The sequence below is a fragment of the Puma concolor genome, chromosome C1 (genome assembly GCF_028749965.1).
Source record: "Puma concolor isolate L17-30 chromosome C1, mPumCon1.1.hap2, whole genome shotgun sequence".
NCBI classification, from domain to species: Eukaryota; Metazoa; Chordata; class Mammalia; order Carnivora; family Felidae; genus Puma; species Puma concolor.
In genome coordinates, this window is record NC_141674.1 from 182,124,611 (window position 1) to 182,196,699 (window position 72,089).

The following is a 72,089-nucleotide window of genomic DNA, read 5'->3' on the forward strand; positions in this document are numbered from 1 at the left end:
TGTTTGATGTGTCCTTCTTATGTATAAAACTTTTAAGCGGAATTTAAGATTTTAACACAAAAATAGGCAGTCTTCTGGTTTTTTCTTTAGTTATATTATTAACTTTTCAAGGAAAACAGGCCTAGCTCAATGAATAATTCATTATGAGTAGGAGGGAAAAACTGTAACATGAAAATCTTATTTGATATGATAAAACAGAACACATGTATTTATTCTTATGTCACTAAACATATACTATTCTAGGACAGTATCCCTTACAAGTGGAAATAACAAAATATGTGTATGACAATAGTAGCAAAATAAGCTATGCATCCAGTGTAGCTTATCTTACTTTTAAACAGACAGATGTTACACACACACACACACACACACACACACACACACACACACACAGTTTTTTTTTTTTTATCTTTCTTCCTTCCCTATGCTGAAGCCAAATATATTTTATTAACATTGGTTAAAATAACATCACATCCCAAATCTTTGAAGGAATAAAAATGTTCCAAAAGAGGAAAAAAACTTTTAGTATTGCTTCTTGAGATTCTTCAAGACCAAATAAAAAAATCCTAAATCAATCATTTCAATAATCCTTTGACTTTCCTCTTTGTTGTATGCATCTATGAGGGCTTATAAACAGAAAACTAAAGAACACTTTAAGTTTTTCTGAAATTATATCAAGAATTGTGTAGTCATAGATAGCTTATGTTACTGAAAATTGCATTTTTAAGGATAAACAAAAAAGGAAACACATTTTTTTCCAAAAGCGTAATAGTTTTGAAAGCTAACACATCACACTTTTATACCCTTGACATTTAATTGAAATATATTATCCTACAGGAGTGTTTATTTTCAAACATGTATTTATAAATTTTAATGAATATTTACTGTGCATTTGATTCATTAAATGAAGTGCATAACTACTTTTGAAGATAAAGATGAATCTAAAAAATAGCATTGCATCTTATACCCTTAACAATGAGATGAGACACAGATCCTTGTTATTAAACCAATTCTATTAATGTGGGCAAAAGTAGATAACTTCATTTTTTGTGGGGGCTTCCCCACTGACCATTGAAACCTGATATGGGAATTGATCTTTTATATCTTGGGTACAAATCAACTGAATTTCAGTCAATTTCCCAAGTTTTGTTTTTTTAAATTATGTTTAGTCCATCACAAAACAACCAAACAAAAAATCCATGTTTTTAAGTCCCCAAAATGGTTTTATTTCATATTCAACAGTGCAGTGCAGTTTCATAAGACGACTGAAATTATAATTAACTTAGATCTCTATTTCAATATACTTTAGGCCCATCTCACTTAGAAGTAATATATTTTGGGCCCATCATTAATCAGGACCTGTGGGATAGGACTTTCTCTAAAAGATCAAGTCATTACATTGACAGTGTTTACACTAAATATTAGTAACAGGGTGAAATGTATTATCATCACATGCCCAATTCAAATTTCACCTTGTTTTTTTTTTTTTTTTTTTTTTTTTTTTTAAATTTTTTTTTTTTTCAACGTTCATTCATTTTTGGGACAGAGAGAGACAGAGCATGAACGGGGGAGGGGCAGAGAGAGAGGGAGACACAGAATCGGAAACAGGCTCCAGGCTCTGAGCCATCAGCCCAGAGCCCGACGCGGGGCTCGAACTCACGGACCGCGAGATCGTGACCTGGCTGAAGTCGGACGCTTAACCGACTGCGCCACCCAGGCGCCCCTCACCTTGTTTTATTTATCAGATTAAATAAAGGGCCAATGTTAAGGTCATCTTGATCCAGTGGTCTCAACTAGTCACAGATGAATTTCTGTTAAAAGCAAAAATGTCACTATCTAATAAAAGTTCTTAGGTCTGCTTAATTATGTTAGATTAACTCTTCTATTAATACAATTAAATTCATGAAGTTATTTGAGAAAATATGCAAAAGTTAAAACTATACAAGAGCCCAAATACAGTAAGCCTATTTTGGTGATTAGAAATTCTTCACTTGAATTATAAATTGTTGTAAGTCACTGTGGTTAAAAACGGAACTACCTCTTGCCAGCGTCATCTCCCCCGCCCATCCCCCAGCCAAAATCCCAAAGAGAACCAGTTCCTGCCAGGGAACTTGCTCGCTCCGTGCAAACACCCAACTCTGCGCTTCTGCGGAGCCAAACCCCCGGCAGTGGATCTGACTCCCTCCTGCTGCCACAGGGCCCCTCCTGAAGTGGATCACCTAAGGAGAAGCAAGCTAAGCCTGCCCCTCCTGCCCCTGTGCACCTTGCCTACCCACCCCAGCTAAGACGCCAGATCCCCAGCATCACAAGCCTGGCAGTGTGCAAGTAGCCCAGACAGGCCACCCCACCCCACAGTGAATTCCGCCCCTAGGAGAGGGGAAGAGAAGGCACGCTCCAGTCTGACTGTGGACACAGCGGTGGGCTGGGGGCAGACATCAGGTCTGACTGCGGCTCCGCCCACCAACTCCAGTTATACACCACAGCACAGGGGAAGTGCCCTGCAGGTCCTCACCACCCCAGGGACTATACAAAATGACCAAGCTGAAGAATTCCCCTCAGAAGAATCTCCAGGAAATAACAACAGCTAATGAGCTGATCAAAAAGGATTTAAATAATATAACAGAAAGTGAATTTAGAATAATAGTCATAAAATTAATCGCTGGGCTTGAAAACAGTATAGCTGACAGCAGAGAATCTCTTGCTACAGAGATCAAGGGCCTAAGGAACAGTCACGAGGAGCTGAAAAACGCTTTAAACGAAATGCATAACAAAATGGAAACCACCACGGCTCGGATTGAAGAGGCAGAGGAGAGAATAGGTGAACTAGAAGATAAAGTTATGGAAAAAGAGGAAGCTGAGAAAAAGAGAGATAAAAAAATCCAGGAGTATGAGGGGAAAATTAGAGAACTAAGTGATACACTAAAAAGAAATAATATACGCATAATTGGTATCCCAGAGGAGGAAGAGAGAGGGAAAGGTGCTGAAGGGGTACTGGAAGAAATAATAGCTGAGAACTTCCCTGAACTGGGGAAGGAAAAAGGCATTGAAATCCAAGAGGCACAGAGAACTCCCTTCAGACGTAACTTGAATCGATCTTCTGCACGACATATCATAGTGAAACTGGCAAAATACAAGGATAAAGAGAAAATTCTGAAAGCAGCAAGGGGCAAACGTGCCCTCACATATAAAGGGAGACCTATAAGACTCGTGACGGATCTCTCTTTTGAAACTTGGCAGGCCAGAAGGAATTGGCACGAGATTTTCAGTGTGCTAGACAGAAAAAATATGCAGCCGAGAATCCTTTATCCAGCAAGTCTGTCATTTAGAATAGAAGGAGAGATAAAGGTCTTCCCAAACAAACAAAAACTGAAGGAATTTGTCACCACTAAACCAGCCCTACAAGAGATCCTAAGGGGGACCCTGTGAGACAAAGTACCAGAGACATCACTACAAGCATAAAACATACAGACATCACAATGACTCTAAACCCATATCTTTCTATAATAACACTGAATGTAAATGGATTAAATGCGCCAACCAAAAGACATAGGGTATCAGAATGGATAAAAAAACAAGACCCATCTATTTGCTGTCTACAAGAGACTCATTTTAGACCTGAGGACACCTTTAGATTGAGAGTGAGGGGATGGAGAACTATTTATCATGCTACTGGAAGCCAAAAGAAACCTGGAGTAGCCATCCTTATATCAGACAAACTAGACTTTAAATTAAAGGCTGTAACAAGAGATGAAGAAGGACATTATAGAATAGTGACAGGGTCTATCCATCAGGAAGAGCTAACAATTATAAATGTCTATGCGCCGAATACTGGAGCGCCCAAATATATAAAACAATTACTCATAAACATAAGCAACCTTATTGAGAAGAATGTGGTAATTGCAGGGAACTTTAACACCCCACTTACAGAAATGGATAGATCATCTAGACACACGGTCAATAAAGAAACAAGGGCCCTGAATGACACATTGGATCAGATGGACTTGACAGATCTATTTAGAACTCTGCATCCCAAAGCAACAGAATATACTTTCTTCTCGAGTGCACATGGAACATTCTCCAAGATAGATCATATACTGGGTCACAAAACATCCCTTCATAAGTATACAAGAATTGAAATCATACCATGCATACTTTCAGACCACAATGCTATGAAGCTTGAAATCAACCACAGAAAAAAGTCTGGAAAACCTCCAAAAGCGTGGAGGTTAAAGAACACCCTACTAACGAATGAGTGGGTCAACCAGGCAATTAGAGAAGAAATTAAAAAATATATGGAAACAAACGAAAATGAAAATACAACAATCCAAACGCTTTGGGACGCAGCAAAGGCAGTCCTGAGAGGAAAATACATTGCAATCCAGGCCTATCTCAAGAAACAAGAAAAATCCCAAATACAAAATCTAACAGCACACCTAAAGGAAATAGAAGCAGAAGAGCAAAGGCAGCCTAAACCCAGCAGAAGAAGAGAAATAATAAAGATCAGAGCAGAAATAAACAATATAGAATCTAAAAAAACTGTAGAGCAGATCAACGAAACCAAGAGTTGGTTTTTTGAAAAAATAAACAAAATTGACAAACCTCTAGCCAGGCTTCTCAAAAAGAAAAGGGAGATGACCCAAATAGATAAAATCATGAATGAAAATGGAATGATTACAACCAATCCCTCAGAGATACAAACAATTATCAGGGAATACTATGAAAAATTATATGCCAACAAATTGGACAACCTGGAAGAAATGGACAAATTCCTGAACACCCACACTCTTCCAAAACTCAATCAGGAGGAAATAGAAAGCTTGAACAGACCCATAACCAGCGAAGAAATTGAATCGGTTATCAAAAATCTCCCAACAAATAAGAGTCCAGGACCAGATGGCTTCCCAGGGGAGTTCTACCAGACGTTTAAAGCAGAGATAATACCTATCCTTCCCAAGCTATTCCAAGAAATAGAAAGGGAAGGAAAACTTCCAGACTCATTCTATGAAGCCAGTATTACTTTGATTCCTAAACCAGACAGAGACCCAGTAAAAAACGAGAACTACAGGCCAATATCCCTGATGAATATGGATGCAAAAATTCTCAATAAGATACTAGCAAATCCAATTCAACGGCATATAAAAAGAATTATTCACCATGATCAAGTGGGATTCATTCGTGGGATGCAGGGCTGGTTCAACATTCGCAAATCAATCAACGTGATACATCACATTAACAAAAAAAAAGAGAAAAACCATATGATCCTGTCAATCGATGCAGAAAAGGCCTTTGATAAAATCCAGCACCCTTTCTTAATAAAAACTCTTGAGAAAGTCGGGATAGAAGGAACATACTTAAAGATCATAAAAGCCATTTATGAAAAGCCCACAGCTAACATCATCCTCAACAGGGAAAAACTGAGAGCTTTTTCCCTGAGATCAGGAACACGACAGGGATGCCCACTCTCACCGCTGTTGTTTAACATAGTGCTGGAAGTTCTAGCACCAGCAATCAGACAACAAAAGGAAATCAAAGGCGTCAAAATTGGCAAAGATGAAGTCAAGCTTTCGCTCTTTGCAGATGACATGATATTATACATGGAAAATCCGATAGACTCCACCAAAAGTCTGCTAGAACTGATACATGAATTCAGCAAAGTTGCAGGATACAAAATCAATGTACAGAAATCAGTTGCATTCTTATACACTAACAATGAAGCAACAGAAAGACAAATAAAGAAACTGATCCCATTCACAATTGCACCAAGAAGCATCAAATACCTAGGAATAAATCTAACCAAAGATGTAAAGGATCTGTATGCTGAAAACTATAGAAAGCTTATGAAGGTAATTGAAGAAGATTTAAAGAAATGGAAAGACATTCCCTGCTCATGGATTGGAAGAATAAATATTGTCAAAATGTCAATACTACCCAAAGCTATCTCCACATTCAATGCAATCCCAATCAAAATTGCACCAGCATTCTTCTCGAAACTAGAACAAGCAATCCTAAAATTCATATGGAACCACAAAAGGCCCCGAATAGCCAAAGTAATTTTGAAGAAGAAGACCAAAGCAGGAGGCATCACAATCCCAGACTTTAGCCTCTACTACAAAGCTGTCATCATCAAGACAGCATGATATTGGCACAAAAACAGACACATAGACCAATGGAATAGAATAGAAACCCCAGAACTAGACCCACAAACGTACGGCCAACTCATCTTTGACAAAGCAGGAAAGAACATCCAATGGAAAAAAGACAGTCTCTTTAACAAATGGTGCTGGGAGAACTGGACAGCAACATGCAGAAGGTTGAAACTAGACCACTTTCTCACACCATTCACAAAAATAAACTCAAAATGGATAAAGGACCTGAATGTGAGACAGGAAACCATCAAAACCTTAGAGGAGAAAGCAGGAAAAGACCTCTCTGACCTCAGCCGTAGCAATCTCTTACTCGACACATCCCCAAAGGCAAGGGAATTAAAAGCAAAAGTGAATTCCTGGGACCTTATGAAGATCAAAAGCTTCTGCACAGCAAAGGAAACAACCAACAAAACTAGAAGGCAACCAACGGAATGGGAAAAGATATTTGCAAATGACATATCGGACAAAGGGCTAGTATCCAAAATCTATAAAGAGCTCACCAAACTCCACACCCGAAAAGCAAATAACCCAGTGAAGAAATGGGCAGAAAACATGAATAGACACTTCTCTAAAGAAGACATCTGGATGGCCAACAGGCACATGAAAAGATGTTCAGCGTCGCTCCTTATCAGGGAAATACAAATCAAAACCACACTCAGATATCACCTCACGCCAGTCAGAGTGGTCAAAATGAACAAATCAGGAGACTATAGATGCTGGAGAGGATGTGGAGAAACAGGAACCCTCTTGCACTGTTGGTGGGAATGCAAATTGGTGCAGCCGCTCTGGAAAGCAGTGTGGAGGTTCCTCAGAAAATTAAAAATAGACCTACCCTATGACCCAGCAATAGCACTGCTAGGAATTTATCCAAGGGACACAGGAGTACTGATGCATAGAGGCACTTGTACCCCAATGTTCATAGCAGCACTCTCAACAATAGCCAAATGATGGAAAGAGCCTAAATGTCCATCAACTGATGAATGGATAAAGAAATTGTGGTTTATATACACAATGGAGTACTACGTGGCAATGAGAAAAAATGAAATATGGCCTTTTGTAGCAACGTGGATGGAACTGGAGAGTGTGATGCTAAGTGAAATAAGCCATACAGAGAAAGACAGATACCATATGGTTTCACTCTTATGTGGATCCTGAGAAACTTAAGAAAAACCCATGGGGGAGGGGAACAAAAAAAAAAAAAGAGGTTAGAGTGGGAGAGAGCCAAAGCATAAGAGACTGTTGAGAACTGAGAACAAACTAAGGGTTGATGGGGGGTGGGAGGGAGGAGAGGGTGGGTGATGGGTACTGAGGAGGGCACGTTTTGGGATGAGCACTGGGTGTTGTATGGAAACCAATTTGACAATAAATTTCATATATAACAAAAAAATAAAAAATAAAAAAAAATAAAAACTCAAAAAAAAATAAAATAAAAAAAAATAAAAAAAATAAGAGTTCTTAGCTAGTGTGATAAAACAAGAAAAAGAAAATAAATGATTGAAATGTGAAAAAAAAAACGGAACTACCTCTTAAAGTAAACTTGTAGACTATTAGAAATATCTTGAGTTCCCTCAGTAAAAATTTACACAAGCTTTTCTATCTTTCTTTAAAAACGTGTTTTGATATAATGATATATCTCTAAAGCAATACTTTCTAAAAACTAACAAAAACTTTAATGTTTTCCTTTACCAAAAGCATTTCATGTTCATAGCTGTAACAGCATTGCAACCCGTCTTGAGGGTTAACTTGATTCAAGTTTATGCACCCCTTGCTTCCAGACCGAAGGCCCCTTGGTGTATAGTAGAACAAACCTACCTTCCTTGAGATTTGCAGACCACGGGTCTTGAGGAGTGAAGGGCCAGACTCTCCCAGAAGATGAGGCCCGACCACATTCAAAAACAGCTGCCACTGATGGCAGCTAGTCTGTTCAGGGTCATGTGGGCGTGGGAGTAACCGCTTGGGCACCCACTTCTCTTGCATGTAGCTCTTACCATTTCCCACACCTCTCCCTTAAAACCCTCCCAGCTTCACCTGTCCCAGGAAGATGGTCTTTAGGATGTTAGTCCACCACCTTCCCAGGTTGCCAGCTTCCTGAGTAAAACAACCTTTCCTTTCCTACCATCACTTGTCTCTCAAATACTGATTTTCAAGCGGTGAGTAGCTAACCCTGAGTTCAGAACCAGTTCTATGTCCAGTAACATAGCTGAGCAATTTTTTCCCATTTCCTCTCGACAAAATTTTAAGGAAATTCTTTCATTGTAAGTATGTACTACATGATATATTATGCATATACATATGGCACACATATATTCCTTGCAATACAAAGAAACGGTACATTTCCTCTTCGTGTGAAAACATGTGTATAGCATATTTTTCAATTTTTTTAATATTTATTTTTGAGAGAGAGAGAGAGCGAGCGAGCAAGCAGAGAAGGGGCAGAGAGAGAGAGGGAGACACAGAATCTAAAGCAGGCTCTAGGCTCCAAGCTGTCAGCACAGAGCCCGATGCCAGGGCTCCAACTCACAAGCTGTGGGATCATGACCGGAGCTGAAGTCAGACGCTCTACTATCTGAGCTACCCAGGCACCCCTATTTTTCAAGTTTTTTAAGATTATTACTTTTTGTTTTGGTAACTCAAGCAATAATAGATACTATAACTATTACAAACATCGTTAAAAGGAACATGTCTCTTGTTCTCAAGATGTAAAGCTCGCCATGAAGGGACACAGGATTCACATTCAAGTCATCAGGAAATAGCGTATCTCTTCCTTTCTGCTCTGAGCCACCTACATTTCTGGCTTACAGCCAGAGCCTGTTAAGATTCTCTGCTTCAATCCTTGTGTGATAATCTATTCTCAACTTGGTATCCAGCATAATTCTTTAAATGTTTAAATCAGAGTCACTGATGATGCTCTAGAACTCTCTCTGCTTTTTCTGAGACTTTGATCTTTATACCCACAAAAATATTTAGTAAACCTTGATCTGGTAAAAGTTCTGAATCATCACTTTGACTTGACAACCTGACTTAAAAACTATTGAAATTTCATGAAAAATACCAAAAACAGGTGTTTTGGGACCTATCATTCTTGGATATTTTCATGAAAATTTTCCAACTGATACTGAATACAATGAAAGAAAATTTGGAAATGTCATTTAGGAAATGCAGTATTTGTTTAGTATTATTTACAAAGTAATTTATAAAATAGTTCCTCGAAGTATTAAATATTTTTTAAATATTGATGATAGCTTTCTTATCAAAGAGAAATCAGCTACATCTGTGCTGAAGAACATTTATGTATATTCAACACCAACGTTTTAATACAAACATTCTAAATATCTAATTCCTGTGTGTATGTAAAAATATGTGTGAATTTTGGCAATTTTAGCTTCAAGTTAGATTGGTGGATATTTGTTCCTTTTTAAATATAATACTATATGGCACATGGACCACAAATAATTTCTAATATACTCAGGATCCAGTGGTTTGTTAACTTAGGAAGAAGAGTTAAAATGATGATCTACTCCACCAAAATTTGTAGTGATACTAGATTAAAAAATAGAACTTTATCTTCAATCTTGAACTTTTTTAGGTGTATAATAACATTCTTATTAATGCCAGATGTTCCAATTAGAATTTCTACATGCTTCACTTTCATTGCATGACTTGTATGAAAAAGTGAAAGATTAATGGAATTCTCTGGTTCTCTCTCTGAAGCATCTGACAGCACTGCTTTAAAACTGCCACCTTTATGGGGTGCCTGTGTGGCTCAGTCGGTTGAGCGTCCGACTTCAGCTCAGGTCAGGATCTCACGGTTCGTGAGTTCGAGCCCCGCGGCAGGCTCTGGGCTGATGGCTCAGAGCCTGGAGCCTGCTTCCGATCCTGTGTCTCCCTCTCTCTCTGCCCCTCCCCCGTTCATGCTCTGTCTCTCTCTGTCTCAAAAATAAATAAACGTTAAAAGAATTTTTTTTAAAAAATAAAATTGCCACCTTTAGGGGCATCTGGGTGGCTGAGTGGGTTAAAAGTCTGACTTTGGTCAGGTCATGATCTCGTGGTTTGTGAGTTCAAGCCTCCCATTGGGCTCTGCCCTGGCAGTGCAGAACCTGCTTGGGATTCTCTTTCCCTCTTGCTCTCTGCCCTTCCCTAAATTGTCTGTGTGTGTGCATGTGTGTTCTCTCTCTCTCTCTCTCTCAAAGTAAATAAATAAGTAAACCTAAAAAATAAAATAAAATTGGCACTTCTAAAATTATCACTCTTTGCTAGTGTAGCCAGAATATCAGTAAGTTCATATCCTGTGGCAAACAGTTCACATGCAAAACAAAACTTGGGTTAAAAAAAATGAGCTAATTTAGAAGTTATATGATCTAAAGGAAAAGCTACGCTTCGTTCACTGATACGTAGCAGCATCTCTGCCACTGCACATATTAGTTATTTTAAAGGACTGTATAGTCTTATTTATTTTTTTTTTAGGTTTATTTATTTAATTTCAAAGAGAGAGAAAGAGAGGGCACATGAGTGGGGGAGAGGCAGAGAGAGAGAGAATGGTGAGAGAGAATCCCAAGCTCCATGCCTAGCTCTGCAGGGATCAACCCCAGGAACTGAACTGTGAGATCATGATGCGCCAAAACCAAGAGGCAGATGCCCAGCCAACTGAGCCGCACAGGAGTCCCTAAGATAGTTTTCTTCAAATAATGATAGAAAATGCTGGGTTCTTCAGTAGACTTGTGCTTTCTGATTTCTCCTTTTTTTCCAAATATGGTAAAATACATGTCTGCTCAATCTTATGGCAGTGATAATACCACAGTCCTCATGATGGATGTTAAATAACTACAAAGATTTTGTCTAACTTATGTGTCAATTATCAACTGTCTTAGAAGTAGAAAATCAGTAAACATGATGTTTTTTTTTTTTTTTTAGCTCATTCCTTTTAGGTTTTATTGCAGAAAAAAAAACCTTATGTAACAATAACATGAATAGTAAGTTGAAGACTTATAACATAAAGTGATTGCAAAACTGTGACGTTTTAGACGACTTCCTATATGCACACAGCAGAGATCCTCAACCTCCATTTTTTTCACATATTCCATATACAACCAACTCCTGATATTTCCTACTGACTTTATCAATTGTCTGGGCTTGTGATCTTCTATAAAACTGGCTGATATGGCAAGTAGCCTGTCAGGGGCATCAAATACTTTTCTCAACACTGCCCAAACTCCAAAAGGAGTTAGCTCCTCATAATTATTACTATCTGAACACATCTAATTTTATTAGCCAGCCTCATACATACTTCTGTAAAAAGATAATGATAGAAGTGCTATAAGTGGATTTTTTTAGATTTATCCATGTCTTAAATTAATACTTGATTCACTGCATGTTCAGCTACTAGAGTAATGAATTAGATTGAACACTGGGACACGGGGCATGAACAAGCAAATACAAATAAATGGTCATAAGGCTGTGTTTTCACTTTGTTCTTTAACACAAAATAGAGCATTTTAAAGCTAATGAGTGGGAAAGATAAGAAGACACTATACTTGTGACTCCATATGACTGAAAGACCTGAAAAACATCCATGCTCTCCACCAGCCACCAATATTTCCTAGTCTTCCTTAAAATTAGGTTGGGATCATGTGACAATTCTGTTCAAAGAATGGCGAGTATGTGTATTATTTCTGGCCTAGGGCACTAAAGAGGCAGTGTGCCTCCCCCTCTCCTCTCTTTCCCTGCCTTTAATTACTTTTTGAGGCCATAAGATAAAACAAACAAACAAACAAACAAACAAAAAAACTGAGTTCCAAAGGGTCTCATTACAGGGCAGAAACTAACTTGTACCATCATCAAACTGGCACAGCAATTTACTAAAAACCATTTCTTGTGCCAAACCCTAAGAGCTGGAGGTGTTCAGGGTTTGTATTTTCCGCTGTCATTGTTGTTTCATTTTTGTTGTTGTTGTGGGGTGGTTTTTTTGTTGTCTTGTTTTCTGTGTTTTTTTTAGTTACTACAGCCTCTTCTAGCCTAGTACCTCCCGACAAATACATTTCTTCTCCAGATATTCCACTGTTTGCTCTGTCACATTTTCAGGTTTTGTTTAAATATCCCCTGTTGGGGGAAGTCCTCCTTGACCACTGAAATAAATCATTTGCATTTTAGAACTAGAGTAAGCTTTTGTTCAACACTATTAAGGAGAAGACTGTGAGTAGAGACTGGGGGGTTGGTGGACAAGGATGGGAAATCGGGTTGGGGGACATATGTTCCCTAATTCTAAGCAACTAATCTATTATTACTATTGTTACTATTTAGACAAAAATTCTGCTCTTCTGTTTTAAGATTTATTATGGTCTTGTTTTCAGAAATACACAAATGGTTACAACCATCACTAAGAGGGGGAGGTGAGAGGTAGGGCAAAAATAAAAAAGGAAGCATCAGTCTTGAAAATGCTTTTTAAAATACCATCCATGTTTTTATAACACTTTTTAAAATACTATTTTTGCCAGTACCATACTGTTTGATTACTGTAGTTTCATAACGTATTTTGAAATCAGAAGGTATAAATAATGCCTCTAGCTTTGTTCCTCTTGCAAAAGACTGCTTAGGCTATTCGAGGTCTTTTGTAGCTCCAAATGAATTTTAGGATTACTGTGTCTATTTCTGCCAATAATGCCATTAGGATTGTAATAGGGATTGCATTGAATCTGTAGATCACTTTGGTAGTATGGACTTTTAAATTATATTATTTTAATCCATAAACAGAATGTCATTCCATTTATGCGTCTTATTTAACTCCCTTTATCAATTTTTTTTTAATTTTCAGTGTACAAGTATATTACCTAATCAGTTTTTTCTAAGTATTTTATTATTTTTGTAAATATTGTAAATGAGGTTGTTTTAATTTCCTTTTCAGATAATTGTTAGTGTATAGAAATGAATTGGCATATAGATCAATGGAACAGAATACAAAGACCAGAAATCCACACATTTATGGTTAACCGATCTATAAGGGTGCCAAGAACACACAATAGGGAAAGGATATTCTCTTCAATAAATGATGTTAGAAGATAAATGATGTTAGATCTACACAGAAACAACGGAATTAGACCTGAATCTTACACTTTATACCAAAATAAACTCAAAATGCATTAAAGACTTCAACATAAGACTTGAAACCATAAGATGGCTAGGAAAAAACAGAAAACCAACAGGAGAAAAGCTTTGTGACATTCCTCTTGGAAGTGATTTTTGTTGTTGTTGTGGTTTTTTGTTTGTTTGTTTGTTTGTTTGTTTGTTTTAGGGGCAGGGAGAGGGGCAGATGGAAAGGAAGAGAGAGAATCTTTATGCCCAGCCCAGAGTTGATACAGGGCTTGATCTCATGACTATGAGTTCATGACCTAAGCTCAAATCAAGTTGGACACTTGACCCGACTGAGCCACCCATGGGCCTCAGCTATAATAATTTTTTGTATGTAATACCAAAAGCATGGCAACAAAAGTAAAAATAGAGAAGTAGAAGTACATCTAACTAAAAAGCTTCTGTACAGCAAAGGAACAATCAACAAAGTGAAAAGGTAATTTGTGAAATGGGAAAAATATTTACAAACCATGTATCTGATAAGGGGTTAATCTCCAAAATATATAACTCAATAGCAAAAAAAAAAAAAAAAATCAAATTAAATGAATAAAAAAACAGGCAAGGGATGTGAAAGGGCTTTTCTCAGAAAAAGACATACAAATGGCCAAGAGGTATATGAAACGGTGCTCAGCATCGCTAATCATCAGGAAAATGCAAATCAAAACTACAATAATATATCTCTTTACATTTGTGACAACGGTTATTACCGAAAGAACAAAAGATAACCATTTGTATAATCATTATAGGAAACAGTATGATGGTTCTTCAAAAAAAAAAAAAATCAAAAACAGAGCTACTATATATGCAGCAATCTTACTTCTGGGCATATATCCAAAGAAATCGAAATCACGATCTTGAAGAGAAATATCTGTACTCTCATAGTCCATGCAGCATTATTCATAATAACCAAGATAAGGAGACAACGGAAAAGTCAGTTAACGAATGAACGGACAGAGAAAATGTGGTCTAAATAGTACCTGTACCCTGGCGAAGAGCCAAAAAGGATGGGCGTTTGTGTGGTGGATGACGTCAGACAGACTCCTCCTGGATGAGCGTCTTCGGGCTTCCTCGGGGGAGTTTCGCCGCGTGGGACTCCCCTGCCAACCCCCTTGACCTCCTGAGATCCTGCGAGATCCCGGGAGAACGGGATCCCTCTGGGAAAAGTGGTTGCAGCTGCCGTCTCCTGATTTGGCCATTCTCTGAGCTGCCCAGACACTCAGCATGTGTCACCACTTCCTCGACTTGCTCCTTCGTTAGGACCCATGCTTTCTCCCGAACACACCCAATGCCATTTGGAGAAGCCACACAGCACACCCCACAGACTCCCAAGTGTGCCCTGCTTGCCTTCCTGGGAATCCCCACATTCCATCCACCTGTATCAGGTCCTGGCTCTCCCCGGAAGTTGTCCTCAGCTGTGTGAAACAAAGGCGCCCCTAATGATATTCAGCTTCTTAAAAAGAAAAAAAAAAAAAAAAAAAAAAAAAAAAAAGAAATCTGCCATCTGTGACAATACGGATGAACCTGGAGGACTTTACACTAAATCAAATAAGCCAGCCATAGAAAGACAAATACTGCATGATCTCACTTGTAAGTGGAATCTAAAATAATCAAACTCCTAGAAACAGAGTAGAATGGTAGTTGCTAGGGTCTGAGGAAGGGGGAAATGGGATGATGTGGGTCAAAAAGTACAAAGTTTCAGTTTTGCAAGATGAGTAAGTTCTGGAGGCTCTAATGTGCATAATGGTGACAACAGCTAACAATACTATATTGTATACTTGAAATTTGCTAAAAGAATAGATCTTAAGTGTTCTCACCAAAAAGATTAAAAAAAAAAGAAAATAACTGTATGAGGTGACAGATATATTCATTAGCTAGATTCTGGTGCTCATTCCACAATTTACACATATTTTAAAACATCAAATTTACACACCTTAAATAGGTGCAAGTTTTGTTTTTCAATTATACCTCAATAGAGCTATTTAAAAAATACTGTCCATTAGGCCACTGCTTATCTGTGCCCACTTGACATTTCTTCACAGCATGTTGCACACATGGCTTAGGTTATATAGTTATTTATTATGTACTTATTATATGAGGGGTCTGATAGAAGTTAATTTCATTGAGAACTTTAGATTTAACTTTAGAAAGTTCATTCAGAATTTTCTTATGCTAAGTTTCCAGTGACAAGAATAGAACTACATATTTAGTTGATGTGAACACACAATAAATGATTTCTAACTACATGAAGAAATTCTCATTTCATTTTGGATAGAGAGGATAGCATTAAAAAGTGAGTCTTTGCTGGGGTGTCTGGGTGGCTGAGTCGGTTAAGCATCGGACTATTGATCTCCACTCAAGTCATGATCTCGCCATTCAGTGATTCAGTTTGTGAGTTTGAGCCCCATATCGGGCTCTGCACTGACAGCGCGGAGCCTGCTTGGGATTCTGTCTCACCCCTTCTCTGGCACCCCCCTCAAAATCAATTAATTTTTTTAAAATGAGTCTTGGGGTGCCTGGATGGCTCAGTCAATTAAGCAGTGGACTCTTGGATTCGGCTCAGGTCATGATCTCACAGTTCATGAGTTCAAGCCCTGTGGAGGGCTCTGTGCTGACAGTGCACCCTGTTTTGGGATTCTCTCTCTCTCTCCCCCTCTGTCTCTGCCCCCCCTTCACTCTCTCTCTCCCTGTCTATCTCTCTCTCTCACTCAAAATAAATAAATAAACTTTAAAAAAAAAAGTGAGTCTTTGCTCTGTCAGTGACCTTCTCACCTGCAGCTGTGGCTGCCATCAATATCAGGGAGAAGTAAATGTGAAAGTAAAAATTCAGTGGGCAGCTGAGTCAGGGGCACTGAGGAAAGAGATACACCATCTGAACATACCACTAAAACTGAAGAACAAAACAACACAACCAAATTTAGGAGTAGACAAGTGGCCACAAGGAGACAAACAAGGGAATGGAGATAAAGAAGTAGTGAGCAACAGCCTAGAAATCTGTCGAAAGAAATCTTGTTTTCCTTGCACACTTGAGTTGTTGCTGTAACTCCTGCTGTACAATGGGGCAACCTGGAGAAGGGTTTTTACTAGAATGTGATCAGTAGAGATGTTAAGATATTAACTGTCTAATAAACCAAATTTAAAAAACTATTTATATAGAAAATCCATAAAACATTACAGGATGTGACCCTATCACTTTCTTTGTCTTTTTTTATCTTGTTAAATTTAATATTTTCTATGAACTAAACAGCATTTATTTTGAGAACTATGGGCAGGTTTCAATTTAAAAACAAAAAGGAGTCAAGACAAATTACTCATATCAAATAATCAGGAGTTAAAACACCAAACCAAAAAAGATTAAGAGAAGGCTTGATAATTCCTTAAAGTACCACGGGTAAGCACTGGTTGGCTTTCCATGTACAACTTGCAAAGTGAAGGTATTTGTCTACTGATATAGATCATTTTTCACCTTACTATTTTATAAAATACTGAAACTTCTAATGCTTATCATCTTATAGTTCTATAGATTTCTGTACTCATAGCAATTTTCACACATCTTAAAACCAAATCAAAATTTAAATAGGACACAAATTTTATGATAAATCAGTTACAATACCATTACTATTCAACTGGTTTACATGGTAGCAGTTTGAAGGAGCAAAACATCATCTCAATGTCAAAAAGCACATGCCTTTTACTGTTCTGATTTCCCGTTAGTAATTATACTATTAAATTGATCATTATGGCATCAATTCTGCAGAGGTGTCTCAAAGAGTGCTGTGACAATTCTCACTCATTAAATTTTACAATGTTCTGATATAATCACAAATATTTTGTCTTAATTGCATTTTACTGCTAAAAGACACTTGCTTACTTTGTGAGCTGTGCAAATCAGGAAACAACAGATGTTAGCAAGGATACCAGGAAAGGGGGACACTTTTGCACTGTTGCTGGGAATGCAAACTGGTGAAGCCACTCTGGAAAACAGTATGGAGGTTCCTCAAAAAATTGAAAATAGAACTACCCTATGACCCAGCAATTACACTACTAGGTATTTATCCAAAAGATACAAAAATGCTGATTCGAAGGGGAACATGCACCCCAATATTTATAGTAGCATTATCAACAATAGCCAAATTATGGAAAGAGCCCAAATGTCCTTCGACTGATGAATGGATAAAGAAGATGTGGTACACACACACACACACACACACACACACACACACACGCTGGAATATTACTCGGCAATCAAAAAGAATGAAATCTTGCCATTTGCGACAGTGTCAGTTGAACTACCGTGTATTATGCTAAGTGAAATAAGTCAGTCAGAAGAAGACAAATATTATATGATTTCACTCACATGTGGAATTTAAGAAACACAACAGATGAACATAGGGGATGGGAAGCACAAATAGGATACAAACAAAGAGGGAGGCAAACCATAAGAGACCTTTAAATACAGAGAACAAACTGAGGGTTGCTGGAGGGGAGATGTGTGGGCTAATGGGCTAAATGTATGGTGGACATTAAGGAGGGCACTTCTTGAGATGAACAATAGGTGTTATATGTAAATGATGAATCACAAATTCTACTCCTAAAACCATTAGTACACTGTATGTTAACTAACTTCGATTTAAATTAAAAAAAAAAGACAAGAAAAAAATAAATAAAAGGCCTGCCTCTTTATTGATACTGTAAATTGACATACTACTTTTTCTGAGAACATTACAAGTATTTCCCAAAATAATTTGATGATAGCCTAGGTAATTATTATCCAGATTGCTGAGATATGTATGTATGACTGCAATAACAACAATAGACTTTTCCAGCAACAATAAGTAAATAAAAGTGCCAAATTATTAAGTACCCATTATTTTACTTATTTATTTAGTTCATTAGTTAGGTTTTGTTTATAGAGACTGAAAGTTACTTCAATTTATATATAGATTAAATGTGTTGAAGTGAGAAACAAATTTTGTGTGTTCAGTAGAAAACAGTTACATTACAACTTATTTTACACAGGCTAAAATATTAGCAATGTCTTCATTTTTGTTTGTAAAGCAGAAATATATAAATCTATATATTTTTAGAGTTTTCCTTCTTCCTAATATATTTTGTATATTGTCTTAAAACATATTTTAGGCCAGAAGTATCACAGCTCAAGTAAAATAATCAGATTCCTTAGCCAGAGACAATTCTCATATACATTCTCTGAATCTTATTTTGATCTTTATGAGAAGTTTGAGCATATGCACTTGTTTTCAAATACACCTATAAATTATCGTATCACTATAATTTCTTAAAATATCCCTGGATTTTTATTAAAATAATGATAAAATGCCTACCTAAATTTCTCTAGGACAATAAACACAGAGAAACAATGACTTCCTACAGCAACATTTATTCCTCACATATTTCATAAAGCAATTTTGAAACTAGGAACTAGAATGACGAATTTGTCAGCACAGAATTAATTTGCGCTTCATTCAATGTGCCGATTGTTTGTTTCTTTATTTTTGCCAAAGGAAACCTGTATCATTGTTACATCACTAGGAAAATAACCAATAAAGTGTGCCTCTTTTAAGTGGTTCCATTTTATACGTGGAATTGTAAGATTTTCTCAAATGTTTTTGATCCACTTTCATATCATTCATGGTAACCCTGAGTAAAAAAAAAAAAAAAGACATACACATTAACATAAGTTGAAAGAGTGTGAAAGTCTGATTAAATGAAAGCACTGATGGGTGTTTAGGTAATATTTCCAGAGCTTGTTTATTAGGCTCATCAGTGTTTCTGTTGTCTGGTGAACAGATTCACCCAAAAGTGGACCCAGTTGTGCAGTCTGGATTTCCTGGACCACATGCTAGATGGGAACAGAGCTGCCTTTTTCTCCCAGTGGGAGGGGTTGCAACTGAAATCAGCTTCCCATAGGGTGGCTTCCTCACCCCTATACGGGGTGCAATTTACCAAAGATCCCCTGCAATTTACCAAAGATCCCAATCGCTCCAGGTGCTACAAATGCCAGGTCACTCAAATAGCATCATGTATAAACCAAACAGGATGGTTCTCACACTTCAATATAAAATGTAAGAAACAGCAGACAGTCTCTCCTGTAGAGCACAAACCCACTGAATGTTTGTTCGTACCCGGTACAGTACACACCTTACAGGCTGATGGCAGGATTGCAGGACCTGTGCCCTCTCTTGCTTATCTGTGGTTTGTAAGTTTTCTCCATAAAGACTCTTTACTGGGGCGCCTGGGTGGCTCCATCGGTTAGGCGTCCAACTCATGATTTCAGCTCAGGTCATGATCTCATGGTTTGTTAGTTCAAGCCCCCACCAGGCTCTGTGCTGACAGTGTGATACCTGCTTGGGATTCTCTCTGTCTCTCTTCTTTGCCCCTTCCCCATTCTCTCTCTCTCTCTCTCAGAAATGAATAAACTTAAAAGAAAAGACTGTTAAACTTTAAAAAAAAAAGACTTGTTATTAACCACATCATTAACATTGTAGATTTGAATGCATAACTATTATTGATACAAAAAAAGTTATTTTCAAAAGCCTATAAATTCTTAGATCAATAATTCATGATTTAAAAGCAAAGATTTTTTTATCCAACAGTCTTATATACTCTTTCAGTAGGTGAGAATTCATAAAAATGAAAGTAGTTCAATTCTAAAAATGCTTGACCTTTGATTATTATACAGGAAGTAAAACATCAATCAAATTTTCTGTGGTATGAAATTAAATAATCTTCAGAATTATGCCATGTATAAACCAAATTAACTATTAGATAAAAAATATTTATGTTGTTTTAATATTTGTTTTTAGTTTCTTTGTGACATTCTAATTTATACCTTATTATAGCCCTCTTTTGTTTTGTACATGGATTTTTACATAGTACATTAGTAGTTTCAATCTTCCTTTTGTAGCAAAACCTTGTTTCAAATAAAATTTTACACACAATCACAATATATAAAGTATTGATACAGTTTGAAATTTGTTATAGAAACCATTCCCAATTGATGACCACACATTTTTTTTTAAGTTTTCAATTCCAGTCAGTTAACATAGAGGGTTATATTAGCTTCGGGTGAACAATGTAGAGATTCAACAACTCTATACATTACTGGGTATTCATCATTATAAGTGTACTCTTAATCCCCATCACCTATTTCACCCATCCCCCTCCACCTTCCCTCTGTTGAGCATCCATTTGTTTTCTGTAATTAAGAGTCTGTTTCTTGATTTCTATTTCTCTCTCTTTTCCTCTGTCTCATTTTGTTCCCTTTCCTCATTTTTGTTTCTTAAATTCCACATATGAGTGAAATCATATGGTATTTGCCTTTCTCTGACTGACTTATTTCACTTAGCATTATACTCTAGCTCCAATCATGTTGTTGCAAATGGCAGGATTTCATTTTATGGCTGAATAATATTCCATTGTGTATGTATATCACATCTTCTTTATTCATTCATCAATCAGTGGACACTTGGGCTGCTTCCATATATTAACTATTGTAAATAATGCTGCTATAAACATAAGAGTGCATGTATCCCTTTGAATTAGTGTCCTTGTATTCTTTGGGTAAATATCCAGTAGTGTGATTGGTGGATTATAAGGTAGTTTCAGTTTTTATTTTGGAGGACCTTCCATACTGTTTTCCACCATGGCTGTACCAGTTTGTATTACCACCAATAGTGCAGGAGGGTTCCTTTTCGCCACATCATCGCCAACACCTGTTGTTCTTGTGTTGTTAATTTTAGTCATTCTGACAGGTGTAAGGTGATATCTCATTGTGGTTTTGATTTGTGTTTCCCTGATGCTGAGTGATGATGAGCATCTTTTCATGTATCTATTGGCAATCAGGATGTCTTCTTTGGATAAATGTCTGTTCATGTCTTCTTCCTATTTTTAATTGGATTATCTGGGTTTTTTGGTCTTGAGTTGTATAAATTCTTTATATGTTTTGGATACTTACCCTTTATTGGATATATCATTTGAAAATATCTTCTCCCATTCCGTAGGTTGACTTTTAGTATTTTCTATTGTTTCCTTTGCTAGGCAGAAGTTTTTTATTTTGAGATACTCCCAATAGTTTATTTTTGGTTTTGTTTCCCTTGCCTCAGGAGACATATGTAGAAAGAAATTGCTATGGCTAATGTCAAAGAAGTAATTGCCTATATTCTCGTTTAGGACTTTGATGGTTTCCTGACTCACATTTAAATTTTTAATTCATTTTTAATTTATTTTTGTGTATGGTGTCAGAAAGTGGTCCAATTTCATTCTTCTGTATAGTGCTGTCAATTTTCCCAACACCATTCGTTGAACAGACTTTTTCCCATTGGATATTCTTTCCTGCTTTGTCCAAGATTAATTCACCATATAACTGTAAATTTATTTCTGGATTTTCTTTTTTTTTTTTTTTTTTTTAATTTTTTCTTACATTTTATCTATTTTTGAGAGAGAGAGAGAGAGAGAGAGAGAGAGCACACATGCACAAGTGGGGGAGGGGCAGCGAGAGGAAGACACTGAATCCGAAGCAGGCTCCAGACTCCGAGCTGTCAGCACAGAGCCCGACGCGGGGCTCAAACCCACGAACCGTGAGATCATGACCTGAGCCGAAGTCAGTTGCTTAACCAACTGAGCCACCCAGGCACCCCTATTTCTGGATTTTCTATTCTGTTCACCCGCTAAATGTGGGCAAGAGATTTAGCTTCTCTTACACTCTGTTTTAAAATTAATAATAATAATGATATAGTTTTCTTTATAGATAATAATTTTATAGAAAAACAATGAATTCAAAAAAATGTCTTTTTAAAAATATTTAATTAATTAATTAATTTATTTACTTACTTATTTATTTTGAGAGAGAGAGAGAGAGAGAGAGAGAGAGTGCATGCACGCATGCGTGAGACAGTGGGGCAGGGTCAGAGAGAAAATCCCAAACAGGCTTTGCACCGCAAGATCATCATCTAAGCTGAAATCAAAAGTCAGACACTTAACAGACTGAACGAACCAGGCACCCCAATAAAATGTCTTCTTGGGCAAAGGGAACGGTATATTGTGAATTTGGTTAAGAGCATAAGCCCCGGTGCTGTACCACCTGGGTTTAGATAATAGCCAAAATACCTATTAACTCTGTTATCAGGCAAGAAATCCAAGTCAATGTGCCTCGGTATCCTTAGCTGTAGAATGGAAATGCCAACAGCACTTACCTTGCAGTGTTGTTGTGTTAGGAGAAGTCTACTTATGTGACCACTTAGAACCATGATCGGGTTTCATAAGTGTCCTCTGAGGGGAGGACACCTATGAAATACTTACCTATTATGAAGTTAAGTATATAACTGATGATCCAAATCACAATACTTTTGACATAAAAGGTATTTCATTAATAAGTATTCCCAAACACAAACCAAGAAACTCCCAGTCAAACTGGAATATATGATTAACTTAGCTAATAGACTCTTAACTTGATTACAAGATTCAAAAATATCTTTTAAAAATATAAATATAACATTAATCAATACTAAAGGGTTATTAAGAAAAATAGTCAAAGACGTAGGAATTTATGATGTATTAATTCTGATGAGATTATGCTTAGAAAAATAGTAACAATAAAGTGAAAACGAAGGGCTGACAGTTAGACAACTAACAATAAAGAAGAGAAAGTCTACCAGAGAAGGTTATAAAATATACAAGTATGTATGCTTCAAAAATGGCCTTTGTCATACTTGATAAAGCCCTCAAATATTTGTTTACAAGAATACTGTTTCTCATAATTATGCTATTAAAGTGAAGCGAGAAGTAATGAATGCCATTTTTTTTTACTGTCATGTCTTTCTCACAAAAATTGTGCCAAACAATATTCTGTTTAGGAATTAGCCTACAGTGGCAGTTACAACCTATATTTCATTAAATGAAAGGTAAATAAACATATTTTCATTGCACTTATTTCTTTTTTCAAGCTAAATACCCAATGTAATTTTAACATTAAATATGAAATGTTGCTTTCAATTTTAAGTGGATTCACTTTGATTTTCTATTTTCCAATGCCAAATATCCTTGACTAATAAGGACCTGCAGGCCCTTCTCGAATAAGGACACTGCAAAGATTAAATAAAATAAGGCACCATCAACACTTACCAGAGTGCTTAATGCATGCAATAAAGTTTAATACAGTTTAAATTTTATTATTTATACTTGCTTCCTTGCTAAACACAAAGATTAAAAAAGTGAATGAAATATAGATTCTGCCCTCTTAGTGCTTACTCTGCAGTTGGAGATTCTGATAGTCCAAATACATATTACAAAGCAATCTAGTAAATACCATAATAGAGATTAGCCAAAAATTCTGGCTAGAGGTGTAGAGGCAGATGATTTATAGAATAATTTTAAACCATTTTTAAATCACAGAGGTATGATTTTCAAAGAACTAGGAGAACTGCAGAATACTCAGCACATAACAACATCTTGCAAACCACTGCCTCAAGAGACCTGGCCAAACCATCATGGCTTCTAGCAGTGTAAAGCCATTTCCCTAGAATGACCTCAGCTCCCCTTAAAATGCCAGGAGAATTGATTGTTCCAGCCAAAACCTGATGATAGACAGATAGGCTCCTGAACCCCTTTGTAGGGCAGTTAGCTAAAAAGGTTGTAATTTTAAATCCTTTCTGTGTCCTTAGAGAAGTAAATCTACCACTGAACACTGTTTCTGCAAGTACTTGAGAGCTGTCTCTTTGAAATGTAAACATTCAGGGAGATGACTCTCCCTCTCCCTGCCAGTCCCTGTGGAGGATAAGGACCTAAATTGATGGGTGCCTTGCTCTAACTTATACCACTGCCTCCTGTCATAAAGACAGAAGGAGTCTGTTTCCCCTTCAAGTAAAGCGCCAACTAACAAACCTAGAAGGTCTAGTCAACCCTTTAACAGCCATCAGTGCCTTCCCCTTAGTACACCTCAGCCTTTCAAGTCTCTCAATTTTTGTTTGGGCAAAATTCGTTTCTATCATGCTGGACCTTCTTCTTTATTGAAGTTATTGAATAAAATATAGTCTTACCACTTTAGTGCCCAGCTTCAACTTTTACACGGGAATACCAAAGAGAACTGAAGAAAACTTTAGATCTATTTCTTAACTTCTTTGAATGGCTTTAAAAAGACCTATCATGCCCTTGTACTTATTATCTTTGGACAATAGAACAAAAATATCTTGTAAGTATAATTAGATCACCTGAGCTTCTGTATTTAAGTAATCTAATGACACTTCTCACCATCATTTCACTAAGGGAAAATAGCACTGATTATTCAGCTCATATGTTATTCATTTTTAAATTCTTAGAAAAATACTCTCTGCAAGCTGATCAAACTGTACTTTTATGTCACTCCAAACCTGGTGCTTTTTTATTTTTATTTTTTTCACAAAGAAGTCTGAGCAGAATGAGGTGTCTATGCAGAAGGAAAGTCTGTGCAATGAAACATTGTGCACATCCTGGGTCTTTGTCCTCGGGTCCAAGCCTTGTGCTCCTTGTTCTGCTCTGTAACTCAGTGTAGCTGCTTTCCTCGTTCAGATATTGTCTGGTTACTTTCAACAAAGGCATTTCAGCAACACTAGAGGGAGGAAACTAGGCCAAGTCAGGGTTTTTCTCACTGCTCCTCTCTGCCTCAGGCAGCATCTCTCCAGGGTCTAGCCCTGAAGAAGAATGCCCCATGGTTCCTTCACCCCCAGGGACACAGGCCTGGCATCCAGGAGTGTCATCTATACTTTGTTCAACACCCTGGGATAGCTTTTGCTACTCTTAATGTGGTCTCCGCTTTTCCACGACCCGTGTCACCACGTCCCTGCAGTACATTTTCTCTCCTATAAAAATATAAAGCTGTGTCCGTTTTTCTGGCTAAACCCTCATGGAGACAAAACTCCCTAGAGGAAAAATGAAGTTAATGATGCGAGCAAGCAGGAGGAGACAGTCAGAAATGTCTTAGACCATAAAACAAGTCAATTCTTGGTTTAAAATAGTGATTTGTATCTTACAGTTTCCCTGCAATTACATGATAAATCTCCATTTGTGTGGCATTTTAATATAATGAATACAGTTAACTTTTGAAGACAGAAAACATAGAGTTAATCCATGTTTCTGGGATTACAGTTCATCTTATCATAGCTATCATGTCATCTAAAATAGACTCTAAGCTCTAATAACTCTAAGCATGTCAATACATAGTTATTAGAGCCCCATCTGAGAATTTCAGAAGTTCAAAAACATCAAGGACAGCAACAACCATAGAACCATTCATAGCCTAAACTGGCATTCTCCTACCTAAATCAGCTTCTAATTAAAGCTAATTATTTTCAATTTTTCCCTCAGCACAAACACATTTATACAACCATTATTCAGTCATAAATATGTATTGTCACCCAGAGCAGTGCAGAAGACCTATTTATCGCTTAAAAAATACATTAATTTGTACCTTATAAATTACCAAATGTAAAATCTATTGTCTTATAGAGAATTATTTTCTTTACTTGTAGTATTTAATGATTAGCTAGTCTTATATATGATGATTTCTAAAAAACAACAAAACAACAACAACAAAGAGCCTACATCTTTTTACCTTCTAAAACATCATTACCTATGATTCACAGATTTCTTAAAGTGTGGTCAGCGAAAGAGCTCATGAAACAGAATCAGTTGAAGGGCTTGATACAATTACAGATTCCTGGGTCGATATAGAGGAATTAAATCAATTTATCCGGCTCCAGTTGTAGCTCATTTCATAAAACAGACCGTACAATGTTTCGAAAATAACAATATGTGTATATCAATATAGAGATTTAATAATAATGAAATAGTGAAGAACTTTCAGATGTAACAAATGTTTGCACTGAAATATAAAAGCCCTCTGATGTGCCTACTTCCTTATAAAATCAGATCAGAAACTTAAAATATGGAAAATAAAGTGTAAAAGCAGGACACAGGACTGATACAGAAACGTCTATCCTCAAAAGGAAGTACACTGTTTGAATGTACATTTAATAAGCTAAAATGGGCAATAATCAGAGAGAAGATTCTAACATAAGTGATCACATTAGCAAAGGCAGTTGGAACATTTAGTGCCGATTTTATTTAGTGCTACATAAGGACACTACAAAACAAGTTTCAACAGAAATAGCTTCTGCTTTATGTCAGCTTTCAGTTTTAGACTATTCCTGACAGTTGACCTCTCCAACTGGGGTTGAGAATTTTAGTTTGACCATTTGGTCAGGAACCCTCCCCAAGGGATCAGTATGAGACAAAGGAAAACTTTTAAAAACCGTAAATTAGGTACACCACAGTTTGCACCTCAAACTAAGGTTCAGTCTATTTGCTAACGGTTTTAAAAAATGAAGATTTACTCCATAACCCTCAAAATGCATGCTTCATCTCTGTCTGTCATACTCACCCCTCTATTGTCATACTAAACTCTAATAACATGAAACTAACTGCAGTTCCTATAATGAGTGCTGCTCTTTCATTTTTTTTTTTTTTTCTCAACGTTTATTTATTTTGGGACAGAGAGAGACAGAGCATGAACGGGGGAGGGGCAGAGAGAGAGGGAGACACAGAATCGGAAACAGGCTCCAGGCTCCGAGCCATCAGCCCAGAGCCCGACGCGGGGCTCGAACTCACGGACCGGGAGATCGTGACCTGGCTGAAGCCGGACGCTTAACCGACTGCGCCACCCAGGCGCCCCGAGTGCTGCTCTTTCAAACAATCTCTCATTTCCACAGGGAATGTATTTTTTTTTTAAGTGAAATTCTTTTCTCTCCCCGACTTCCATTCTTCATGAATGCTACTTTCTCCGTGATGGCTTTTCTAAGGCACAGACCACGAACATTATTGTATGTTATCATTTTCCTTGGAATATTCAAAGTATATTCTGCAAGAAAATAATATTTTAGGCATCATTTGGCACGCGATTATCATCTTCGAACTTGCTCTGTACTCTGTACGTTGCTCTGTACGTTGAAAAGTAGGCCTTTTAATTTTCCTTTTGGTTTCCTGGTACTTACAAATAAACCATGGTGAAGAATTCCCATTTGATAATGTCACCCAGAGGAATGCTTCATGACACACAGATATCCTGTATGCTGTAATAATTAAATAATTTGGTTCAGCATTTAAAATAATAACAAATAGGATACATGAATTTGGTGAAGTGAAGAATCACGACGTCAGAATCTGCATATCATAACAAGTCTATCTTTGCAAGATTTCCTGGTAAAAGTGAAATTAAATACTGTTTAAATTTATGTGACTGAAATACATTTTTAAAAACCATGACAGAGGATAATAATTATACATCAGTTTGGAGAAATGGTAAATATCTGAGTTAAGTTATTTTGGTTAAATTCATAGATAATCAAGCTAATTTTATGATGAGAGCATGATAAAAAACATAATTCTACTGACTTTTTGAAAGAAAGGCAATATATATCAATATTTTGAAATATATAGAAATGGTAATCACACTGAATTGAGCTGGCCAGTGAAACACCAGTATTTTTTGTAGGCCTAAAGAATAATTCTAATATAAAAAATGTGTGAAACCAGATAGAGAGTTTCTGCATTTAGGAAAAAAACTTAGCAGTCCATAAGACTTTGTAGCCTATTAATTTTATTCAGAAGTTTCTGGTCCACTTCCAGGAACAAAATGGACCTATGTAATTCATTTCTTTCTCGATGCCCTCAGGCACTATTTAGATGGCAATATTTAACTGAATCAATTTTTAAGAATAAGAACATACCATTAAATATAATATGGAAACTTGTAACACAATGCTTTGGCCAGCATTAGGATATTTTATAAGATAATATAAATATGTATAATATATGCAATATAAATATAAAAATATGTATGAATGCACAAAATGGTTATGATCATGGACTTCTGAAAACATCTTCTACGTATCAATAAACTATATTTCACTGGTTTTATCTGCACAAGTCAAATATTTCCTTATAATAGATGCTTTTAGTTTGTATGGACAAGGCACTCTTAGAGAGTAATGATTTTTCACCCCATTTGTACTGATTTCTAAGTACCTAATGTCATTCAGAAACACTGAGCTAAACTAAGGGATGTCAAAACATGTTGGGATCATATGGACAGTTCTGTCCAAGTAGTACCTTAAATCTGTTATTTTTTTCTTTTTCTTGTAGAAAATCTGTCAAATATATATTCTATGAGGAGTCGCAAAATTTCAAGTATATGAAAGTATCAAATTCAAGTTTTAGCAATGTGACTTTTAATACTTAAATTGTCCTTCAAGAAATGTGAAATGAAGCAATTTTAGATTCAGTTAGATATTTTATAGTACTATATAATTCTTCTCTTTTAAAAGTCAAGCACCTTTAATTTTTAGCTAATTCAAGCAATTTTATTAAAAATAGAAAACTGTAAATCTTTTAAAATAATGAAGAGTCTCCACATTCTTACACAAACCTAGTAAAACTGGTATTTTAGCTTTTACATGTTACCATACATATAGATGAACAATTTTATTTTGTCGCATTTCCTTAAAAGAGTGAGCTTTTAAAAATGTAACAGATATCATACGTATTTCTATATTTCTACATTGTCTAAACTATTTTAATTACTAATAAAGAATTAATGGATTGTTTTGTATTTCATTCATGAAGAACTCCAGTAGATATATGGACAAATGACATTATCAGATAATGTACATAAAGAAAAATATATTTTTACTGGCTTAATGGGATATCCTTGATAGATCAAAAATAGAACATAATTTTCTTTTCAAATAGGAAATGATTCTAATGTGCATTCATATTATAGCCTTTCCCTTTATTGACACATCCTCCTATTATGAACACGGTAGACATTTGGAACAGAACATGTAAAGATTTTAAACACTTTCAGGTATGAACAGTCTCATTTTAATTTCTAAAACTGAATATTAAAACTCAAAATCAGAATATTAATCTGCAGTCCATTTCAATGACCCCCATCCCCCACCACCACCATTAGCAGTTTCAGCCCTTCTGGAGAATTCTGAAGACCAGCAGGGTGGGTTGAGTTGAGGTCTGTTCTGTCATTCTTCTTACAGGACCTCCTCTCTTACTCACCACATGCTCCATTAATCCTTCACTCCATCCTTCCTGTCTTCTTCCCTCACTAAAATTTCTTCATTTGCAGAAATAGTTAGGGGAGAGCGATGGAAGGAAAGGACCTAAGGTTTTCTACCACGCTAGGGTAATTTTTGATTCCTCTTAGCTTCTGAATGCCTGCTTTCATGCCATGAGACATTCTCATGGGTTCTTTAGTGGACTTTTGTAGGTATCCCTACAAGAGTTTCATGCTGTACTGTTCCAACAGTCCTGACATGGAAGTAGACAGTTATTACTGCAAATGTTTAAATATGACCTTCATTAATGAGGAAGCTATCATCCATGATTGTTGGTTTACCACTGGTTTTACCTCTCTTACAGAATATTACTCAACTTCATGCTCCAAATGGTGAATGCATTCACTTTCTTTTGTATCTTTTAGGCAAGTAAACATTGATTATCCAAATGATGTTTGTAGCTTCTCTTTCAGTCAGTCTTTATCTATGGCTGACACTTTTCATACTGTGGATATACTAGTTAATTGCAGATCTGGGATTAACACAAAGAATCTGATCTCTTTATCGCTAAATGTCTCTAGCAAAATGCTAGATGTGAACAGAAGAGATATTGTTATGATGACTCATTGGTCTACATACCATTTATGATTTGAGAGGGCTAAACCTTGAATATGATTAGACATAAAACTTATTGAGATTAGATGTTCCTGGGAAAAAATAGAAGAATATATAAAACTTGGTATATTAGTGGTAAGGCTGGATCTGTGGGAAAGGTCTCTGTTGGCTTGACATTCTTGGTAAATAAAGCAAAGATAAGTCACTCCAATGGTCCAAGTTATTCCCTGTGTGCCTTTGATTTACCTGGCCTTACATTCAGAATACCTTTATCAAGTATTCTCAATATCCAATCCCAATTATAAGATGCATATTCATGGCTATCACAACAAATACAAATCTAACTAGAAGAGACAAAGAGTACTGGTTCACTCTCACATAGTTTCAATATGAACCACTGCCATCATGCTAACACTATAAAAGGTAACCCGGCAAATCTCAGAGGCTGATTATCAGAATAAAAATAGACATAACATCACAGAGTAACACAGTTGAAATTAATTATCACCATGTGCGATGTTTCACTGCAAGGGTTTGGTGAGTGTTATTTAATGCTGTGATTCAGGGTACCAGGTTTCTCCCATTTTGTATTTCTGATATGAGAGAGCCCTGGAGAGCTCTGCTTCTGGTCAGCTCATAGCCAAAGACAATAGAAAAAACTACATCTTTACCACTATGGTCTAAAGGGACATGTGTTATTTTGCCTCCTTTCCATTATTAATAATTAGTTACAGAGCTCCTCTTAAATGTGAAAATTTCTGGAAAATGTATTTCTTGGATGGGCATCAGCTTCCCAGAAACAAATCTATACTGTGGAAGGAAAACATGACTCCTTGCATAATATGATCTGAGTACAGTAGGACATACAAATAAAAATGCAGATATAAAGAAAAAAACAAACTCAGATATATTTGAATTCGTCAGTATATCACATGAAAATTGATGAGAAATTAATTTCATAAAAATTTGAATAATACACATAAATATATACGCAAATATGTTTTGTTCAGTAAAATTTCTTGTCCAGTGTTCATGAAATATTTAATATATGTCTAAAAGCAATAATTTCAGGGTATTCTGGAGAAATAAAATTCTTAGATAACAATGAAATTTAAATGGAATAATACCTTCCATTTATAACATTATTTTATAAGCTTTATCTGTGATATGCTATAAAAATAATAGAACATATATATGAAGTCCTGATAATATATCCATTTCACCAAAATGAAAAGTAAAGTGAGAGTAGATGCATTTCCTTTAAGTGATAAAAGCTGATTTGAACACATCCTGTCTGATACCACAATCTTCAATTTACCCATAATGCTATGTTGCCTACTTTACATAAGATATTAAGTTAAAACAAAAATTTAAAACAACTATTTGGAATTTAAACAAATGAAATTTTGAGCAGACCAACTATATACAGGCAGTGGTATATTAATGTTGCACATGTATGTTGTCCTTTTCAACCCAATTTACACAGTAAGTGCCTGAGAGCAAAGTAGGATAATACAAACAATAATGAAACCTGTCAAGAACCAGAGCTCTTATCAATTTACTGATAATTAAATCAAGAGGCAGAGAGATGTTCAGGATGTTCAGGTTGGCACCCCAGATTATTTTCTTTCACATTAGATGCATTAGGCACAGTATAAGATTTTTACCCTGTGATTTTTAAGAGAGATGTGGAGTCACCTCATTTACATGAAGGAGCCACTTAGGTTATAAAACTTCTCCATCTTAAACATTTACATAAATTGTGCAACACTTTTTTTAGTGAGTTATCCACCATAAACAATAGATTCCAACCATTCACCATGAGTAATCCTATCTGCTATAAGCAGTCTAGATTAGCATTTTTCTGCTAGAGGTATTTTTTTCCAGATGATCTGCCATTAGTATGTTTATAAGAAGACAACACCAGGAGTCCCACTCCTTCAGATAAAAGCAGCGAATGAATTGTATAGCTACAGTTTTAACCATTTATGTCCTATGAATTATATTGCTTATGCATTCAAATTTTAGTTTTGAATATGCACTATTTAATAAATAGGTGTTTACTTATTAAAGTTAAGAAATTTTGAGATGGCCTAAAAATGAGTCAAATATTATTTAGCTAATTTTCAAAGTCGTATTTACAAATTGTTACATTAAGCATGTTTTAGAAACCTACATTAAGGGGCACCTGGGTGGCTCAGTCGGTTAAGTGTCCGATTTCGGCTCAGGTCATGATCTCACGTTTGTGAGTTCGAGCCCTGCCTCTGGCTCTGTGCTGACAGCTCAGAGCCCGGAGCCTGCTTCAGATTCTGTATCTCTCTCTCACCCCCTCCCATGCTCATGCTCTGCGTCTCTCTGTCTCTCAAAAATAAATAAATGCTAAAAAAAAAAAAAATAAATAAAAAGAACCTACATTAATAACAAGTTTTTTTTCCTCCATTATTCTGGCTTATATATCATAACTCAATCTCATTGCATGTATACAACCCCTCTTCAGTGCAAGAGTTCAAAATTGCCAGTAGGTGATTTTTTTTTAATTTTTTTTAACGTTTATTTTTGAGACAGAGAGAGACAGAGCATGAATGGGGGAGGGTCAGAGAGGGGGAGACACAGAATCTGAAACAGGCTCCAGGCTCCGAGCTGTCAGCACAGAGCCCGACGCGGGGCTTGAACTCATGGACTGTGAGATCATGACCTGAGCCGAAGTCGGCCGCTTAACCGACTGAGCCACCCAGGTGCCCCAGTAGGTGATTTTTTTAAATCTATGGAGCACTATAAAAAATATAAAGCATAGGGCTATTTCAACAGAGAATACTGATTTCAGTATTTATTAGTTCTTATAAAATTTAATGTAATTGTTGATATAGACTGACATGATAAATGGGATAATCAATCTGTAACATTCAATTTATTTTTCAAAATGTTCTTAGTTGTTTTTATCCTTACAGATAGCAATTCAAATTGTCTTTGCTACGCAAGACACCTAAAATTATTATAAATATACAATATGTATAATATTTAAGTATGTATTATATTCAGACTATTTGTGTCATTTCAGATAAATTTCTTTTTTTCATTGTTCTTGAATTATCTGCTTGATGCATTTTTAATATTTTCCATTTACAAAAAAATAATAGTGATAAAGCCTCAGTTAATTAAATGATAACTTTCTCCAAATGACTTCTATGTATTTAGTGTGTATATGCTGAATAGTATACCATTTTTCTGTAGATTGCAATTGTTTCTATTCTTTTCAGTGTCTATTAGTGGAACATAAATAAATGACTCAGAATAATCATTTGATATTTTGTTCTCATGACAACAGTTAAAGGCCCAAGTCATACCCAAATGATTTCTTACATTCACAATACCTCTGTAAAGTGCATAAAGGATTTAAGGGTAAAGGGTCAAAGATAGCATCTAATTAGCTTACTCTTTTGCATAAGAAATAGAAACAAAAAAAGAGCAATAGAAATCAAAAGCATAAATCTGACACTCATAGTGACTCTTTTATTATTGTTAAATGCTAGGGAACAAAATACAATCAAATTTTGAAAATTAAGCTTCCATTTCATCTTTATAATGGAAAATAGGTCTAACATTACTTAAGTTGTTTTTGAAGGAGAGCAGAGCAGAACTTTCCAACAATTTAGTCTTTTGTTATGTAAACTGATTTTACTTATTACTTTAGGTTATACTGCTAAATTCAACAATTTTTTTTCCTCTAAAAAGTATTTAGGTAATGTTTTCAAATAAATAGTGTATTTTTCCTTTGTACTATATGTATCAAATAATGCATTTGAACTCATGAGATGAGTTCAGGCCAATACTCATGAAGGGAGTCACAGGCTGACTTTCTATACCCTGGAGTACATTATTAAATAGACTTGAGTCTACAGAACTTGCACTGTATTTATAGATAGCAAACTGAAAGACTATGACCTCGAACTACTCTTTGACCCATACAAAAGATGTATACACATACATATATAAATATGCTTGCGTGAACACATATACACACATAAACATGTATATACATACATATTATTTTAGTCAATAATTTTATTGACTTGCTCTTATAACAAGAAAAATCTTCACTCCAACTTCTCACCTATACAGTTCAACCATCATTTTGCTGGAAGAATGATTCTCTCTGAAATGTAAATTCTGCTCTCGAACCCAAATCCATTTTAGTTTCGAAATTCACTATTGAATCTATAGTGAGACTAACTTGATCAGCCTCATGGGACCAATAGATTGGTTCTGCCCCACATGGTGTTATCTGTCAGAAAAGTGGAGGCTATCTCAACTCCAGAGACCTACAAATTCTTGGCATTACAACCTGTCTCTCTACTTGAGGCTATAAATAGCAATTTCCTGTCCTCTATGCCCTGTAGAGCTGCCATATACCATTACGCTCACAGAAGGCCAAAACAACTATAGCCTAGCTACTGTTTATCAATACTCAACTGGCAGAGATGAGACCACACTAGCAGCTACTGTGCAAAAACACAATAACTTTTCAGAACACTTCATTTGGCTATGCAGCTTTTTTGTTACAAGCACCATTAATGATTGAAACTAGTTTCAGGGTTTGGGTAGTATAGCAGCACTGTTAGTTGCCTACTCAACACCAACCTCCTTCTTCTTTCTCTTTAATTAAATCACAGACTTTTACAGGTAAACAGGTTTGAGTAACTATTTCCAGTGGAGAGGTGAAGACTATCCTGGGATCTCATTTCCCTTGCCAATGATTGCTTTAGAAATTAGAATGTGATACAATTCCAGTGAATTAGATAAAAGAGGACACTTAATGGGTGCTTCTGGAAAAGGTTTCCAGACTCATAAAAAGGAACACATATAGGAATATATAGCCCCTTTTCCTTCAATGAATGCTTTTGTGTCGGTAAATGATGCCTGAAGCCTCAGGAATTTTAGTACTATAAAAGGAGCTGGCCTGGGGTCAAATCTGACAATGGCAGGACAGAAAAATCCTGCATCCATGATAAAAGTGTTTAGTCATCAAATGAGTCACTCTGCCTCTGGATTTCTCCTTAAAGGAGATAATAATACATTTTCCTTAAATGATAAAAGAGGCAGTAGGAAGTTTCTGTCGTTTTTTGTTTTGTTTTTTTTTTAACATTTATTTATTTTCAAGAGACACAGAGTGCCAGTGGGGGAAGGGCATAGAGAGAGGGAGACAGAGAGAGGGAGACACAGAATCTGAAGCAGGCTCCAGGCTCTGAGCTGTCAGCACAGAGCCCGACGTGGGGCTCGAACTCACGAACCATGAGATCATGACCGGAGCCAACATCAGCCACTTAACCGACCAAGACACCCAGGTGCCCCGGAAGTTTCTGTCATTGTATCTGTTTGTTGGTTTTTGGTTCATCTTCCTCTTTCTTGCCTATTGTCTAATTGGGAGAAGAAACAATTGGCCTGGCTACACAGATGCCCTGGTCTATGAAAGTCTTCTTTCGTGAAGGTTATAATGTAGTATAAATTCTTAAATTAAATATTTGAAACTTCAACCGTAGGGTCTAATACTACAAACCATTGATTATGGCAGCTATCAGGCTTGTTACACATGCCCAATCTTCTTATATAAAAGTAGAACATTATGAAACATTAAAAGCCATTCTGAAAATACTTCGGGTGACTGCCTTTTGATAAAATAATCAAAACCCTTAATTTCCTTACCCTTTTTGAACAATGAGCAGTCTGACAGAAATCAGAAACACAGTCCCATACATATCCACCTATACCCAAACACTCCAGTAGAGTGGAATCTGTGCTATTGCCATTGTTGATCCTTCTTGGGTCCTTAACAGAATTAGCAACTCACTTTGTCTGGAAGTCTCAAACAGGGTGGTAGCCAAAGCTCCCTTTAAAATTGTTATTGTAAAGGACTGTAATTGAATGGATATAGCATTGCTTTGCATAATTCTCACCATTCAACTCCTTGGTATCCTTCCCACCAAAAGAAATCTCTAGAGATGTTTCTCTATTTGCTCATTTATTTATTGTGACAGAAGAGTCTTATTTTTTGTGAGTGTGCATAAAAATATTTGGGGAGCATGTTGGACTAGAGTATAGGGGTGTAAGCTTTCGAACTTTTTACAACTTTCTTTGAAATTCATTTTTTTAACAACTTGTTTATCTCTGTTAATTTCTATCTGGAACTCTATCTGAAGACTCAGATTTTCCTTCAAATCAAGAGTTCCTTCTATTGTTAATTGACATTTTAAATTATCACCTCCATTCTATTCTATCATCTATTTCTTATTACATATAGATAGGATCTCCTAGATACGTTCTTCATATAAATTTATACAAGTTTAACTTCCAGTGCTTTTTTTTTTAGCCATAGGCGAATGTGTTCTACTTTTGTTTTTCAGTTTTCTGTACCAATCAGTCTACTATTTACTGCTTCAATCAAGGACTTGCATTTACCAATCAAGTTTTCCATTTACATGTAATTACTTTTTATCTTAAGTTGATTTTTCTCCATAACTGCTTTCTCTCTTTTTATGGATGCAGCATTTTCTTATATCTTTTAGGGAATAGAAAATAGAAAATTTCTATAATTGCCCCGTTTCCTTACGTCACTTTGAGAAAGAAAGAAAGAAAGAAAGAACAAGAGAATAATGGATTGATTTTTTGAAATTTAAATGTTTACCTAGGACCTGAAATATCTTTCACATTTGTAATAGTTTTTGTGTTTTTCTGATATTTGCTAATTTGCAAAATAGTTCAGTTTCTTGTTCTTGGAGGAAGCTAAAGTGTGATGGATTTTACTTAACAATCTATTCAACAAAAACTAATGGAATACTTTCTGTGTGCCTAGAACTTGTTCAGACTCTACACATATGACTGTGAAATAATTGGCAAAGACTTATTTCTTGATGCTTTCATGATACAGCATCATTCCCCACTTGAAATTTCTGCAGTAACAGAAACAGTCTGTTTGATATGGTATCCACTACCCACATTTAGATATTAAAGCAGAAGAATCTTAAATTCCGATTTAATGTGGGTAATGTGACCGATCAAAGAATTATATTTTAAATTTTATTTAATTTATAAAATTTAAAGTCACAAGTAGTTAGTGTCTCTGTACAGGACCATTGAGGTATAGGAGATGAGATATAAATAATAAAAAAGAAAGACATTTTCAGATAAGGAGTTCTAAGGGCAAAATAACACAATGAAAGAGAATAGACAATTATTGGTGGTAGAAAACACCACTTTTGGTTTGTATTAGAAGAAAAGCCTCTCTGAAAGGTAAGAAGTGCAATGACACTTGAACAACATGAGGGAGCCACTTATGCAAAGATTTGCTGTAAAAATTTTCAAGCAGAGCAAAAGCAAAGGTCCTGAGGTAGATGCAAACTTAGTGGGATTCAGAAGCTAAAAGGACAGTATGGCTGGAGTACACACACACTATACACACACACACACACACACACACACAATTATATATCAAGCTTCTTTCAAAACTTCCAGTGCACGAATGTGGGAAAACTAGCCTAACATCTAACTTCCATTATAATCATCTCCATGGGTATGCTTATTATAAATAAATACTCTCTACCACGCAACTATGGACCCTTCTCTTGAACAAGTTTGCAACTTAATGATACAACTGGGATGAATTTCACCTGCTCATTCAGATGATCTTACACAAGGATAATATGGAAATGTAGGTGTTATTGTTTTTTAGAAATATACTCATTTTTTAAAATTTTATTTATTTATTTTGAGAGAGGGAGAGAGTGAGAGAGAGCAAGAGCAGAGAAGGGGCAGAGAGAGAGAGGGAGAGAGAATCCCAAGCAGGTTCTGCTCTGACACCAGGAGCCAAACCCATGAACCATGAGATCATGACCTGGGCTGAAACCAAGAGTGAAATGTTTAACCGACTGAACCACCCAGGTGCCCCAAATATTGCATTTTTAAGTAGGCTTTACCTCCAGCATGGAGACCAACATAGGCTTGAACTCATGACCCTGAGATCAAGACCTGAGCTGAGATCAAGAGTAGGATGCTTACCTGACTGAGCCACCCAAGCACCCCAATGTGGGTGTTATTTTTATCAGTCACTGATTTGTATAATTCCAGTGATGATTGACTCATTTTTTTTTTTGTGTAGTGCAACTCTATATTTTTCATCTTCCTTTCCCTTAGGACCTAGCTACATGGGACCATAAAATTATATCATTTTGAAAACTCTTTTTAAGATGAATAATAAAAAAAATGAGCAAAATTAACTACATGAGTGAATATTTAAAATAAAAATAAGTTAAAACCAAATTACAAATTTAAAAAAAAAAACTGGAAAAAGTAGGAGTGCTTGGGTCGCTTAGTTTCTCATTATCAAGTGTCCAACTCTTGATTTTGGCTCAGGTCATGATCTCATGAAGTCATGAAATCAAGTCTTTGGACTTTATGCTGTTAGTGTGGAGCCTGTTTGGGATTCTCTCTCATTCCCTCTCTCTTCCCCTACTCTGCTTGTGTGCTCTGTCTCTCTCTCTCTCTCTCTCAAAATAAAGAAATAAACTTAAAAAAAGCTTTATAAAAAAACTGGAAAAATAAATACCAACAAAACACAAATATATTAATATTCTTATAATTTATTACACCTGACATAAACTTGGAGTACCAGAGTACCTTTATCCTAAAATTGTTGATTTTTTATAATTTGATTATCTCTTCTCATGTCAACTATTTTGTAATATATTCTATTGAGAGAAGAGAAAATAAGTACCACGTTTTCTTCTAGCTTTATTTTTTTTTTGTTTTGTTTTTTGTTTTTATATTAAAGTCAGTTTAGGAAAAACAATAGCATCAGAATTTGTTTTTCACAATGCTACATTCCTAACCTACACTTCCAGCTTTTATTCTGAATGTGCTTCTTTTGGCCTAGCCCATACATCTGTTTTTGAAGAAATTGGGCCAATGGGGCTAGGTCCTCAACTCCTTTCCCATAGATATGGATGTCAGTGGAAATGGGTGCTAATAGGAAGCAGGGAGGTGGCGGTTGAAAACCAGGCAGATATGAAAGCAATTCATATAGTTTACCAGGCACTTTCTTTGCCCAAGACAGCCACAAACCTTTGACACTTATGTGGAGATTCCACTCTCTCCTGTTATCTATGGAAGAGAATAGAACTAGACTTGGGAGTAACCTCTCAAGTGAAGTTCAAGTGAAGTCAAGTGAAGCTCCCATATCTAAAGCTTCACCAGCTTCATGGTTTACTTTTTCTAATCATCATAGTCTGTTCCCTCTTGTCTTAAAAGACGATTTGGGTACTTCTTGATTTTGCAGTTTTATCATTTTTTCAGCATGTTTTTATTTCTTAGGAGATTGAAGATAATATTTTCAAAGATCATCAAAGCTGTTTTATTCTGTTAGGCATAAGAAGCATGAAGTAGATGCTTATATTGTGAACAGTGGTGGCATCTGAGTCTTGTTAAAATTTTGAATAATTCATCTTGATTTCTGATTATCAGGAATGTTAAAATGAATGACAAAAGGAATAGTTTTGTGGTCAAAGATGGGTGGGTCAATGAAGAACTAAGAGGCAAGAAAACTTTCCTTGACTGATATTACTATGGTGTGTTGTTGACTCCGTGTGATGGGATGGTATACAAAACTAATGCTTTCTCATGTGGGGTTGTTGGGGCAGTTCATCCAGATGATGTATGTGACAATTGACCTGTGATCTCGACCCAGGCAATTGTATGTTCTTCTCTACTCCTAGTCTTTGGAATATACTTTCCACCCAACATTCCCATAGCCAGAGCTGTTTGAGGATGCACTCTTGAGAGAACAATATGCTGTTTATACTATCTGGGCAGTATATTTGACTAAACCTAGGTAAGGTCTCTCTATAAACTCGAGATTCTGGTGGGTGGGTATGGAGATCTACTCACCTTGTAGCCATCCAAGACATACCTCATAAGTCCCCTTGGTTTCTTAAACCTGCTGCCTACCAGTCTGGAGTGGTTTGCTCTCTTCTCCAGTCTTTCCTTGCTCTCAGTATATGGGGGTCAGTTTCAGATTTCACCTGGGGAACTTCTGAGATTGCAAACCAACAGAAGTGTTCTTGTCATTTCCTCAAACATTTCCCCACTGGAAAGGTTCCCAAGTAACACGTAGCTTGGACTCTGCTTTTCATCTTGTTGCCTAATTCGTACCATTTCCATCTCAGATTCTATGCACAATAGTAAATTCTAGTTTCTTTCTGCTGATGTCACCTGTCAGTCTTGGATGAGATCCTTTTAAAACAACCCAGACTAGTTCTTATCTGTAGAACCTATTTCTGGTCTTCAGGAATGAAGCCACAGACTGTTATTCCAGCACTTCACCCCACTTCAGAGGCCACTTTGGCCATGCTCTTTCCTGAACTCTTTTTAGACATAAATTGGATATTAGGTTCCCATATTCCAAATTATAGTTTGCAACCTAAATTTCATGCAAACTATATCAAATTCTTTCTGGGGTTCTTATACAGCTAAATACCACAGAACTCGAACAACCTTTCTCTAAAAAGCATCTTCAGCCTTTTCTGTTTTCCCATCAAGGTGCAAGGTGTTGCTGTAAGAGTCTCAAAAGTGATTTATTCATTGGTAAAATTTTTGACAGTTATTCAAGTATTCTGCATCTTTATTGATTTCCTACTTTTTCTATCAATTAGTAAGCTAGAATTATGAAATCTTTGAATATAATTGTGAATTTGTCTATTTCTCCTTTTAGTTCTAACAGGTTTTGCTCCACATATTTTGAACTCTATTATTTAAAGTGCAAGAACACTTAGGATTATGTTCTCTCAATTAAATGTCTCCTTTATAAATAAGAAATGAGCTTATTATCTTTGGTAATATTCTTTGGCCTAATAACCTGTGTCTTATGATAATATAACCTAATGGTTTTCTTTTTAAAAATAAATGTTTTATTTGGAATATTTTAGATTTAGAAAAGACTGTAAAGACTGTCCCCCCCCCCCCCATGTCTTTATTCAGCAGCCCCTAATATTAAGATCTTTCATTACTGTGGTATCTTTGTTAAAACTAAGAGATCACACTGGGTCATTACTATTAACTAAACTCCAAACATTTTTGGATTTTACCAGTTTCAAATGTAATGCCATTTTTCTTACAGGATCCAAGTCAGGATGCCACATTGCATTTATTCATGTTTCCTTAGTCTCCTCAGGTCTGAAACGATTTCTTTGTCTTTCCATATTTCTCATGATCTTGACTGTTTTGAAGCCACTTTAGTCAGTTATTTTGTAAAATATCTTTATTTGTGTTTCTCTGATGATCTTTTTATGTTTAGACAGAGTTTACACGTTTGAGGGAAGAAGATCACAGAGGTTAAGTTGCTCTTCTCATCACATAATATCAGAGAGATACAAAAATGTCAACATGAATGACACCACCAGTGATGTTAACCTTTATCATGTGATTAAGGAGTGTTAAGATATATCTGCCACGTCTATTCACTTCAAAGTTACTGTCTTTCTGTTTCCATACTCCATTCTTTCAAAGTGAATCACCAAGTCAAGCCCCACTCAGGTGGCATGGGGAGTAGGGAACATGATTAAGTCTAATCTCCTGGAAAGAAGACTATCCAGATATATTATTTGGAAATCTTTTCTAAGGAAGATTTTTCTTTCTCTCTCTCATTAGTCATTGAGTCTATTGTTTATTAATATCAGGGTAGACTCATACATTTATTTCACACTCTATGTTACAATCAATAATATGTTATTGGTTTCATTGCTCAAGTTGTTTATCTTTTCCTATGTTCATAAGAAAATAGGTAGATCCCAACCCTTTCTTCTTTCTTAATATAAGCAGTTCATGTTATAGTTATCTTTATATCTTTCAAAGCAGTGTTTTATTTGTTTTACAAATTCTGAAATGATTTTTTTTACATACGAAGTTATCTAATTATACCTCTAATATCTCTTGTGATTTCTTTTTCATTTAAAACTACATCTTTTAATTTTCACATTTAGGGGATTTTCCAGATAAGTATTCACTACAGATTTTTAGTTTAATTCCATTGTAATCAGAATGAATGCTATGATTTCAATCCTTTGAAGCTGAGGTTTCTATTATGGCCCAGAATATGGTTCTAGTTCCATATATGTTTGAAAAGAATGTTAGCTGGATATACTACAAGTGTCCTAAATGTCAATTAGAACAAGCTGGATTTTATTGTTCTTCAGGTCTTTCACACTCTTATTTATATATGTCTATTTGCCCTTCCAATTACTAAGAAAGAAATGTTTATAACTATAACTATACTTTGGATTTATCTATTTTTCCTTTCAGTTCTTTCAGGTGTTCCTTCATTTATCTTAATTCTGCTATGTTCATACAGATTTAGGTTTCTCTTCTTGTTAAATTAGTCCCTTTTTTTATTGTGAGATGTCCTTTTTCATCCCCATGAGTATTACATGTTTGGTAAGTTAACTTCTCTAATACTAACATAACAACACCAACTTTCTTTGGATTAGGAATGAATTTAATACTTTTCCATGCTTCAACTTTTAATTCATCTTTGTCATTTTATAAAATTGCAAATCTTGCATAGAAGATACAGTCGGTATTGAATTTTAACCTAGTAGACAATCTTTAACTTTTTATTTCCATGTTTATATAATCCGATTTAGTAATTATTGTATGGCTGGGTTTAAATCTGCAATCTTGCTACTTGTTTTCTATTTGCGTTTTTTTGTTTCTTCTTTCCTCTTTCCTTGACTTATTTTGAATTATATTTTTTAATGATCAATTTCATCATTACTCTTAGTTTTTTAGATATTTTTTCAGTGTTTGCTCTGAGTTTTATAATACACATCTGTAATTTTTCAATCTACCCACAACTTCATGTATAGTTTTAGAAATACAGCATATACTTACGTTTCCACTCCAAATATTTTTTTATAGTTTTCATGCATTTTCATTCTATACATGTTATAAATGTCATATTATACTATTTTCTCAATTATCTTTAAAGTAGATTTAACATAAAATATGTCTATTACATTTTCCCACATATTTTCCATTTTTGAAGCTTTTTGTGTATTCTACCCTGGATATATTCCAGTATGTATTTTTTGTCTCTATTTTTTTTAGTAATTTTATTATGATGTATATTTATGTGGTTTTCTTTATTTTTCCTCTGCTTGGATTTAGTTGACTTTTTTAGGTCTGTAGGATATAGATTCCAACATATTTGGAAAACTTCTGGGCACTATTTTTTTAAGAAACTTACTACCTTTTCCCTCTCCCCTTTCTCCTTCTAATAGTCCAGTTACATGTATATCTTTCTCTTGGTATTCTACTGGCCACAGAATCTATATCCATTTATGTTTAGTCTTTTTCTTGTCATGCTCCATTTGTATATAAATTCTATTGCTATTCCTCCAGGTTCACTGGTTTCTTCTTCTGCAAGCATCTAATCTTCTTTTTGATATCATATAAAGTCTCTCTCATTTCAGATATTCTCATTTTCATCTCTAAAAATTATATTTGGTCTTTTTAATGCCTTCCATTTCTTCTCAATTATGTATATATTTTCCTTTACATCTTTGAATCTATTTACAAGATTTATTATGTCTACTCATCTCATCTTCCTCACAATTTTTGGCTTATTTCCACTGATTGCTATTACTTTTATTTCTGGACATGAGTCATATCTTTCTGCTTTTTTGATGTTGACAGTGTTTTACTGGATTCCAGATATTGACTGAAAGTTAACATTTTTGACTGAAAGGGATCTGCTATATTCCTTTGATGAGCATTAAGTTATATTCTAGTACATGGTTCAATTACTTGCAGATGTGCTTGGTCTTTGTGAGGCTTCGTTTTAAAGTTTTTGTTTTTATTTTAATAGTGGTTCCAAGGCAGCTTTTATTCTGGGTCATTTTAACCCCTTTCTGAAGGCATATTCCTGAGGCTCTACTCCACGCCCCATATTTAAAGATCCTTATACTCTACGAACACAGATGATCCTCAGCCTTGTTGGATCTCTGAGATTTGCTCATCCTACTGCTTTCTGGTGGTTCTTTGTCCATCTTGAGGGTTTCCTCTCTCAACTGTTTACATCAGTGCTCAGCCAGCATCTTCAGCAACCCCTCTGGAAGATTTCTAGAGCTCTTTCACTGTGTGGCATTGTCTTCTTTTTACTTTGTCACGCAAATTCTCAGCATCTCTGAATTCTGATCTCTTTCTCCTCAACCCAGGTGAAACCCCAGGACTGTGTTTTATTCTCTCTAATTGCACTGGGGTCTGGAAACTACCTCCAGGCAACAAGTTAGGGAAGTGTAGCGTCCAATCTGTTTCTCTTTCTCAGGTATGATACTCTTATAGTGTCTTTGTCTAAAATTACCAAATTATTGCTTCATGTATTTTATCTAGTTTGCTATTTGTTTATGGAGGGGGACACTAATTCCTAAAGTGGTTAATCACTCATGAGTGCAAGCAGAAGTTATATCCAGTTCATCAGTTTCTAACAAGTAATTTAGAAATAAAAATATTTTTTAATTAAAAATTCATCTAACCAGCCAAAGAGGCAAGACAAGAGAAAACTAAACTTTATAAAAATATTTGGATAAAATTAAATATTGTGTCATATTATACCAAGAGTGTTTCATCACTTTTATTTATATTAAGTAAATATTTTAATTAACACCTTCTCACTGTAATTTGCTTATAGCAAACTAACTATAATAAATGAATCACAGCACCCATGTAGACAGTTTTCTTACTACTTTAGTTAGCCTGCATATATACTCTAAAAATTATTTTTGCATTCAGGAGCATAAGGGAAATTGCAAATGTATGTATTTCTAGAAGTTACCCCAGTCTTATAATATCTACCTTTATTTCTGGATATACACTACCAAATAATTTAGAAGTAAAAGATTTTTAAAAGTTGGTAACATCCACTAATATCGAAATTTTTAGTTGTGGTTTGTGTATGTGTGTGGAGTTTAACATGTCTAATTTTTTGATAAAATGTTGTACTGTTCCACTTGCTCTGTACATATTTAAAAACATCTGTTTTCTTTCTAAATGAAATTTGTCCTTGTCTTTGTACATTTGGGTTGTTATCACAAACATTTTTGTTATAACAAAAATACTGCAAAGTAGGTGGTTTAAAAACAACAAATACTTATTTCTCACCAGTTCTGGAGGTTAGAAGTGAAAACCATGGCACCTGCAGATTTGGCAGATTTGATGTCCCCTGAGGGCTCTCTGCCTGGAAGGCTGTCTTTACTTCTATGTAACCTCACAGCAAAAGAACTCCCTCTGTTCTCTTTTCTAAGAACGTTAATCTCATTCATGAGGGCTCTGCCCTTGTGAGCTGATCAGCTCCCAAATGCTCTACCTCCTACAACTACCATCTTGGGGGTTAGGATTTCAACATGTAGATTTTGGGGTGGACACAAATATTCGACCTGAGCATCCTCTAGGAATATACCTTGAAACTAGCTCCTTTTAATATTGTTGTTGTAAGCTTGACGTGTACAACCTGTTGGTTTGATAAACATATATTGCAAAATGATTGCTACCATAGCATTAGGTAGCACTTCCATCCGGTCACATAATTACATTTCCTTTTTGTAGTGAAAACATTTAATATTTACCCTTTAAGCACCTTTAAATATATAAGGCAACATTAGTAGCTATCATCATCATGCTGCACATTAGATCACAAGAACTTATTAATCTCATAACTGGAAGTTTGTACTCTTTGACTAACATCATTCCACCCCCAACAACCCCTAGTAATCTGTTTCTATGATAGTTCTTTTTTTAACTAAAAATAATAATCACTGCAGAAATTTCCCAGTTTTAGTTTTTAAGTTTTTACTTACATTCTAGTTAACATACAATGTAATATTAATATCAGGAGTGCAATATAGTGATTTAACACTTTCATACAAAACCCGGTGCTCATCACAAATTCGCTCCTTACTCCCCATCACATATTTAACCCATCCTCCCCACACCCACCTCCCCTTTCTTTGGTAACCATCAGTTTGTTCTCTACGGTTAAGAGTCTATTTCTTGGTTTGCCTCTCTTTCTCCTTTTTTTCCCTTTTGTTCATTGGTTTTGATTCTTAAAATCTACATATGAGTGAAATCGTGTGGTATTTGTCTTCCTTTGGTTGACTTATTTCATGTAGCATAATACTCTCTAGCTCCATCCATGTGATTGTAAATCACAAGATTTCATTTCTTTTTATGGCTGAGTCCCACCTTTTTTTTTAAGTAATGACTTACTAATTCTTTTAAAAAATATCCAAAGTTACAGACCTGTTGCCTGATTGAATGTAATCTATTATATCCCTGCAGACACAAAAAGCTTCTATCTCCTCATCTATAAGAAAGAACTTCTGGCATACTATATTGTTAGTTACTGTGCATTTCAAAGTTCAACATAATGTTTAAAATTTTCTGGGTAACTAGTTTGTAAAAGTTTTAAGGATTTCCTTAAAACTTATTTCTACTATTGTTATATTTGCAACCCCCCCCCCCAAAAAAGGGCAAGAGGATCTTCTTCCTTCTCAGAACTTAATGGAAATGTCTTTGTGGCAGCCTGCCCAGACAACACATGCAAAGGTGAAATTTATTACCTCTGCCAGGACAGTGTGCTCCAGGAAGAAATGCTCTCTCTGCTGCTTAAGCAGGGATGACTGTTTCTACCACTGTGCTTCCAAAATGTCATTTCTATGACTAGTGTTCTCACTTTACTCAACTCTAGTGTTTCTTGTAATGAAAATACATGACAGTTGTAGTTTCTGGATAACTTTCTTTGTTAATATTTAGGAAAAACTGAACTGTCTCTCATTATCTTCTTGTTCATGGTAGGCTAAAGAAATATATTTACAATGCCACAATGAGTGCTGATAGAATTCCTTATTATTTCAAAGGTGGGTCCCAAAGTTTTAGGAAGGAGACCTATGAAGTAAAAGCACAGCTTGTGAAGAAAAAAGAAATAAAGCACAATCTTTTCTCTTTTTTTGGATTAATTTTGTGTGGTCTCTGCATTGTAAGTAAATATACCTCATAGTGGTTTTCTTTAGGTATTCCAGTAGAGTATAAATAAAATGCTCAAAATAGGTTTCTTCATTTATTGTCAGAGGTAGATAAAATGCTGACTTTTGGAATACACTGATAGAAATACCCAGAGACAAACCAAGAAACAGACTCTTAACTATAGTGAACAAACTGATGGTTACCAGAGGGGAGGTGGGTGGGGGAAATGGGGGGAATATGGGATGGGGATGAAAGAATACACTTACTATGATGAATAAAATAAAGTAAAATACTTTTGAAAAGACAGTTACAGTTAGAAAAAGGGAAATACCCATGGATCAAAATCTACTTAGAATTATGCAGAGTAATAATGGAAGGTAATTTTATCCTTTATTTAATAATTTTGATCAATGTTATCACAACTCAAAAGTTTAGGATTCAGACTACCCATGATTTCTCCTATAGATACAAATTTGGAAGGGCAAATATGGGAGAGGATATCCTGGGGGATAGGATCGCTCTTTGTCTTATAATATGGTTCTATATCCAAACTCAGAAGTCAAACCCATGACCCTACTGAGCTAAGCTGAATCTTGGGGGTCCCAAATGTCATTTTTGCAAGAGCAAGGAAATCCTAAATTGCCTAGGATAAAAGCAAGCTAAGATGCCTCTGGTCCTGATCCTCTATGTCCCATCCCAAACTGAAAGCCAATATGTAATTTTGTTATGATTTTTCCCCCGTTGTTCATAAAGAAGAAATTGAAAAAAAAAAATGAAAGGGTTACAACTCTGAAACAAAGAACATAAAAAGCGATATCATTAATTTTATTTGCTTTTTAGCTGTTGCTCATTAGAAAATAGATGTTCCTATGGAAAAAGAAATAATCTCTGCAAAATCAGGCGATGAAAATGAATTACTGCATTTCACAGATGTTTTCACTTTAAAATGGAATATTATGATGGTGCTAAAACTTTTTACCACCATTACTGTAATTTGCATGTCATTACCAGTGATGTTTATATTTTGAGAAGTTGAAATGTTTTTGAGCTCATCATAACCTAGTACTAATGATTCTTAGTACATCTGTGGAAAACCAACATCTAGGCAGTTTTCTCCAGCTCAATCATCTTTGATGAGTTTGCAGTGTCTTCTAAAATATTCAACTAAGATTTTGTATGTACTTAAAGATTCTGCTTTATGTATACACAATCTGAAACTTAAATGGAAGGTAACAAATCAAAATTATGTGGCAACATATGAATATACTTGAATTCTGGCATCTGTTCTAATAAAAGCATTCTGGTGGACTCATGCTATATTTTCAGAATAGCCAGAGCATTTTAATTCTGGATTCATAGAGAACTGATGCTTTGTTTGCAAATAATGAAGTGAATTAGCCTTAATTTAGAGTCTGATGTTTGGAAAAAATATAAATGCTGCAGGTGCCAATAAAAGGAGACTCTCAAGGAAACAATTTCAAATGTAAAATATTTCAGGACAGAAATAATCAGCAGAATTGATGTGGAAATTAAAGAGTGAAAACCAAAGGTAATAAACAATTAACAGATGTATTTTTTTAAATAAAATACCATAAAGTGGAACCAGAGCTCTCAGTGCATAGTTTCATTATCTATTATCTTCAAAATAAGGGTAATTTTCAAATGCCTTTGAACTGTTCTGAGTGCAACTACATTTTTCATTTTCCTATTTTCCACATAATCATGAAAATATCTTAACCATTAACCATGCACATAACAGTAATGCTAAAATTATCCAAGCAGCAGCTTGCATTATGCAGCATTTCCTGTATAAACAAAGTTTCAATTGCATGAACCTTCTCCTTCAGTACTATATATGTATTTGATTAGCTTCAAGCAAAATAAAAACTTAAGCAGCTTAAATGTGAATTACCCTTCATGTAAAAAAAGTCCAGAAGTAGGCAATCCAGGGCTAGTATGACTACTGTTCAATGATGTGAAGGATCCAAGCTCATATCTATCTGCTATATCCTCTGTATATTTTTTCCATTGTTTCTTAAGGTCACCTCATAACAAGCTGGTGAAGCAGCAACAATACCAGATTTTCAGAAAGAAAGAAAGAAAGAAAGAAAGAAAGAAAGAAAGAAAGAAAGAAAAGAGTACATGCCTTCTCTTTACAAGATTTCCTCAAAGTCCAACATTGCATTTCCCGTGTGTTTTATTTTTTAATGTTTATTTATTTTTGAGAAAAACAGACAGCATGAGCTGGGGAGGGGCAGAGAGAGGGGGACAGAGGATCCCAAGCAGGCTCCATGCTGACAGCAGCAAGGCCGATGAGGAGTTGGAACTTACAAACCTCAAGGCCACAGTGGGAGGCTCAACCAAGTGAGCCACCCAGGCGCCCCTTACATTTTGTAGGTCAGAATATAATCTCATCATCACACTGAGCTGCAAACATTGGGGAACATACAAGAATAAAAATTGGAGCTCTGATATTAAAGATAAAATTCTGGGCAAAAATTCTGGAGCTGGAATATTTGTGTCCTGACTTGGTGGTGTCAGATCCAGAATCAATGTCTAGAGTGTCATGACAACATAATATTGACTATAGATTTTCTTAAGTGTCCCAAATATTTCACTGCATGATGCTATTACTTCCACATATGTCAAGACTAAATCGGAGACACAGAGGGACTTAATCTTTTGATATTCAGTATTATCTGGTTTAAATATGGCTAGTTTCTAACTAAGCAGACTCATTTATTTCTGATCTACTAATTGTGCTTTCTGTTGTAGTCAAACCTGACTTCTCTGATCTTTCGTAACACCATTTCTTGTTATTCAAAATGTTTTTTTAAAGAAATCTCTCCTTCTTGCCTACCATCCTTTATAATTTTGAGGTTCAGCTCACGTATTATTTCAAAACCTTCTTCGAAACTAGTGAACAATGGTTAAAAATAGGGTCTTGAAAAGTCAGGCATTCTTGGCTCAAGATCTGCCTCTCTCCTAAACTAGCTATGTTATCTTTCATAAAACTGTCAACGCTCATTTTCCTGCATCTGTAATGTGCAGTAATAATAGTACCTGCTATTTAATGTCATTGCAAAGTTTAACCAAAACAATGCACTTAAAGTAGTTGGCGTATTGTCAGTTATATAATAAGTTCTAAATATATTTACATTGCTATTACTCTTTTTTTTTTTTAATTTTTTTTCGACGTTTATTTATTTTTGGGACAGAGAGAGACAGAGCATGAACGGGGGAGGGGCAGAGAGAGAGGGAGACACAGAATCGGAAACAGGCTCCAGGCTCTGAGCCATCAGCCCAGAGCCTGACGCGGGGCTCGAACTCACGGACCGCGAGATCGTGACCTGGCTGAAGTCGGACGCTTAACTGACTGCGCCACCCAGGCGCCCCTACATTGCTATTACTCTTAATGACTCATCCTTCATTGATTCACCTCTATGATTCCCTATAGGATTTATAACTAGGATTACATAATTTTAGTGTGTTTTAAATTGTTTTTGATGTATTTATCACCCCCATATATTAATTTTCTTTCTCCAGTAGTTTATCTTTATAAATATGTTTCATGAAGTATAGCATCGCTCACTATATCTAGCAAAGTATTCAATAAAATGGGATTTATTCTGTGAGAATATATGTTTTGGCACTTAATGATATTTATTAATTGTTTTATTTGAGATTATATAGATGAATAATACATGATTTCTGATATCAAGGAGCTCATAATAGGTGGAGGCAATGCGAAACACAAAATTAAAGAAACAGGCAGTAAACTCTTGGACATTGGTCTTAACAGTATTGTTTTAAATCTGTCTCCTCAGGCAAAGACAACAAAAGCAAAGACATATACTCAGGGTTACATCAAACTAAAAAGCTTTTAAAAAAAATTTAATGTTTATTCATTTTGTGAGAGAGGGAGAGAGAGGGAGACACAGAATCTGAAGCAGACTCAGGTTCTGAGCTGTCAGCACAGAGCCCCATGCTGGGCTCGAACTCACGAACTGTGAGATCTTGACCTGAGCCGAAGTCAAATGCTTAACCGACTGAGTCACCCAGGTGCCCCCAAAGTTTTTTCACAGCAAAGAAAACAATCAAGAAACCAAAGGGACAACTTACTGAATGGGGGAAGATATTTTCAAATGATATATCCAATAAGGGTTTAATATCCAAAATATATAATGAAGTCAGATACCTCAACACCAAAAACTCTAAACAATCCAATTAAAAAATGGGCAGAGGACCTGAATAGACCTTTTTCCAAAAAAACATATACAGACGGCCAACAGACACATGAAAAGATGCTCAATATCAGTTATTTATGAAGGAAATCCAAACCAAAAACCACAATGACAGATCGCCTCACACCGGCAGAATGGCTAATACCAGAAAGACAAGAAATAACAAATATTGGCAAGAATGTGGAGAAAAGGGAAGCCTTGGATACCATAGGAGTGTAAATTGATGATGCACTATGGAAAACAGCATGGAGGTTCCTCAAAAAATTAAAAATAAAAAACAATATGATCCAACAAGTCCACTTCTGGATGAAAATGAAAACACTAATTTGAGAAGATATGTACACTCCTGTGCTCATGGCAGCATCAGTATGTTTGCTTTCTATGTGATTATGTAACACTAGCACTGACATCAGCAAAGACTACCAGCTAATGTTACATCAACATTTTTTGCTAATTGGATTCATCACAAAGCAACCTGTTTGGGCTCCTTATTATCTACCTCCTTACAACTTGGAGTACAGTATTTGCTGTTAAACTCTAAGGAGATTTCAAAAGTCATACACACTACTGCTCTCTCTGAAGAATCCATGAACAATCACTGAAATCACCGCCACACCAGAATTTTGTTTTTTTAAAGGGAAGTACACCTAACTGCAACATATTTCCCCCCAAACTCTATGTGCCTCAACTGTCAATCAGATAGACTCCTTACTACTGAATGTGATGAAATATATAAAGCTTTTCAAAAAAGTATTTGACTGACAGGAAAGTTTGTTACACATAAATCTGACACTACAGTTGAGTAACAAAGGTTTTGACTGACAGCTTAACAAGTGAGCTATCCACCCTTACTGTTTGTTGCTTTCTAACATTCCCAAAATTGAATAAAGGATCCCAGGATTCTAATGCCTACAGGAGAAAAAAAAAAGGTAAGCCTTTTTTTTTTCTTTTTTTTTGAAAAAGGTAATAGATTAAAATCAGAAGAAAATGTAGATAAAATTATAAGATTGGTAGAGAACTATTTTGATCAGTCTACTTTGGAAAATTAATTTTATATTTAAGATTTTTTAGGAGTCAGGAAAAAAACACCCAATGCAATAAGTTATTGCATTATAAAAGCTAAAGAAAAAAATCAAAACAAACTAGCAAGGAAACCCTGCCAAATAAATGAAAAAAAAAATAGTCCCGATACTATTTAGATTTTTAATATGATGATTTATTTCTATGAATTATTAGTAATTGCCTCATTTTAGTTACAACTCAAATTTTTGTTATGAAAGATTGTAAAAGTTTATGGGAAAAATAAGTATTAACTGTACATATACTATTTCCAGTATTGTAAATTCAACTTGAATATACGTGCTTGTATTTTTTTTTTTTTTATTTTTAATTTTTTTTTTTTCAACGTTTTATTTTTATTTTTGGGACAGAGAGAGACAGAGCATGAACAGGGGAGGGGCAGAGAGAGAGGGAGACACAGAATCGGAAACAGGCTCCAGGCTCTGAGCCATCAGCCCAGAGCGTGACGCGGGGCTCGAACTCACTGACTGCGAGATCGTGACCTGGCTGAAGTCGGACGCTTAACCGACTGCACCACCCAGGCGCCCCGTGCTTGTATTTTTAATGTAGTTTCATTACAAATGGAATCAGAAGAAGGTTTCATTTTTACATTCAATTATGTTCCAAAAGAAGAATAAATATGCTACTCATCAAAGTAAATTTCATATCTATTATGATTTTTTTAAACCCTGCAACGCAATGATTTCATTTTAACCAATAATTGTGTTTCTGTTTGGCATGACTCAATTGACTGGTGTACAAACCTCTTAAAACAATGGGTAATCCATGTTATGGCAAAACTTGTAAGAATGAATGTGTTTAGAAAGAAAAAAAAATACTGGGACAGCTGGGTGGCTCAGTCGGTTAAGTGTCTTGATCTCAGTTAAGACTCTTGATCTCAGCTCAGATTGTGATCTCATGATTCATGAGATCAAGCCCTGCTGCAGGGCTCTAGACTGCTGGTGCAGAGCCTGCTTGGGATTCTCTCTCTCCTCTCTCTGCCCCTCCCCGGCTTGTGCTGTCTCCCTCACTCAAAAAAAATAAATAAATAAATACGCATAAAAATAAAAGTTTTAAAAGAAAGAAAAAGAAACTCCAAAGAAATGAAATTACGCTTCAAAATAAGAAGCCAAAGATAAAACTACTTTGCAGACAAAGTACTAAACTAGAATATTAACAGTTATATTTTTACAAAGAATGAAATAACATTTCATTGAATCTTTTGTTAAAAAAAGGAAATTGAGGGGCGCCTGGGTGGCTCAGTCGGTTAAGCGTCCGACTTCAGGTCAGGTCATGATCTCGCGGTCGGTGAGTTCGAGCCCCGTGTCGGGCTCTGTGCTGATGGCTCAGAGCCTGGAGCCTGTTTCAGATTCTGTGTCTCCTTCTCTCTCTGCCCCTCTCCTGTTCATGCTCTGTCTCTCTCTGTCTCAAAAATAAATAAACGTTAAAAAAAATTTTTAAAAAAAAGGAAATTGAATTAAGCTTTTGTTTTTTTCTATCATAAGGCACTTATGGGGCGCCTGGGTGGCTTGGTCGGTTAAATGTCCCACTTTGGCTCGGGTCATGATCTCTCGGTCCGTGAGTTCGAGCCCCGCGTCGGGCTCTGTGCTGACAGCTCAGAGCCTGGAGCCTGTTTTGGATTCTGTGTCTCCCTCTCTCTCTGCTCCTCCCCTGTTCATGCTGTGTCTCTTTCTGTCTCAAAAATAAATAAACGTTAAAAAAAATTAAAAAAAAATAAGGCACTTGTGTTTTTTTCTTTCTTTTAAAATATTTTTTTAATGTTTATTTTTTTGTTGAGAGAGAGACAGAGACCGATTGTGAGTGGGGGAGGAGCAGAGCGAGAGGGACCCACAGAATCTGAAGCAGGCTCCAGGATCTGAGCTATCAGCACAGAGCCCGATGCAGAGCTTAAACTCACAAACAGTGAGATCATGACCTGAGCTGAAGTCGGATGCCCAACCGACCGAGCCACCCAGGTGCCCAGGCACTTGTGTTTTCTATTGTTGCTATAGTGGAATTTATTGGAAAAGCATTAGGGAGTCTCAGACATTTTGCATCACTTAAGATTAATTCAATCTGTAACACTAAACCCTAAATAACAATGGCTTATTTACAAGAAAAACCAAGAGTTTCTCTCTGCCTTTGAGAAACTTCTATCTCTACTTAGGAACCATATAATACCTTAAAAAACTAATAATACTGGTTCAAATGATCTTAACTCTGTTTTCTAAACATGGTCTCCTCAAACAATCTCATTCCCCCATCAATCCTGTTGTTTTTTCTGATGGACACATGTCTATAATTGCACTTCTTAAATTTTGGCACTAAGAACTAATAAATATAAACAAAAACAAGGATAAGCTTCAGTTAAGTATTTTGTGTTAGGCACTGTTTTAAGCAGTGGCAATTCACAGGCAAATAAAACAACCAAATCTCTGCTGTTATGGACCTTACACTCTACTGGGTGAAGTCAACCATAAACCAAACTAAGTAATATTTTCTTTCATTTTATATAGTGCGATATGTTTTGGAAGTAAAACCAGTGGAAGTAATTAGAAAAATGTAAGAGTTGATATCGTTTTGAACTGGTGATTATTGGGTAGACAAAAAAATGAAGACAGGGAGAGAGATATGTAAGTGTACAGGAAAGGTCATTCTACGAGACGGAGATGCTGGATCAGAAATATCCCACAAAGACTTGAAACCAGAAAAGAAAAGCGAGTGAGTGAGTGTGTGTGTGTGTGTGTGTGCATGCGTGCATGCGTTGGGGGTGTGCATGGGGTAGAGGGGAGTGGGTTACATAGGCCTTCAGGTCATGAGAACTGTAGAACATAAAATGAAGGAGAAAAATAAGAAAAGTAAGGAAACAAGTTGGAAGGCCTGTATCAAAAATAATAATTCTTGGGGAGAGATGGTAGTACTGTGTAAGATTGCGGCAGTGTGAGAGGTTTGTTGAGAAATATTCAGGATTAAGATAGTTTGAAAAAAAAAATGACCGACTTGATTTTGACTGTGAGAGAGGACTAATCATCAGTAGTTTTTTCTGGGCACCTGGATGGCTCAGTCGGTTAAGTGTCAGGTTCTGGATCTCGGCTCAGGTCATGATTTCACGGTTTTGTGAGTTCAAGCCCCGCGTGGAGCTGTGCGTGGACAGCATGAAACCTGCTTGAGATTCTCTCTTTCTCTCTCTCTGCCCGTCCCCTGTTCCTACTCTCTCTCACTAAATAAACTTAAAAAAATTATTTTTAAAATCATCAGTAGTTTTTCATATATCCTTACCAAAAAAGAACAATTAAATGCTTTCTGTTGCATAAGCATATAGTGTGAATAATTAAAAATGTGGAATTTGACAGAAGTTATATACACCTGCTGCCTTAATGTATCTTTAAATGTAACTTGGATATTTCATTTTCAAAAATTAAAAAAGAAACTTTTTTAAAAAAAGGACTCTTTACATTATAATTTGATTTGATAATATTTCTAATATAACTAGTATCTAATTTTATCTGTACAACTTATGTAGGCAGAAAAAAAATTTCCTCTAAATTTCACGAATATGTGGACAGGAATTTTGCCTAGTTGTTTTATTTATAATAAGATTAGTCATCAAATTTAATGAATCAAACATCCTACAGCTGATGGGTATTTTCAAATATAATTTCCTTTGACAAACACAGTCTCAATTTTAAGTGAACAAGTACTACACTTTGCCACAAACATGTTTTACGAACTTACTTTCATATAACATTTCAAGCATCAGATTTACAAAAAAATTGAATATTACCAAAAGCAGGATTCAGTCTTTTTTATTAAACAGACTTAGAACAAAATTCAACATTATAATAAGATTCAGAACAACTCTGAAGCTCTACCTTGAATTTTCTGAAAACAGTTATCTAAATATTCACCAATCTCAATTCTTATTTTTCTCCAAACAAAGGCAAAGGGATGCCATATTTGTGCAGTGCAAAAGTCTTTCTAAACAGCTTCATTTAACTTCTTTTTCGAGATTTTCTCATTTACTATGAGTTGAAACTTCTTGTCCCTGGAGTCAACAAAATTTTAATTAAGACTGAAACAAGGAATCTGACCTGTATAGTAATTTATTTCCACATAATGAATTCATCTTTGAGCTTGAAACCATAAACAGAGGAGAAGAGGAAGTGGATATTAATCAAATGGAAGAAAGTAACGGAAACCAGAACCATGTTGTCAGTAGTTATATTCACCATTTTGTATAATTACTGAGAGAGATACTCAGGATTCTGTTTCATAAAAAGTCTCTTGAAAACATTTATGTTTAATATAGAAAGGATAAATCTCAATCCACAAAGATCGGAATAAAAGAAATAGAACATTCTTCCATTTTCAACATACCTTTGTTATTTCTATCTGGAGGCTGCCTGAAGTCATAAGACTCAGAGACTTAATTTCAGTCAATGAGAAATCCTTACATCTCTCTGTGTACGTTTTTCAACTACCAGGACACTGATATCCCACCAATGAATTTTGGCTCATCAACCATCTGTCCATGTATGTGGGCATCGAGAAGGCCTATATTTCAGCTGCCCTGGTTTATTCAGAAAGCTCTGGTATACACAAAATGAAATCTTCAAGCAACACATATAAGTTTGCCTATTGTCTCAATAATTCTGATAAATGTATGACTCTCACTCTTTTCTTTAATCATGATTCCATTTATATTGACACCATGGAATTATGCTATTGTGTCTAATTTCCTAATATAGTATAAGGGGAAAAATAGTCTCACACAATAGTCTTTTTTCCCATCCACCTGTCCATAATTTGGGGATAAACTTATAATATCTGTTTTTGTTATCTAAGGGCAAAACTTGAAAAAAAAATTCTTTCTCAAATGATGACTGTTACTGGCTCATTTTGTATCTGAGAATCACAAAGAGAAATTTTTCTCCATTTTCCCCACTGCCAATTTCAGCTAGAACTTTTCACACAGCCATCAACTGTTCTCTCTCAACAAGATTTTGTACATAGTTCACAATTTCCCCCCTCATTCTTATTCTCTAGTTGAAACTTCAACGCCTACGTTCATGGCCCTTACAATCACTGAAAAGAGTAGTTTTGTAGCCTATTCCTCAATCTCAACAGCCTTCATGAATTGAATCTGATCATCATTCTGAACTACTCCAACCTCCAAAATTATAAATTCACTCTTGCATGTTAAGCTTTCTTTCAAGGCAACTACATCCACCATAAAATCTTTAATTATAATCTCTATATGAATAATGCTAAAACAGGCATGCGTGGGAGGCTCAGTTAATCATCTGACTCTTGATTTTGGCTCAGAACATGGTCTCATGGTTCGTGAGTTCGAGCCCCATGTCTGGCTCTGCACTAACAGCACAGAGCCTGTTTTGGATTCTCTCTCTCTTCCTCTCTCTCTGACCCTCCCCTGAGGGTCTCTCAAAGAAGTAAATAAACATTAAAACAAATTTCTTCAAACAAATTTTAAATATTAAAAAATAAAAAGGAGTAATGCTAAACCCACATATTGGTTCTTATCCTGTCTCCTCAATCAAGACATCTATTTTCTGCATTTATCAGAGATAACACTGATAAGATAAATCACAATTGTTTACCTTATCAAAATACCTTCAAAAAAAATCCTTCTCTGTTTCCTGTATTGGTTAAGTTTCCTATTATACTTTCAGTCACAGGAGCAAAAACTTTTTAAAGTACCTTTAACTTTCAATGTACTTTTCAGATTTTTCTCTATGTTTCCACAGACTAAACTAAATTTTTTCTCTATATTTGTTCTAACTCAAGACCTAATTTCCTCTAACCCAGAAAAGTACAAACATTTTCTAATTTTTCATCTATGTTTGCCTCTTTTTTCTATATGTTATCTCACACATTGTTATCATGGTTGTTTCCCAGACATAGCTAGATCCCATCGTACCACTCTAAAATAAGGAAGACAATGAATGCTTCCCTTGCCATTAGAATATATTCAATTTTTTACAAGATTGAAAGCGTTCATTGATCCATATCTTTCATTTGTACACTGAAACATCCAAACTCCTAGAATACTTCTCTCAATATTTTAATTTTTAAGCTTCATACACTTATTTGTGATCCTCATCTACCCTACTATTTCCTTGCCCCAAAACACTGCCAGAGACCATATCACTTAGTGGTTTCATCACCTTGAATTAGACACACGTGAACATGTGCACATGTACACACACAAACATACACACGATTGTTCTTTTGAAAATAATAATGGGGGTACCTGGGTGGCTCAGTCGGTTAAGCATCTGACTCTTGATCTCAGCTCAGGTCTTGATCTCAGGGTCGTGAGCTCAAGCCCCAGGTTGAGCTCCACACTGGGCAGAAAGCCTACTTAAAAATAAGAATAATAAAAAATACCATATGATCCAATAATTCCACTACTGGACATTTACTCCCCAAAAATTAAAACACTAACTTGAAAAGATATATGCATCCCTATGTTTATTGCAGAATTATTTACAATAGCCAAGATGTGGAAGTAACCTAAGAGTCCATGGATATATGGATATGTGTGCCTGTGTGTGGGTGTGCACACCACACCAGGATAATATGCACACCGGACCAGGATAATATGCACACCACATGCACACCAGAATAATATTACACAGTCATAAAAAAGTATGAGATCATGCCATTTGCAACAACATTGATGGACGCAGAGGATATTGTGCTAAGTGAAATGAAGAGTCGTGTGCTAAGTGAAGGGTAGTGTGCTGAGTCAGACTGAGAAAGATAAATACCATAGGATTTCATTTATATGTGGAATCTTAAAAAAGCAAACAAATGAATAATCAAAGAAATAAAGAGCAGAATCAGACCTGTAAATAAAGAATAAACTGATGGTTGCCAGAGGGCAGGGGTGTGGGGAGATGGGTAAAATGGGTGAAGGGGTGTGGGGATACAGGCTTGCATTATAGAATGAATAAGTCATGGAATAAAAGGCACAGCAAAGGAATATAGTCAATGATACTGTAATAATAGCATCGTATGGTAACAGACAGTAGCTATATTGTGGTGTGCATAGCATAATGTACAAACTTGTCGAATTTCTATGTTGTACACCTGAAACTAATGAAGCATTGTGCATCAACATACTCAAATTAAAATGAAATTAATAAAAATAAAAATAAAAAATGCTCTTGTGGAATGGTTTCTATATGAATCTAAATTATAGACTATCACATCCATCTGCATGTTATAAAATAACTAAACACTTTTTATATAAGCTAATTAAGGAGGAAAAACACAGCCTAATAATATAGGTGTCACAAAGAAAAAAAAGTGAAAAAAAAAAACTTTGAGCCTCTGGATTAGTGTCCTTTTTCTCCAGTCTCTCTGGTCACTGATGTACTTCATAGTTGGGCATCTGGGCTGCAGGAATGGCAGGAGCCCAACCGAACCAAAGATGCAGTGCTCTTGTTCCTTCTGGAATATGACCAAGTTCTACAGCTGCCTCAAAGATTGCTGTTGGGGGTGAGATTTTAGGGATAGGCAGGTAAAGAAAAGGGAGCTCTATAAAACATCATAAAAAATGCATGCTATGAAAAGTTCAGGGGCCATGATGAGACCAAAACTCAAAACTTTCTTGGAGTTTCCTTCCTTTTCTAATTTCTCTTTATCAGCACAAGTCTACACGTAAAGTTAGTACTTCCCAAAATCCCTTTCAGAAGAGTTCATGTCAAATGATTATTGTCTCAAATATTGTATCATATTTAGGGAAATATTAATCAAGACATTCTTTTCTGTTGGCTCATATGACTTACATAAGCCAAACATCTTGAAACTCTAAATACAGGGGCAGTTTTCAGGATCTAATTCCTTGGGAGAAATTCATATCAACAGGCCACAGGACAAAAAAAGAAATCACTTCACTAAATTCTACTTGTATTGTCTCTCTTCCAGTGGCTGAAATAAATGAACAAATGAATAAATAGATAAACAAAACTAAGAAATCTTATAGAGACATTCATTGTCATGTACTTGGAGAAGCATAGATTAAACTTCAATAGATTAGAAAGTTTGAATCGTTAGATTATGTTGCAATGAATTTTGAGATAGACAATCAAAAGAATACTTTTGTCAAAATTCCACATATTGTGAAATGGAGGTTTCGAACTGAAATTAAATCCATACAGCTTTTATTTATTATTCAATGAGAAAATGAATGGTTACTTATCTCTGATAGTAGGATAAGCAGGAATGCACAAAATTTGGATGTGCATTAAATTTTACTAAATCTCTGTAACATATTTTTAGCCGATCTTCCTGACTTCCTTCCCTCTTTGATGTGTGACTATATATATCCATATACTATACATATATATAGTATAAAAATGCCACAATACACAGTATAGAGTGTGTGTATGTACATGCATATAGATATGTTGTCCAGTATATAGACAGAATGATAGATACACAGACAGACATGAGAAAGTGAGTTATCTGCTGGGGAGACTACATGTTCTAATACTTGAAAAAACCAAAAATACTATAAAGAATAAAAAGGTAGATTGCTATATTTCTTTTCATTTGAAACTGCATTTCCAGTATGTCATGTGGAATTTACCGTTTGTAAGTTTTCTTACAAATGCCACCAGCCATATGTGGCAATTTAAATTTAAATTAAATTCATTAAGATGAACTAAAATTAAAAATTCCGTTTCTTCATCACTCTACCAACATTTCAAGTGCTCAACAGCCTCAAGTGACTCATGGCTACAATATTGCAGAGCCTTGGACAACACTGTAAAGACTTTTAGATTCCACAAAATTCCCAGAAGCACATTGAACTACTGCATTTGAAACAAGTTATTTTTTTTTTTCTTAAAAAGACCTGTATAGGGTAACTTTTCTAATTTCATTCTAGTAGGAAAAACACAAACTCAATTTATTCAGTTAAATAAAATCTTCCCTAATTTTCAGGTCTTCTCGTACATTTGGTAACCGCACTTCACAGAGAAGTACAGGCTTAAAAGGAAAGTGATGCCTTGTTCAAAATTGAACGAGTTATGGAAAAACTCAAAGATAAATAAAAAACAAGGAGACTCTGATGAACACAAATTTCTTCATTAGTTCAAAGTTTTTAAAATGTGTTTATGACTTAGAAATACCTGAAGATTTTCCCATAGTTTAAAAATGAAATGACTGAGCAGCATTTGCATGTTTATACGATGTTTGTAAAACTGGCTCCTTTTTGATATTTCAAATACCATAGGACTGGGCCACTTAAAAGACTTAACTAATTGGATAAATTACTAAATTATTATGATCTATAACCTTCATTAACATCACAAATCACTGTCACATTCTAATTAATTCTAGTAATTGTATTTTAAAAACTAACAATTATAGTTTATATTTACTGCATACTTACTATGTAGATTATCTCATTTAGAGCTCATTAGAACCCTATATTTATTACTTATTTTCTGATGCAGAAATCAAGACTCTGAGCATTTAGTTAACTTGCTTAAGATCACACTTCTAGAAAGTAGTGCATCAAGATTCTGAAATGGGGCAGATTATCTCAATGGGCTCTACTTCAAACTTCCATAAGACCGATGCCTCATCTATTTATTCAACAAAGGTTTTTTTTAGCCCCCTTTTTGTATCTTGTGTGTGTATGTGTGTGCGTCTACCACCATTTTATTTTTTTTTTACCCTGGAAATATAACAGAAGACAAAAAACACACATACATACACATACACTTTTGAAACAAAATTGAAGCTTTATGTCACTCATTTTAATTTATGAGGGTAACATAAATATAAATTCTAAAATTTAATGCTTTAATAAAATGTTTTAAATACTTGAATATTTGAGCCCCAGGAATTACTTGGTGTGGTTATATAAAGCAATCGCTTTGTATATAATTTTGTTTAAAATTTGGCAAGCAGTGAGGAAAGAGGCAGATCACAGACAAATGAAATATTTTATCTTTCATAATAATAAACAAATAATAAGTGAAACTTTGAAAAATATTTTCAAAGGCAACTAATTATAAATCTCTAATTTTGCAAGACATCAGCTTTGCTAAAATTCTGTGACTTAAAAGGGAATTCTGGACTCCAAACTGAAAGCCTACTACCTAATATTTAGTATGCATATGACATATTTCGAAGACTTAGCTACCTGAATAATGTATTTAATCAAGAAACTTAAATGCAATGTGTTTTTCAATGTCTGCTGATTAGAAAAATCATTATCAGCTCCCTAAAATTTAAAACTAAGTGCTAATAGTATGCATAATGTTCATTTAAAGTGTAGATTTAAGTCTTGAAATGAAAGCTGAATATAAAAACTCTGGTATATTTCTGGGTTTAACTCATAATGCATTCCTCAAACTCCATAAACAGCAGTGAATAAGAGATATCTTCAAACTAATGAAAACAATATGTAAATTTTAATCATAGTTTTTAGATGAATAAAATCAGTTTTTTTAAAAAACATTTTTTTTCTTCTCAAACGCACAGTTGAAAGAAGTCTCATAAATATCTAATAAATATGAAATGCCGGATATGGACTTGTTCCACAGAATAACATGATAACAAGTTTCCTAGAACACTATACTTGTAGAGAAAAGAGAAAAAAAAAATTATAACACGCCCCAACCAGTTAGATTATTTGAACTTCGGTTCACTCTTTTCTCATTCCTAAGACATCTTCTCCTACAATCAGTGTTAAGGATAAGAGACTGAAAATGTTGTTGAATATTGTTCAAATATTTCAAAATGTGCAATGTTGCCCCTATTTACCGATATAACTGCCATGGCTGTTGTCAACATGCCTAATGTGTATTTCCCTTCAGGAAAGGTGTTTTTTCAGAATGCTTTACACATCTTTTAGGAGGGAGCACTCTCAGTGTGCATTCTAAGAAATCCTAGCACAAGCTACTCTCCATAAATAACTCACTTGGTAGGGTTAGATCTTTCCTAGGAAAGTAAAAACCCCTGAGCTCCCACTTCCCGAGTTTGAGATTATGGGCCTTGTATCTTTAGGGTGAACTCCTTTGAACCTCCTATAAACAAACACACATACTTCCTATCTGAACTTTCCAGGCTGCGTCTACTTCTCTCACCAGTATGAGTAATGAATTCTTTGTTTCTGTGAGGATTTACCATGTGCCTACTCTGTTCCAGGCACTGTGCAGGGAACAGCACATTAATGGTGAACCTGCCCTAAGGAAGCTTAGTCCAAAGGACAGAAACAGTATTCAAATGAAGGCACAATTGACAGGGGCACTTGTTTGTTTAGGGATTGTTCATATTCTCTTCATTCAGAAAAACTTTGCAACACTTGGAAAGTTCTGAATAATCTTCCTGGAATGGATGGGAGACAGAGAAGACAAAAGTCCTAGTGACATTGTTGAGATTCATCTGAAACGTAACGTCTTTTCTCCCCTGCTTCTTAAAGCTCAAACTTTAGTGCTGTCAACACAAAAAAGAAAAAAAATCTAGCCAAATATTTCAAAATGCTAATCCTCTGTGAAGTGAAAATGGATTGAGTATAGATTCCGGTGTGTTGGCTGACTAGAGCAATTCACATACTACCCTTCCTTCCATTCTTCCTATGAGTTGGTGCATTCTGACTGGAAATCCATATATGGAACCCATTGCATATATGTCTAATGTGCAATGTATATTTCTTCCAGCCTGTACAAGTAACTATGAAAACCTTTTTGGAAATGGCTGGTAAATTCATATCTTAGCATATTTATGACACCAAGATTTCTACTTTCTGAATTCAAAAGCAAAAATTATTCATCACTAGTCCTTTAATCCATGCGACTCCATGTTCTTTCAAGTAAAAAGTGCATGGATTTTGAAACAATTTTCACAGTGAAATATGCACCATCAAGTTTCCTGTAGTCTCTGTTCCTTCAGTTTTACATTTACAAGTCAGGGATAACATTTTGTAAAATAATACAATCCATGTAAAACACTTGAAGCCGTATCTTGCACATAATACATATGCAGTTATATTGTTTGATTGATACTAGCTGCACATTAATTGATATATAAAAGAATATTGTGTACACTAATTCTAAAGTTTTGCTGCTATGAATAGTTCTCAAAAGTGCTACATCAATTAAATTTATTTTTTTAGAAATGCACCTTTTAAAATTCCCGGACGTACCTCTAAAGACAATAGATATTTAACAAGTAACCACGTAATGTATTCTTAAAACGTCACCTGTATTATTGCAATATGCATTGGTAGCATAACATATAAGACATTGTCTTTTATACACACAGCGACCATTTATGGAAAAATGACTATTGTACATTTTAAGTTTCACTCCACTTCATTTGCCTTGTCTAGAATTTCCCAGGATAATTCCTGAGATCTCTTAAAAAAGGCAGCCCCATTCTAGCTTGGAATTACTGTAGAAAACATCCTGGTCAGCAATGACATGCCTTCAGCATCTATAAAGTCCTTTTGCACCACCTTCACTTACATTTATCTGATGGCCAGCTTTTCCAGTCCTGTGATAGGTGCTAGAAATACAAAGATGAGTGCATCTTCTCCCTGCTGTAAGGACCCAACATCATCAGGTAGACACCCTTGAAAGATGATCTGCAATAAAAAAAAAAGGGGGAAGTCCTGATTAGTATCACAAAAGAAGGGCTCAGAATATAGAACATAATTAAATCCAGCTGATTAAGGTCACTTTATAATGAGATAGCATTGGACATGTGCTCAGAAGAGAACCGCTGAAGGGAGAGTATTTGAGGCTGAGGGCACAAACAGCCCAGTAGAGGTAAGAAGATGTAAAAGACTGTGCTGTGACTGGAAGAACGGTGAGTGCTTCCGTTTGGATCAGTGTTGAGCATCCTGCAGAAGGAAATAAAACTGAAGCACGAGTCAATATTAAGTGTGAATTCTATAAGGAAAGGAGAGCATCTGTAAAAAGTATTTTATGTGAATAAATAGGGAACAGACCGTAGCATAGATAGCATGAGGTGACAATGGAAATATGGAGACCACATAGGAAACAGTTCAAAAATTACACATGGATATGCTAGTGATAAAAGCTGATGAGGAAAATAGGGGATTAATGAGAGAGAAACAAGGGAAGATTTTACTAGATGTGGAGCCTGACCGGAGCTTGCAGTAGACAGAAAAAAAGAGAGACGTAAACGTAAGGGGAATGAAAACTGCGGCAGATTGAAATGATTTGGGATGGAAAGTTTCGTTCTACATATCTTGTATAATATGCAAAATTCAAAGAGTCACAGATCAGATAATGTGCCATGCCACGATTTCCACAATAGACCTATTTTGATGTGTCCCATTTTCATTCTAGAGTAGAGAAAAGCTTTCAGATATAATAGTTTATTCTGTCTGAAACAATATGCCATTTAAGGCAATATCCAATTTATTTTATGTATAATTATCTCAGGAAATGTCAGATAACCTCCAGTCTTCTTTATTCAAACATTTGTGTCTCCCCTGTATGTTAGCTCCATTTCTATTTTTAACAGAGTTTATATGTGTTGATATTCCCATGATATCAAGAAATACAGGAAGAATGAATTGGCATATAGGCACATAGATTTTAGGGAGGTTTAAACACATGGCACTTTTATTTGGCATATGGGAAGCTCAGAAATTGGGTCCATGTGAAAATCATCTCTAAGAGGAACCTGGAGAGAACACTCCCTCCACTCATCCCACCAGTGGGTGCCGAAGCTTCTCACACCAGCTTTAACGGTCAATTGTGTACAATCTTCTCAACTTCCTGCTCAGTGACCTCATATTGGTAGCTTGAGATGGGCCATGGTGACGATATTTATGCTGAGGAAATCTTAGCAAATCCTATGTACAAGGGTACTCTTGTCTCATCCCCAAAGCAGTTTGTTAAACATTTCTCAGCCTCTCCTAGCTCCCCTACTTAGCTATTTTTTTTCCGATTCTTCTCCTCCGGAAATCAACAGCAACAAGCATGTTTGTGGGGTCTGTCACTCAGAGAAGTCCCCATGATAGGCGGGTGTTACTTTTTTTCAGTTCATAAACAATTCCTACATATTCTTGGGGTGTTCTCTTATATACCTATCCCCAATCTTTCATCTGGAAATCATGTCTGGGATAAAAGACACACTTTTCTTCAATGTTCTAGATAGAGTCACAGAACTTCCCTCATGGAAGTTTCATGGCAGGAGCTAGAGATTCAAACCAGTTCTGAATCTGCCAAACTCTGTTTGACTCAACCACTTAGAATCTGGTGGTTCCACCCACTTCCCATGCCTAATTGTACACTTATGTGAGAAGTATTCTGTGCCTCCGGTTTCTGCCTTACACAGAATTTATGTTTAACCTGACAATGAGAAATGCCACAGTAATACAGGATGAAGTTCACTACACATAATTTAATACATTTCTCAGTTTATCCTAAATAAGTGTGATGTCTTAAATTACCATAAAATCCAGGAATTAAATCACCAAAATGTTCAACACTTTGAAGATGTGAAAATTACTTACTATTTAAATCTTTTAATTCATTTAATAATTTAATGGTATTTAATGAGTACTCTAAGTCAACTAGGACTTAGGTGTTATACTGTATGATCAGTGGCCTCAAGGTCCTAACAGTTTAGTAAAAAGTCAAAATTTAACTACCCAAAGTTTAAGTAGTAAAAAGAAGTTTAGTGAAAGAAAAACAAAAGCCTCAGTGAGAAGTTTAATTGATTCAAATATCCATTTGAAATCACAGGGCTGGAGATAGATCATGAATGATTATTCCTAAGAGCAGAATGAGAAAGAGGCTACATAAATTATTAGGTATATATGAGAGACAATGAGGACTTTTAATGGTCAAACATAATGGAAGAATCCAGAGAAATTGGGGAATATGGATATCAAAAGAAGGAGGGAAACGTTCATGAAGTATCTTCAAATGCAGAGACTTTAGGAATTGATGTAAAAAATGGCATATTATAAGTTCTTAAGTGGCAGTAATGCCATGATAAAATGTTGTCAGTGAACATTTCTTCGTCACTCTTGATATTCTATGTGAAGGCAGCCACTCTCTGTCCCTCTAATCCTTTGCTCCAGGAGCACTAAAGTTTATCTGATTGAGAAATTAAAAGAAAACACTTCACATGAGTTCACCTCTCCTCTTTTCTTTCTTGGCAGTAGGCTTAACTTTATTCTCCTCTCTCCTCCTGGATGAAGCTGCCACATGGGGGGGTCTGTGCCAGGCAAGTGTTATCTCTGTCTAGGTTGGTAAATCTGTCATATTCCTGGGTTCAGATATCAGGCACATTTGAGTCTACTATTAATTAGATTGTCCAACATTGTCTTCATTGGTTTATGGATATTTTGCTCTATTTGTTTTATGCTTTTGTCTTATTTTCAAAGTAGTTGAGAATTTGAGAAAGGAAGAATGCTCTTTATTGAACTGGTTAATAGACATTATATCCAGGGTGTTGGGAAGAATAGTTTCATAAATTGGTAAAATGAGCAAAGCAAGCGAGTGAAGGGTAAAAACCCAGCTAACCAGCTAATTATGGAAGTATTTCTAGTTTAGTGAAACGTAAAGTTGGACACGGTGGTGGCTTTAAGAATAAGAATGAAAAAGTATATTTGGGAAAAAAGAAGCAGAAAAAGAAATTCTAATGTATGAAAGAATATGTCAAACCTTAGAAAAATCAAAGAGATGGCTCTCTTCACTTGAAGACTACCAGTTCATAAGAGAATGGAATTTCCATATCTCAGAGTTTAATTTTTTTTTCTTTTCATATATATGTCTTCACTTTTAAGAAAATATGCTCTTGGTTGGGATCTACTATTTTCAACCATGCAATAAAAAAAAAAAAAAATACCTGTCCACCTAAATGAAATGTTTTCAAAACATTTTAATCACATTTGCATTTTTCCCCTTCCTACTTCTTAATCGTGGTTCTAATCAAAACTGAATGAATTCCTCCATAGAAGAAAATTTACAGTCCTTACACACACTGTTATACTTGAAAGATTCCAACGAGCCTGCTAATTAGGTGATTGCAATTCCGCCTGAGATCACTAGAACTCCTAGACAGAGAGAGAAAGGGAAAAATGCAGCATCTGAAATCAAATGAAACCAAAGTCTCTCTCTTCCTCATTTTGTTTTGGAAAATAATCCTGGATGAAAATGTGACCTCGTGATCCTTTTCACTTGAAATGTGTTTCAGTGGGTCAATCACTTTTCACTTGGGGGTCTAGAGATGCAATTTCCAATAAGGTATGGAGCTTTTCATGTCAAATGAGAAGAATACTGTACTAATTTACATAGGTTTATAGTTGTCATCATTTTATGAAACAAGGTTTATAAAATTAGTAATGAAGAGATGATTTCCCCAAACCAGGTTGTTTCCCTGTGGTGTTACCTTCTGTAATGGTTGCTTAAATAAACCAGATGGGCTTTGCCATGCTAACAGGATAACTGAGATAATAATAAAGATAATAATAATAATAATAATAATATCATTAATAACTATAATGACATTTAGCTATAGCTTACTGTATGTCAGATATTTTCTAAGCAATACTACTGGTTTTTATTACATTTAGCTCAAAATTTTCCAGCAATGTATATAAATTACATGTGTTTGTATGCACAGTAATGGGTAGAAGTTATTCTTCATTACTAGAATAATACTTTTTTTTAATTTGAAGAAGCCTCTATCAACATATCTGGATGGAAACATTGACACAGTTATGAGCACTGCATATAACTCCTTTCTTTCCCCCCGTCACATTGTTTTCTAATAAATTCAGAGGAGAGAGAGGTTTTAGTTTTCTTAAGAAATATTCCTTAGCTTTTCAGTTTGTGACACAGACTTGTAGCAATTAGCTAATGAGATGGGCAAATAAATGAACTCTGCGAAGATTAGGAAGGGCCAGGATGAAAATTCAAGAGATTGAGTTACATAGTAACAAACTGATAGAACAGGCAAGTTTGAAAATACTTATATTCTGTAACTAAGGACAGGAGTAGCATCTCCTGGCCAAAGTCTATTTCCCTCTTTCACATCTTAGTGTTATCAAGAGAAAAATAGTCTCGGCTGCAACATGAAAATTCTAGAGACAGAGAGTTTTGCCTCTAAAGGCAGGAAAGCAGATTAATATTTTGCTTCGTGCCATTTTGCATATCCCACTCAAAACTGAAATCAACGCTCTGGAATGTTTTTTGTTGTTGTTGTTTATTTTTTATAAGACCACAAATATTAGAATATGTTATTTTAACCCAAAATTCCCACAGATGAAAGAAAATGAAATGAATAAATGAGTAAAATTAAGAGGCTGTGAATAAAAACTGTCACACTGTAATAGTGATTAGAAGCACAGACTCTGGAGTCAGATTACCTGAGATTAAATCACGGCTCTGAACTACTGTGTTGAACAACCTTATGTAACTTATTTAACTTTTCTGTTCCTCCATTTCCTCATCTGGAAAACAAGGAGAGCAGCTACACCCTCCATGGGCAGGAGATGGTGAGGGGTGAATGAGTTATCGATAACATTGTCTTTATGACGTTATTGACACTACTTGAAAGCTACTTGAACCTTGAATAAAGGGATATTTTCAGATCTATTCAATTGCTTAAACTCTGCATAATGCTTAATAATCTCATAAAATCAGATTCATATCAGTTATTGGGTCTAATTACAAAGCATGCTCTTTTTTAAAATAGAGACATGGAGGGGCGCCTGGGTGGCTTGGTCGGTTAAGCATCCGACTTCGGCTCAGGTCATGATCTCACGGTCCGTGAGTTCGAGCCCCGCGTCGGGCTCTGTGCTGACAGCTCAGAGCCTGGAGCCTGTTTCAGATTCTGTTTCTCCCTCTCTCTCTGCTCCTCCCCTGTTCATGCTCTGTCTCTCTCTGTCTCAAAAATAAATAAATGTTAAAAAAAATAAAATAAATAAAATAAAATAGAGACATGGAAATATCCCCAATGATGGTTAAGCCTTGAACACAGTAACAGTTGTTCCCACAACTCAAAGTTATTCTTCAAAAAATCAAATAGTTCAAAAAGGCTTCTCTATGATATTTTCTAAAAATATTGGGAAGACTTTTCAAATTGACAGACTACTCTTATGACTTTGCCACTGCATCAGTTTCATGTTTAGGGTGATTTTCAGGGGCTAATTGGCAGTGTAATTCATACCTGAACCTAACACTGAGGTCTGCAATATAAAATCTAAATAGAACTTAAAATCTGGTTAATATCTATCAATATTAAATTGATAGAACATGAATGAAAAGTGAAATGCTGTTGGAATCAGCTCAAAATGATGATAATTTTTCATGTTCACTCTGCTTACCTTAGGTTAGATTTATTACTTGAGATTTCCATTTGGATTTTTAGTACAAAAGATTTTTCCTTCTTATATTTACACAATTTAAAGGCAATGATGCAGGGGCGCCTAGGTGGCTCAGTTTGGTTGAGCGTCTGACTCCGGCTCAGGTCATGATCTCACAGTTTGTGGGTTCGAGCCCCGCATCAGGCTCTGTGCTGACAGCTCAGAGCCTGGAACCTACTTCGGATTCTGTGTCTCCTTCTCTCTCTGCCCCTCCCCCGCTAACACTTTACCTCACTCTGTTTCTCAAAAATAAATAAATGTAAAAAAAAAAATTTTTAAAAAAGGCAACGATGCAATAGGGGAAAAAATAATGAGTGAGCAATTGTTAGTAGTACTTGCATCAATTATGGACAGTAAAAGGGGAAATAAAATGATAAAAAAGTATTTAAATACATATATACATATATTTATAGTATTCATTGTAGGAAAGTGAATCATTCAATCAGAGTGCAGTCATTAATACAGAGCAGCCAGGTTTAGTGTATAGGTTACACAACTCTTAAAGAATATTAGCGTAATTGAGAAATCCAATAAAAAAATCTAAATTTTCAATTCTCCTCATGATTCAAAGAGCAGAGAGGGCTTATTAATAAATTACATAAAATTAAGAAATGTTTCTGTGCTGCATTATCACTTTAAGGATTTTTCTTTTATTTTTGCCTCATTGTTCATTGACATGTTTGGTAAACACAAACTAGTGTTTTCTCTGCCATCTTGGTCAAGGCCTACTAGGCATATACCCAGCAGATCAAAAATGTTCATTTGAAGATAAAAAGCATTTATACACGGAATGGCAAAGCATTTGTCCTTAAGCTTTTTCCCGTTGAAACATATTAGTCCTATCACTGATAAATATCCACTTGAAAGTTAAAATGTCCATCAGCAAACTTCATATTAATGTTTATGAAAAAACTGTGACTCTTCATGTTCTGCACAGAGAACAGATTGTTATTATAAAATTCTGCTTATAATAAGGGCGAAAGCACCTTGAAAGGTCTGTTATAAATGAAAAAGTCATCTCTGATTATTCGGAGAGCCCATTCTATCTCATGTAACAGAGTAAATGGATATAATATTTGCTGGGATTTAAGAAATAAATTGGAGGGAAATGACTGCTCTTTTCTATTATTCTTTAACTGTATCCCCAGTAATAGTTTGTGCTATAATTTAGGCAATTTGCGTATGTTTTATTTTTCCTCCATCTCCTGTTTCCTGAGCACTATTTCCCTTTGATTGAGGAGTTGCTGTGACAAAAGATAATGGCGCTCATGGCACTCGGTGGGACGCCTGTCACTGCTGACTCCAGCTGCTGGCTTTGTTTTCTTTCCTTCCA

The 72,089-nt window shown here is 35.6% G+C and overlaps 1 long non-coding RNA gene across 1 annotated transcript; it reads right to left on the reverse strand.

The window, feature by feature from the left end:
- Positions 1-17,929: 17,929 nt before the first annotated feature.
- On the reverse strand, positions 17,930-58,733 carry LOC147578603 (uncharacterized). The gene is made up of 2 exons (XR_015254318.1): positions 58,631-58,733; positions 17,930-18,923 (listed from the first exon to the last, which is right to left on the reverse strand). It is a non-coding gene; the product is annotated as an uncharacterized LOC147578603 (long non-coding RNA).
- Between the last annotated feature and the right edge of the window lie 13,356 nt (positions 58,734-72,089).